Raw genomic sequence first — 70,269 nt, forward strand, 5'->3', positions numbered from 1 at the left:
ATTGCATAATTTGTTCACTTTGAAACTTTTATTAAAAATGAAAATGAGGTTTGGGAACATCTGGGGTAGATGTAATGTGTGTGTGTGTGTGTGTGTGTGTGTGTGATGAGGTGAAAATATGGTTAATTCCAATAAATGTTACTATAATGCTTAAGATATGTGTCACAATTTCAACACAGTAGTGACAAATGCAACAACTGTCAACCAGGTGGACCCAGGTTGCCAGACAGAATAGGTCTCAACTTTTCTTCCTCCTAAATTCATTGGGCATTTATAGTACTGAGTGGAGATTCAGAGGAGCACATTAAATTAATTAATTTAATAAAATCAATTGGTCCTAATTAAGCTCTTTACCTCATGTCTGAGGATAAGATCAATTAACTATTTAGTTTGTAAAAATCCCTCCTAAGATAAATTAGCCAATGATATAAAGCCTCAAAAGAGTATAAAACTCCCTGCCAGGTCATTTGAGCATAGGCATAAGGTAGACTGAGCAGATCTCAGCTATTCTTGTCTTTTTCTAGCATTCACTGGACATCCACTGAGTGAAGATGCAAAACGGCACTGAAGGACACAATTTCTATGTCCCCATGTCCAACAGGACTGGACTTGTACGAAGTCCTTTTCTATACCCACAGTACTACCTGGCACCTAAATGGCAATTCTATTGTCTTGCTTTCTACATGTTTATCTTAATCTGCCTTGGATTCCCCATCAACGGTCTGACCTTGTATGTCACAGCCACGAACAAGAAGCTAAGACAACCTCTCAACTTCATCCTGGTCAACTTGGCTGCAGCTGGAATGATCATGGTCCTTTTTGGATTCACCATCACTATCACATCAGCTCTAAATGGCTACTTTATCTTTGGGCCAATGGGTTGTGCTATTGAAGGCTTTATGGCTACTCTTGGAGGTAAGAAATATTTGCTTCAGATACTATTTTTGGTTTAATCCAGCAGTCCCAAAACCCCTATAATTATTATAAACAATGAGAAATATTCTGACGTTGAAACAGATATGTACACTGTACTCAAATTAACTCCATTTGGTACAGACATTTGTTTACTAAAAGTCATTTTATTTAATTTTGAATTGAGATTGTGGTTTCTTTCTCCAGGTCAAGTTGCCCTGTGGTCTCTGGTAGTGCTGGCTATTGAGAGATACATTGTGGTCTGTAAGCCCATGGGCAGCTTCACCTTCACTGCCACCCACGCTGGTGTTGGTGTTGCATACACCTGGATTGCTGCTTTTGCTTGTGCTGGTCCTCCACTGTTGGGCTGGTCCAGGTAAGATAGGACTCTTTAAGTAACAAACAATTGTATTCACATTTTATTCAAGTCCTACTCAGTACACCCTCCACATTAATGTTTGTCCTAGGTACATCCCAGAGGGTATGCAGTGCTCATGTGGACCTGACTACTACACACTGGCTGAAGGCTACAACAATGAATCCTATGTGATCTATATGTTCACATGCCATTTCATCACCCCAGTGTGTGTGATATTCTTCACTTATGGAAGCCTTGTCCTCACAGTCAAGGCAGTAAGTGACATCTTGGACACAGAACATTTGTAATATAGTTCCACGGTAGTCTCTAAAATGTTTTGATGTCTCTGATTCTCTTCATTATCAGGCTGCAGCTTCCCAGCAGGACTCCGCATCTACCCAGAAAGCAGAGAGGGAAGTCACACGTATGTGTGTTCTTATGGTTGGTGGTTTCCTGATCGCCTGGACGCCCTACGCCAGCCTTGCCGCCTACATCTTCTTCAACAAAGGAATTGCCTTCTCTGCCCAGTCCATGGCTGTCCCTGCTTTCTTCTCGAAGAGCTCGGCCTTGTTCAACCCTTTTATCTACGTGGTGATGAACAAACAGGTGAAATTTTTCTTTTTCTCCATTCTTAGAATAATTTGAGTTTTTTTCTGCCGATTCCTTGTAGCAGCTTGGGTGTGTTGGAGCTCAAACAAGGGAGAAGGCCAGAGTGTGCGTAGACTCAGTTGAGTGAGCAGGGTTATTATAACCAGAAAGTCATTGCGTGTGCTTTGAAAGACACATGTCGACATTAACTGTCCTGAGTCTGCTAGGAGTTGCTGCAATGAGGTCACAAATTGCATACCAAGACATTGGGGAGAGAACCGTGGTTAGGTAAATAGATTAGGTCACTTTTAGAGTTTGATAAAACATCCAAGTAGAAAAAGAAAGTAGTTCCCAACCAAGGGTACTAGGACCTTTGATGGTACTTGACCGATCCACAGGGGGTACTTCAGAAGATTCATGAGACCACAGGATTACTGGAAATATTTAGGAGGGGGTACTTCAGTGGCCATTTGGGCAGAGAAAAGTTGGTGGAACAGTCACCAAGAATGTTGGGAAATGTCAGACTAAAGCACTGACTATAATGATGCTGTTCATTGCGCTTTTATATAGGCCTGTATAAGCCTAATGTAAGTCTGATTTGCTATGATTCCCTAGTCTCTGTTGAGTCCCAGCCTGGGGATGTCCTACGTACCGAAGTATATCCACCCTGTTTTAATTTTATAAATTTTTTAGCTAGATTTACATTCAATTAGCTTTACATTCCAGCTCAAGCTTTATCCATCTGGCAACACTGATCACAGGAGCAATCTGGTTGAGTGCCAGGTTCTTGCGTTTTCCCCCCCATCCTGTTCTTCTTGCCACATCTGGATAATTGGAATTTACCTACTTTGGATATGGAACTTACAAACTTTGGACAGGCTAGCTAGCTGGCTAGCTTTGCCCCTATCAAAGTGCTTCTCTCCCTGGCTCTGGTGTGTTACAACTATTATTCCATCGGATTTGCCACAGATGTCAATCTGTAAGTCAATATATTCATTTTCTTTCTGATCTGCTGGTCTACTAATTTGTGGTTTGTTGGTTCCTACATTTTCTCAAGTTATTGTTTTCTGGTAAACAGTTGAGTTTTGCAAGGTCAACTAGCTGGATAGGCTTGTTACCTGGCTGGCAAGCTTTATTTTGCTGATTACTTGTTACATGAAGTTATGTGGGCTATTTCTGAAATGTGTATTTACTTGTAGCTCAACTGGCTTTCGCAGCATTATATTAACCAGGTAGCTAGCTATATGATACAAGCCACTGTCCTGTTCATTCATGAGTTTTCAACGCCAACATTAAAATAATAACTAATAACAACTGAAAAGTGAGGTTCAACTTTGTAGTGTGACTTTGTTAGTGAATTCTACTGAAAATTGTTACCTACCATTTGAGCAAATGCAATATTTTATGGGCGCATGGGGGTCATTTTGTGCACCTGTCTCCTGAACGATCTCTTCATGGCCCTGCCAATGGAATAGGAGGGCTGCCATTGTGCCAAAATGTGACAGCAGAGACAAACCCAGGTTATTTTTTCAATATAACTTGCCTCTGCTTGACATGGATTTTTATTCTTAACCCTGTCAGTTTCGTGGCTGCATGCTGGCTGCTGTAGGAATGAAAGCAGAAGATGATGAGACTTCTGTTTCAGCTAGCAAGACAGAAGTGTCTTCTGTGAGCCCTGCATAAAGACTTTCCCTCATCCTCCATATTCTGCCCACTTATTTCTACTTTTGTCTGATGCTCAGGGTCGCCAGATTTCACTGACAGTGCACTACCCAATTACAGCCAAAATCCCACGTCTCCACAGAAAACCCTATCTGTAAATAGACCCACCCAAGCCCATTTTGAAAACTGCCCCATCTGGCAACACTGCTGATGCTCTACATGGAATGGATTTGAAGACCATTCTTTGACCACATTATGTGCAAATTATTATCTTGGCTTGCAACAATTGGACTGTGTCACACCCAAATAAAATTAACACTACAAATAACTGAAGTAAAGTTTCAGGTTGTAACAGAATCAAGGCAGTGTATTTACATTTAATTTGATCACATTTCTGGTTTTCTTTGCTCTCAGTGAAGAAACAACTCCCCAAACAAGGCAACATAGAATCCAGTCTCTGAGGGCACACCAGATGAAGACCATCTTTGGTCAAGTGTGATTCAATCTGCACTGTCTTTGGAAAAAAAATTATATTCTTCACAAATAGATGAGCACGGATGTCTGTTTTGATGGATCATGAGAAAATATTTAATTTTTTATAGTACTAGTAAATAAATGCATGCATGAAAATACTTATGAGTGGTTGTGATATTCATTTGATTCATATGACTTTAACAAAATGTTCGAGGAATTGTTTTATAGCTACATTCTTCTGCATCTTCTGCTTTTCATACAATATACATTTTTATGCATGGCACATATCGGAGTCGGCCGTCATCATAATCTCTTCCATAACGAATGTCCACCTTGCAGAAGAAATGCTATGAGGACAGCTAAAACCCATCGATTTCAAATAATAGCTTTCAGTTCATCAAGAACTCAGGCTTTGACGGATTGATCTGTGGTGTAGATTACAGAATAGAATTGTTCAGAGTTTGGCAACTTTGACATTTAATGCAGTGCATTCATAAGAAAATAACACTTTCCAGCCCTTGCAATCATAACTGTTTCATCTACCCTCTACGGTAAATATAATGCATAAACAGCACATCATAATAGCGCAGAAAGTTTGCGCTGTTGAGCCATGAAAAAATTAAATTGCTCAATGTTCATTGCTGCGAAGTCAGTAATGAATTAAAGTGATGAATCACACATTGCGGCAAAAAAGCACTCTTTCATGGCCAGAAGAATATCCATAATGACTGACCTTGATGTCGTACAGTAATAACGGCCTTTCGTTTCTCCTTGCTTATTTGAGCTGTTCTTGACATAATATGAACTACTAGAGTACAGATATAATGATGGCCTTCTGTATACCCAGCCTACCTTGTCACCCTCGGATTACCAACCCTAACGAATTAAGAAGGAAAGCAATTCCACAAATTCACTTTTAACAAGGAACACCTGTCCACTGAAATTAATTCCTGTGACTAAGCCATAAAGCTGGTTGAGAGAATGCAAAGAGTGGATACTTTGAATAATCTAAATTATAAATGTATTTTCGTTTAACACTTTTTGGTTACTACGTGATTCTGTATGCGTTATTTCATTTTCTCATAGCTGACCGACACTGATAGACCCTTAGAAGGATATTTGCTCAATGCCCCAAGAACGCAGAATTGAATCATATTCAAGGGCTACAAACAAAAAAGCATAACTTGGTGTAAGAAGCACAACAGTTGGACCCCTGAGCATTGAAAAAAGTAATATGATCAAATAAGTTATCTTTCACTCTATTTCCTGCATCGGGATGAGTTTACATTTGGAGAAAGACAAAGGACGCCTTCAGCTGAAAATGTCTGGTGCCAACTGTTAAACATGTTGGGTGATCAGTAAGGGTATGGGCAGCTATCCCGTTGGTATCACTGGGCTCACTGATTGCTCTGCATGTTGTATAATGTCAAAGGGGATGTCCCTACTTTGCTCCCATCTTGTGGAATTACAGAAACAATGCATTCAAACCAACAGGTTTTATGTTCACTTTAGACCAGATTAAAGATGCTGCAGTTACTATATATATTTTTTACATATCGTCACCTTCCTAAAATAATGGCCTAAGTAATTTTTTGACAAAAATGTTTTTCTTTCCTAAATCATCTCCTCATGGTGCTGGCCACCTCTGGTAAAATTGCCTACATCCTCAGTTGAACAGGTCATGTGATTCTACACCTTTAGTATAATGGCCTATGTCAAGAGTATGTCAGTATTTGGTTCAGTTTTTTGTGTTTTCCATTATTTTAGTAAGGTGATGATATATTTAATAAATAAAATGATTTATTTATTAAAAAGCCAGACTCAGTTGCTAAGTCTAAGATTGGATAGAGGGGATCCCATTTTCTTTGAGGTACCGATATTTTGTTTGATAAGATGATTTATGAAAAGCACGGAATAGCTAAAGATACCATTACATTAGAACAAATGTTATGTTTGCTTGGTTTCAATGGAGCCATAGGTCTGAACAGTGTCTAATCTATCAAAACATTTTGTATGAAGGCAAATTATTACATTCATTTCATTAACCTTCATGATTGATCTATTATTTGTACATCAGTGTTTCACAAGTGACGTTTTCTTTACACATCATTGTCATGTTATTTTGTATGTGTCTGTGTGTCTGCATCCAGAGAGAGAAAGCAATAGATGGGTTTGAAATTCTTTGAGTTTCAACATGCAGCAATGGACTTTTTTTTAACATACAGTGAAGAAATATTTGGTTCGTAGTGGAAATGTCCAACTAATATGATTGCCTACAATAATCTCACCTCACCACTAGAACAGCAAGGAATCATCAAACAGCCCTTTAGCAAGCATGTAAGCTTGTCAGTAATTCCTTGTGAGCAAGCAACACTTTTAATGTTTTAGTGAACACCCTTCAACCTCAATGTAAATTCACATCCAAATTCACTGTCAGTCCAAGAATACATGATGCAAGCTACAAATCATATGAAGATCGCGATGGCTCACCTCAGTACATGAAATTATTCTACTACCACGATCGATTGTTGAACAGCTCATTATCATGTCACTGAAATATTGAAAGTTGCTTAAGCAACTGTAATAAAAAGAACATTACAAAAGTAGTGTTCATGTGATCATATCTGATCACAGGCAAGAACAGACAAACAAATGCCATCCGATAGCCTAGAGTCCCTGCTTTTACATGCTGTGTGTCACCGACATCAGTGGTTCCCAACTCCGGTCCTCGAGTACCCCCAACAGCACACATTTTCATTTTAGCCCTGGACAAGCACACCTAATTCAACTCAATGAGAGCCTGATAATTAGTTGACAAGTTAAATCAGCTGTGCTTGGCTGGGGCTACAATGAAAATGTGTACTGTTGGGGGTACTTGAGGACAGTGGTTGGGAACCACTGACCAAAATAGTTGGATTTACAAATTTAGTGAAGATTGTCTTCTGGAACTAATCGCCTCCTTCAATACAATATGCAAATGCATTAGAGTGTGACGGTCAATGTGAAGAAAGAAGATGGAAGTCAACACAGACAGAGCTGCTGCATGTACAATGGAAGTTATGTTGTCAAACGGATGGTGGGAAGCATTACTAAACTTCCTTTTTTCAGGCTGTTACAATTCCGTGTATATCCTCATCAGCCTGTCTTTCTCTGTCTTGTCATTTAATCTGTAATATGTTTTATCCTGGTTTCTGTAGACAGTGAAGGGGTCCACCACAACATATTCAGTATTTCCAGTATGTGTATGTATACTGTTTATACCTAGAAAAGGTATATTTTCTAAATGGATAATACAAAATAGGATCTGATCATAATTAAAATCCATCACTAATAATTGTAATAAATAATGTAGTCTATGACGCTGTGAACAGTGGTATCTTGATGTACGACGGACCCCTTTAGGTAAAATGATATTTGGGACTCGGAGAAACAGGCGGGGAGAGAATGGAAGAAAAACAAGACATGGAAAAAACGGACCAGAGGACCTGAAGTCGAGGAAAGTATGTTACGTGTTAAATTGGCGAGAATATGGTCAATGTAATTGGTCAATGTCATGAGTGTCCTGGATGTTCTGTGGAAAGAGATTCAACAGTAATACTCTACATGGTACATAGTCAATCAAATCGGCACACACACAGCTACACAAATGCATGACATGAATAGAAACAATTCACACAATTAGTTTAATGAGATCAATTAGTCACATATAAGCCTTTTCCCTCTTGTCCAAGGATAAGATCAATTAACTTCTTAGTTTCTAACAATCTCCCATAAGCTAATTTAGCAATGACATACGACATCAAAAGGCCATCATACTCCTTGCCAGGAAAACCTTGCATAAGCAAATGTCACAATAACAGCGGTATAAACAATATTATTACAGGCTATGAACTCTTATGAGAATTGTATAATTGACAAAATATCTACAGTCCCATGTCCAACGGTAAGTTCACCTGATTTCAAAACTTTTTATAATGCATTTTCTATAAGATATTATAGAATGATTCCACTGCCCTAACAGTGTGTCACTCTACACCAGTGTTTCTAAATCCTGGCCCTCGGGACCCAAAGGGGTGCAAGTTTTAGTTTTTGCCCAAGCACTCACACACCTCATTCAAACTAAAGGCTTGATGACAGGTTGATTACGTCAATCAAGTGTGTATGTGGTTGGGCAACATTTGAAACCGTTGTGTGAGTGCTCGGGCAAAAAGAAAAAAACATGCACCCCTTTGGGTCTGAGGACCAGGATTAAGAAACACTGCTCTACACTCTTTCAATCCATGTAGACTTAAAATGAATGTTACACTCATCCAAAAGAAACAACTGGTTTACCTATCATAGGTGGAAACAAATGGATGAACACCTTTATTAACGAATAGCTCTTTTGCCGGTCTTGATCATTACAATGTTTTTTTTTCCCCAACACAATACATTTGTTCAATAAGATCAATAAGCCACTTCCCTAATGTCTGAGGATAAGATCAATTACCTACTTAGTTTTTAACAATGCTCCCTAAGCCAATTTAGCCAATGACATAAAGCCTGTAAAGCCTATAAAACTCCCTACAAAGGCAAACTATCACAGGCAAAACATTTATAGCCAGAGCAGATCTCAGCTGAAATTTCTCTTGCGTTCATTGGACATCCACTGGGTTAAGATGCAGAACGGCACAGAAGGACATAACTTCTATATTCCCATGTCCAACAGGACTGGGCTTGTACGAAGTCCTTATCTATACCCACAGTACTACCTGGCACCTAAATGGCAATTCTATTGTCTTGCCTTCTACATGCTCATCCTGATCTGCCTTGGATTCCCCATCAACGGTCTGGCCCTGTACGTCACAGCCACAAACAAGAAGCTAAGACAACCGCTCAACTTCATCCTGGTTAACTTGTCTGCAGCTGGAATGGTCATGGTCCTCTTTGGATTCAGCTTTGCCCTCATATCTTCATTTAATGGTTACTTTATCTTTGGCCCAGTGGGCTGTGCGATTGAGGGCTTCATGGCTACACTTGGAGGTAAGAAATACCAGCAGCTCCCAGCATGTTATTTTCAGGGAATTTCAGAATCAGTGTCGAACGTCCTAGAGGACCACCATTCAAAGTCAAATATTTCCCTTTTCAATAAATACAGGTGCAGGATAAAGTTTCTATTAAATCTGTACAGGTCTACACAAACCTAAAATTAATATTATGAAGAAATATTTAAATGCAAAATCATTTACTTTTGCTTCAGCTGATTTAAAATAAAAAAGTCATCAAAAATACATTTGAACGGAATAAACTTGGGACTGTGGTTTCTTTCTTCAGGTCAAGTTTCCCTGTGGTCTCTGGTAGTGCTGGCTATTGAGAGATATATTGTGGTATGTAAGCCCATGGGCAGCTTCACCTTCACTGCCAACCATGCTGGGGCTGGTGTTGCATTCACCTGGATTGCTGCTTTTGCTTGTGCTGGTCCTCCACTGTTTGGCTGGTCCAGGTAAGATGTTTTTGATGTAAAACAAGTAACATAGAATTGTATTCACATTCTATTAGTCATAATCAATTTACCTTATGAATTACTGTTTGTCCTAGGTACATCCCAGAGGGTATGCAGGTCTCATGTGGACCTGACTACTACACACTGGCTGAAGGCTTCAACAATGAATCCTATGTGATGTACATGTTTGGCTGCCACTTCATCATTCCAATCTCTCTGATATTCTTCACTTATGGGAGCCTTGTCCTCACGGTCAAGGCGGTAAGTGACATCTAGGACACAGGACATTTGTTATACAGTCCCATTGTATAAAATGTATTGATGTCTCTGATTCTCTTCATTATCAGGCTGCAGCTTCCCAGCAGGACTCAGCATCTACCCAGAAAGCGGAGAAGGAAGTCACACGTATGTGTGTTCTTATGGTTGGTGGTTTCCTGATCGCCTGGATGCCCTATGCCATCCTTGCTGCCTACATCTTCTTCAACAAAGGAATTGCCTTCTCTGCCCAGGCCATGGCTATCCCTGCTTTCTTCACAAAGGCGTCAGCCTTCTTCAATCCCTTCATCTATGTGGTGATGAACAAACAGGTTGGTAAAATGTATTTTCCACCTGGAATTATTGGATTCCTTGACCTAACATCACTGGGTTTTTTATCTTCCTGACTTGTCGTGCCAATTGCTTTACCATTATTTACCCTGCCAGTTCCGTGGCTGCATGATGGCTGCTGTAGGGATGAAGGCAGATCAAGATGAGACTTCTGTGTCAGCTAGCAAGACAGAGGTGTCTTCTGTGAGCCCTGCATAAAGACATTCCCTCATCCTGCGCTCGGATCTCTGCCCTTTTTTCAAGCTGTACTTGGAAGACATTTGAAGACCATTATATTTCTCTCATCATTTGAACAGTATGTGCTGATTATTGTACTGACGGGACTCAGGACCCGTAACGAATGGATTCTGTCACTCCAAAACCAACGTAACCACTGCATTTCTCTTATCAGATTCCTAATACTGACTGACATAAGGTTGAAGGTCATGGAATACTCAGGGCAATAAATTAATATGGTCACATCTGAAGATGAAGTCAACAGAGAACACATTAGCATCAGTTCAAGGGAAAAACATACACGAGATGAAAGGCAGACCATCTTTTAATGGACATTGCATCTCTCAGCACCATGTCACCCAGTGTAGTTGAGAAATAGACTTGACATACATTTTTCTCATCCAAAAGAAACAACTGGTTTGCCTCTCATTGGTGATGACAAATGGATGAGCTTTATTTTTTATTTTAGTTGTAGATAAATAAATGCATAAATATTTAAAAACACATCTTTGATCTTGTCCTTTCCTTTGAAAACTGATTTTTAAGCCTGAATGTCTAGTGTTGTCATATTTTCAACAACTATATATCTATATAACAGTCTCTCTATCTCTATATATATTTCTCTATATGTGTGTGTATATATACACACACACACACACATATATATACACACATTTCTGTCAAAAGTTTGGATACACTTACCCATTCATGTCTGTCCAAACCTTTGAGTGGTACTGTGTATGTAACAGAATTCACAACAAATAAATCACTGATGTTTTGTGGATATGAACAATAATGGGAGGGTCCCTGGATCTACATAATCCAAGCCGCCTTCGCCCTACCTGGCAAAGTAGAGTGTAGCCCATGACAGCTCCATGTCAATTAAGACGAGACCTCACCACAGCTGTGATAACACACTTTCACCAATACTACTACTCTGTTCTGATCAAGGGATTCACTGAATGCCTAGCACAAGTGCAATTGCGTTTACACCTTACTGTACTGCAAAATGTATGCATTTATCCTCATTTACAATGACATCCTGTCCAAATGAATTACAACTGAAAGTCAATTACATACAATACAAATAATGTAAAAACACTGTACGATGGAACAGGCAAGTGATCAGAGATTAACATCAATGTATTTCACCAAAGGAGTTGATGCAGTCATAAAAAAAGTAAGTACACCTCCTGGAAAGTAATTTTTTTTAAATATATATTTGGACTCATTTGTGGACAATATCTGAGCAATATTCCAAACATTCATTGATAAAGGCAACCCAATTAAGAAATCCCACAAAAATGTGGCTGCAACTCAATGTGTAAAGCATGCAGACGTGGTCAAGAGGTTTAGTTGTTGTTTGAGCAAATAGTAGAATAGAGAATGTGTAATCTATGTGATTGACCTTGGTATGATTGTTGGTGCCCAGAGGCGTCGCTAAGATCACATTTTCACTTCAGGGTGTACTCACCACTTTGGTTGCCAGCGGTTTAGACATTAATGGTTGTGTGTTGTGTTATTTTGAGGGGACACTATTATACAAGCTGTACACTCACTAGTTTACATTGTAGTAAAGTGTCATTTGGTTAAAAAACTCCCAACATTTTGTATTTTTTGTATTTATTTACATAATTTGGTCTTTTAAACCTCATCCTCATGATCACATCATTTTAAGATACTTACGTACACATTGACTAACAGGATTGTCTAGAGCCTAATATTTAATTAATACTTAATATTATCACATTTGGTCCATTTCCTGCTTAAGACGAGCAGGTAGCTCATCCAACGTCTTTAACCGATGCAGTGGTGGAACATCAGGGAATTTATTCCTGCCTTGCCTGTCTAGCAAATACCCATGAAGGCCCAGTGACCGAGAGGTCAGGTAGTCATTAACATAGTGGTCCCCAATGTGAGCTACGCTGGCGGCTGGGAAACCACATTTCTCAAGTGCCTGTTGGAAGATTGCCGGGTCGGGCTTGGCTATTCCGGCCTCCTCTGAGGTAAGCAGGAAGCTGAAGTGAGACAGCAGGCCACAGCCTTGTAGAATTCCCTCTAGGCGTTTGTCGAAATTGGATACCACACCCTGCCTCAGACCCAGGGAGGAAATGCTCTCTAACGTCCGTACTGAATCTGGATACACCTTAGAACAGAGGAAATAGGATATTACAGGCTGTTGAACTTCTCTTTCTATTCTAAAAGGCATAGTTTATGCTGCTATTTTCAATTGATATGCTTTTTTTTTTTTATCATGGGCATCATTGCCTTACAGACAATTCCGACATCAGGGCCTCAAAATAACTATCTGTGATGTTTTACCAACCAAAAATGTTTTCCTCAATTATACCATAAACACATTACTACTGAGTATAACGTGTAATATTTCTCAAAGAAATGTATTAATAGTCAGAAGTAACATCTATATCCAGTTGTCATGCTAGCTAGTTGGATTTCTACATCTAAAATGATAGTGTCTGCAACAATAACAACTGGGTTTCATCCGCAAATAAACCTGTTAGAAAAAGATGTATGAAGGCAAATCCCTACCGAACCTCTCTCTTAAAATGTCCTTGTTTTATTGAATCACAACACCTAACATTGTGCTCAGAGCACCATTGTAGATTAAGCACAGATCATAAAATGAATGCTGCAATAAAAAATGGTCAACTACTAAATTTGGAATTCAGTAAGTGAATGTTTAATCATACATCATACATGCCTGAATGTCTAGTCATCATACAATAACTGATTCTGTAACAATCCTATTAACGTGTCGTTTTTTGCATACTCAAACCCGTTTTTTGCATACTCAAAACAAAGCAGTACATATGCACAAGAGGCAGCGGCTTAGATCAGTGGACCACCCTAGGCCACAGTACCATTCCTTCTTAAATGACAATTCAATTACTATAGTGCTCTTACCTCCCAGTTATCAGGGCTGCAGAAGCCGTGATACAGGTTGTGTGCTAGTCTGTCCAGTAGCGCTGGGTCCTCTACTCCGCAAAGGGAGAAGGTGTCTCGCACCACACCCATCCACCAGGGTTTCCCCCCCAAGCCCTGGTCAATACCATAGTTGGGGTAGAGTTTGGAGTACTGGTCGAAGGACTGGCGGAATGCACCCTCCGCAACTGTTGGGTTGAGACTGAAACCTGCTGTTCGCCTGGCCTCTTGACAGTACTGCTCACCCACCGACCTGCGTACCCTCAGCAGGGTGTCTTTCACGTCCCATAGCACCCAGAGAAGTGGCCCACGCATCACACCTGCCACAAAAGTACACATCAGAGGATACATACTGCATTATAGAATTAGTAACTAACAAGAAAATCGATCAAGATTTACAAGCAAATTATATTAACTTTCATAGCTTACTAATATGCTACAATTAGGCGCCACAGCAAATTGGAAATATTTCTACCAGCCAGGGAATACGTACAGTGCAAAATAGAAAAACATTCACTGCAGCTAGATGAATCAACTCAACTTGACTAAGACCGAAGACTAATCAAAAGTTTACACACTTGCAAAGCTAACTCAAAAGAACCTAACAACGCAACGCTAACTATAAAGTCACGTGTCTAAATAATGCTGGTGGGCATTCTTTCAAATTCAAATAAACAGATGTCTGAACGACATTTTTGTGTCAGTCTCCTCGTGAGGGAGCAGTTGTCAACACTAACTCTAAATTTTATGTCGATAATAACTAATACAATTTCTATAAATAGGGTACAAAATGGATGATTGGAATACAGCCAAAGCTTTCGTCGCGCTACAATTTATTTGTCAGTAAAACTAAATGTCTCACTATAACGTTTCTCTTCAAAATGAGAAACTATGAAATACGAGTTCTCAATATGTAGTTGAAACATTTCCAAACAATGGCTACCATCCACTTACTGTTTTAAAAAGTTCGTAGATAAATGGAACGCCTTGTACCTTGCTCAGAAATATGCAAATCGCTTATGTCACATAACTTAAGACAACCATTTATCAATCTATGATTAATTTATTGCGATGTTTGACATTCGACTGTTAAGCTAGGCTTACTTGTTATTCGATGCCCATTCTTTACATATACTAGAAATGTTCAGTATGTGTAAACCTAAGATTACAGAATATATTTTAACCATGGAAATCATTAAATTATAAATGATAGATAAGTGTGATGTACCTGATCACCCTTTACGGTACACTGTCACCAGAGATGTAAAGATAATACGGCCTCTGAGCTATGTCAGCCAAGACAGAGTCGTCATTGGCCGTGTTGCACAAAATATATCCTGAAGGAATTTAATGGTCCAAGGAAAGGTTCCATTTTAGTACAGGCGCTCATGATATTGTAATATTTCACGTTAACCCCTTTCACTTATTAACGTACTGTGGATGGACAAATACCTTACATTATTGAAAATAATTACTATTTCCGTGTGTTGCATATTTAGGATAGCTCATTTGGCACATATTTGTCATGTTTTTGGTTTATGTCGCTATAGCAGTCCAGGAATGTGAGACTGGGACTTAGGGTAACAATAAGCACCGTCAAACTTAATGTTCTACCAGCTTTCTATTATAACCTTTGAGCATTAAAACTGCAGTATAAGTGCAGCTTTTCTACAATTACCACATCCAAAAAACAATACATTCAATACTACATCCTCTGAAAATGAGGATAAGGTCATTGCTTACAGAGGTATGTAGTCTGCTGATGATTTTCTAGGTCTTTTAGCAAGTTCATTTCTCGTTTATTCGGGGTGAAACCCACCTCAGGAGCTCCAAGCACCAAAATGCTCACCACACAAACATAAGAATATAGTCAGTTGCCCTCATTACAAGCCCTCGTACTCTGTGTGGTTCCCAACCTTTTCAGTTACTGTACAACTCATCCCAGTGTACCCTGGGAGTACCCCTTCGTGTGCATTTTACCATTTAGTCTATGGTCTCCTGAATCCTCTTAAGTAACCCCTGTGGAAAGGGAAAGTACCCCCTCTGGTCCTAGTACCTTTGAAAGGGAACCACTGCTCTAGGCAACTCCTAGCATGATGTTTTCAAAACATCAGGAAGTGTTAAACTAGTAAAATGAAAATGCAGGTAGACCATGTACAGATGGATTTTTCAAACAAAAACATTCCGTAAATGCAGCCTATAATAAGTCGTTGGCCAAAGTGAGCATGTCCGCCCAGATTTCTGGGTCTGGCTCGGACCATAGAACCGTCATCTCGTTCCCCCAAACATTCTGAGATAACATTTTGTACGGATAAATATTTCCAATTCCAAAATGACGTACAGCCACAAGTATTTTCAGTAGCCAGATCCTTAGCCTCAACTACAGGTTTCAATATTTTTTCCTCATCAACTGCCAAGTACAAGATCAATACTGAATGTATCCGGTAGGAATCCTCAGAGACTATTGCTTCTTCTTCCATTCTGTTGGCGTGTCCTTTACCCTGCCCTAAGCTGTGTGCTCTTGGCTTTTCTAGTTTTTCTGGAAGAGCGGTGCTGCTGGATGGCCTGTATGATATCAGGGACAGTCCAGTGTTGACGAGTCAAGGCATGCTGTAGGGTAAAGGGTCCGTCTCGCGTGCGGCGCACTCCCTTGCATACAGCCGTGCTGCGGAGCTCCAGGCCCACCTCATGCAGGACTTTGCACAGGTATCGCTGAGTTTCATTCAAACACTGCACCTCTGCGGAAGGGGAAACAGGTTAGTGTGACGTGCCAAACTGAACTGCCAGTCTCTACCTAATACATTACATTAGAAGTTGAAAAGCACACTGCGTAAAGCCATATGGTAAAATCTCTGTGCACCGCAGCAATGTATATGACCGAGTGTGTCTGGGGAAGTGTTGTACAGTACAGCTGAAAAGGGAGGCGGTAACATACCCAAGGTAAAGTGGGGGGGTTGGAAGTGCAATAAACGCAGACCGGTTATGATAGGGGGAGATTTGCCATTGGGACGTAGTTCCCCTTTCACTGCCATTTCATAGGCCTCTTGGGTGTTCATGTCCACATGAGAATACCTGCCAGGACAAACACAGCCAGGTGTCCTAAACTGTTACACACTCGGTACAGCAAAACAGCCGAGTTGGCAACTGACAACAACTGACTGGCATATCATTGGTGTGGAAAGGTAATGTCTTCAGGAATGCTAGGAATCTAGAACAAACAGTGGACGTACGTTAGCAGGGCCTTCTGATTGGATCCCTGCATCATGGCCAGTACTCTCTCCAGCTTGTCCCGTGTGATGTGACCTGGAAAGCATGTCAAGGGTGGCAACACAGTCAATATAAGGTGCTTACAGATTCAGTACTTTTGGACGAAGGTGTTAGAGGAAAAAAAGAAAGCACCGCTCTTACCATATGTGGTCCTCTCTATGAGGCGGCCCGTATGAGTGAAATCATCAGTTCCCATACCAAACTCACCCTCCAATGTATAATCCTGAATTAATAAAAAAAAGAACTTTAGACAAGAAATGCATCATAGCAACCTAAGCATTGATCCACTATAACGTGCCATGTGGACAGTTGATCTCATTAATAGAGATAACGCTTACTCTGGTGACAACAGATCTGAACAGATCAGTCAGAGACTTGTTTCCTTGCCCAACACCAAGAACTGAAAAAAACAAAAAAGAAATACTGACCATCAATATAAAACCAACAACAACATTATTAAAATTTTTCTGTAATTTCTACAATCATAATACACTGATTGGTTTTATTATACTCATAATATGTTCAATCAAGCAATATTATTTTCATTTGTAAGACACATTAGAGCTGTTGGAAACAATTATGTGATGAGAAAAAAAAGTGTATTTAGCCTTTTAGGCTACTCCCACATTTACAGAAACAAAATTTTTTTTAAATAAAAATAAAAGCACTAAATAAGTGGCAACCGCTAAATAGCAGACACTTTTGACTGGTACAGTATGACTCATTTGGGAGAGAAGTCCTACCTAGAACTCCAGAAGAGAAGACGTCTAATTTATGTCCCACTCCTACAGCTATGTGCTGAAAATCAGGTCCATTCACTGTTTAGAAAGACAAGAAAACCTTAGTACTATTAATTCTCCCAAATATTTACTGATGCCCTTATCCAGAGTGACTTACAGCAGTGAGTGTAGATATTTCCAAACAGACCCACAACCTTTGGCATTGCAGGCACCATGTTCTACCAACTAAACTAAACGTAGACGGGTTCCCAGCCTAACACAAGGGGAGCTTTCCCTTCCAAACTTCAGGCAATGCTCAACCCTACATCCTTAATTTACCACTTAGTTCTGTCACCATTGGGATCTATGGGAAGGTAGCTCCCGATATGCCCAGTCAAAACTCTTCTCTGTACTCTCACCCAATTGTGTAACCAAGGTTTTTGCCCCAGTTTCAGAAACCCTACATTTACAAAGAGTACCTAAAATAACTCCACACCCACCCTCTCCATGTGAACTAACGCTTGCTATGTTACTGTGTTTTGTCTTCCTCGCAGCACTGACTTTTGCAGATTAATTATTTGAGTAAGGTGTATTTACTACTATAGAGTTGTGTAGTTGTTCCACCTAGTAATCTTAAAATGTATGCCCTAACTTTAAGTTGCTCTGGATAACAGCATCTGCTGAATAGCTAAAATGTTAAATGGGAAAATATAACTCAAATGACAAGTGAGCCTTTCATTGCAACTGCAATCAAGTTGAATCATGATCCAATGGTCACTATTCAACTACAGTGATAATCTATATGAATGCAGCTGCCATTTTTTGGAAGCCATTTAAAAAAAAAAAAAAAAGACTGGTTAAAATATTTTTGAGTAACATATTGACAGCATTTAAGAGTTTGCTGAATCAGTCATGGCTACATTAACAAATGCATAGATTACTTTTCCTCACTGTGACCAAATGCACAGAACCGAATCACAACCTAGAAGTTACTCTAGAGCCATTGAGTGTTCTGCGTTCTGGAGAACGTGCCTTTTCTGTCACTGCTCCAAAGTTGTGGAATAGCTTACATTTACAGGTGCTGGTCATATAATTAGAATATCATCAAAAAGCTGCTTTATTTCAGTAATTCCATTCAAAAAGTGAAACTTGTATAATGTATACATTCATTCCACACAGGCTGATATACACTCACCTAAAGTATTATTAGGAACACCATACTAATACTGTGTTTGACCCCCTTTCGCCTTCTGAACTGCCTTAATTCTACGTGGCATTGATTTAACAAGGTGCTGAAAGCATTCTTTAGAAATGTTGGCCCATATTGATAGGATAGCATCTTGCAGTTGATGGAGATTTGTGGGATGCACATCCAGGGCACGAAGCTCCCGTTCCACCACATCCCAAAGATGCTCTATTGGGCTGAGATCTGGTGACTGTGGGGGCCATTTCAGTACAGTGAACTCATTGTCATGTTCAAGAAACCAATTTGAAATGATTCGAGCTTTGTGACATGGTGCATTATCCTGCTGGAAGTAGCCATCAGAGGATGGGTACATGGCGGTCATAAAGGGATGGACATGGTCAGAAACAATGCTCAGGTAGGCCGTGGCATTTAAACAATGCCCAATTGGCACTAAGGGGCCTAAAGTGTGCCAAAAAAACCATCCCCCACACCATTACACCACCACCACCAGCCTGCACAGTGGTAACAAGGCATGATGGATCCATGTTCTCATTCTGTTTACGCCAAATTCTAACTCTACCATCTGAATGTCTCAACAGAAATCGAGACTTATTAGACCAGGCAACATTCTTCCAGTCTTCAACTGTCCAATTTTGGTGAGCTCGTGCAAATTGTAGCTTCTTTTCCCTATTTGTAGTGGAGATGAGTGGTACCCGGTGGGGTCTTCTGCTGTTGTAGCCCATCCTCCTCAAGGTTGTGCGTGTTGTGGCTTCACAAATGCTTTGCTGCATACCTCGGTTGTAACGAGTGGTTATTTCAGTCAAAGTTGCTCATTTATCAGCTTGAATCAGTCGGCCCATTCTCCTCTGACCTCTAGCATCAACAAGGCATTTTCGCCCACAGGACTGCCGCATACTGGATGTTTTTCCCTTTTCACACCATTCTTTGTAAACCCTAAAAATGGTTGTGCGTGACAATTCCAGTAACTGAGCAGATTGTGAAATACTCAGACCGGCCCGTCTGAGACCAACAACCATGACACGCTCAGAATTGCTTAAATCACCTTTCTTTCCCATTCTGACATTCAGTTTGGAGATAATTGCATTAATGAGAAATTGAACAGGTGTTCCTAATAATCCTTTAGGTGAGTGTATTTGAAGTGTTTTTTTATTTTTTATTTTGATGATTATAACTGACAACTAATGAAAACCCCAAATTCAGTATCTCAGAACATTTGAATATTATGAAAAGGTTCAATATTGAAGACACCTGGTGCCACACTCTAATCAGCTAATTAACTCAAAACACCTGCAAAGGCCTTTAAAAGTGTCTCTCAGTCTAGTTCTGTAGGCTACATAATCATGGGGAAGACTGCTGACTTGACAGCTGTTCAAAAGACAACCATTGACACCTTGAACAAGGAGGGCAAGACAGTAAAGGTCATTGCTAAAGAGGCTGGCTGTTCACAGAGCTCTGTGTCCAAGCACATTAATAGAGAGGCGAAGGGAAGGAAAAGATGTGGTAGAAAAAAAAGTGTACAAGCAATAGGGATAACCGCACCCTGGAGAGGATTGTGAAACAAAACCCATTCAAAATTGTGGGGGAGATTCACAAACAGTGGACTGCAGCTGGAGCCAGTGCTTCAAGAACCACCATGCACAGACGTATGCAAGACATGGGTTTCAGCTGTCGCATTCCTTGTGTCAAGCCACTCTTGAACAAGACACAGCGTCAGAAGCGTCTCGCCTGGGCTAAAGACAAAAAGGACTGGACTGCTGCTGTGTGGTCCAAAGTTATGTTCTCTGATGAAAGTAAATTTTGCATTTCCTTTGGAAATCAAGGTCCCAGAGTCTGGAGGAAGAGAGGAGAGGCACAGAATCCACGTTGCATGAAGTCCAGTGTAAAGTTTCCATAGTCAGTGATGGTTTGGGATGCCATGTCATCTGCTGGTGTTGGTCCATTGTGTTTTCTGAGGTCCAAGGTCAACGCAGCCGTCTACCAGGAAGTTTTAGAGCACTTCATGCTTCCTGCTGCTGACCAACTTTATGGAGATGCAGATTTTGTTTTCCAATAGGACTTGGCACCTGCACACAGTGCCAAAGCTACCAGTACCTGGTTTAAGAACCATGGTATCCCTGTTCTTAATTGGCAAGCAAACTCGCCTGACCTTAACCCTATAGAAAATCTATGGGGTATTGTGAAGAGGAAGATGCGATACGCCAGACCCAACAATGCAGAAGAGCTGAAGGCCACTATCAGAGCAACCTGGGCTCTCATAACACCTGAGCAGTGCCACAGACTGATCGACTCCATGCCACGCTGCATTGCTGCAGTAATTCAGGCAAAAGAAGCCCCAACTAAGTATTGAGTGCTGTACATGCTCATACTTTTTATGTTCATACTTTTCAGTTGGCCAACATTTCAAAAACAATACTTTTTTTATTGGTCTTAAGTAATATTCAAATTTTCAGAGATACTGAATTTGGGATTTTCATTAGTTGTCAGTTATAATCATCACAATTAAAAGAAATAAGCATTTGAAATATATCAGTCTGTGTGCAATGAATGTACACATTATACAACTTTTTTAATGAAATTACTGAAATAAATCAACTTTTTGACAATATTCTAATTATATGACCAGCAACTGTATGTATTAGGTCTTCCAGTAGTAGTGATATTTTAAAATCCCACCTTAAGACCTGTCTTTATTCACTAGCATTTGAGTTTGCAAATGGGTAGGAAGTTGTGTTCATGTCTGTAATGTCCTATGAAAATATTTACAGTTAGCTGTATGTTTTATGTATGTATGGCAATACAAATCCAAGAATATACAAGCAGCATCATTGAAATATAGAGAGCTTCCTGTAAAAACTGCAGTGTGTCGTTTGTGGCTTGAAAATTAATCTGAACATACCCAAAGGGTGATTGGCCAGTGATGGGACAAACGATGCAGATATGGTAAGCTCACTTGAACCCCCAGACACAGTGTTGGTGAGCTCACTTGAACCCCCAGACACATTTGTATTTGTGGGCTCAGCCAGGAACTGGACTCGATGAAGAGGGGCTGGAGGAGGGGCAGCATTTATCCCTGTGGAGAGACAAGAAACGCATCATCCTGTGTGGCTCAGCTCTTGCATCTATGGGTTTCATTTCTTAATCAGCACTGTTGTGAATAAACTGAAAGTGACATGAAATCCCTGCACACATTTATTGTAATGTCTGTTGTGTATTAATTAGGTTAGTCAAATTCCGTACATGTTTACGATCATTACTGTATGTGCCCAGCAAGTGAAAATAAAAAATGTCCTTATCTGCTTCGCTCGCCAATAAGTGGTAGGACCGTATCCGAAAAAAAATTATGACAGAGTTATGTTGAAAATGCAGTGAAAAGTACCGGCTAAAGAGTCAGTGCAGTACCTTTGAGCAAGTTGGTCTCGATTGTATCTCGGACGAGTTTCCAGTGGACACCGGGTGGTTTGTATGTTGAGAACCACCCCTCTAGTTTATGGAAAGCACGAACAGATGCCTTCGCCATGACTAAATATGAGGATTAAATATGTCCTCCAGCAGTTCTTACCCATTAACTGAGTAAAATAACAATGTTAGTTAAAGAAATACCACAAAAACGCCGTTCCAAAGGGACAGGATCAGACGACAATGTCAACATGTGCAAATAATGCGCACGCGCAGATGATACTTACATTCCAAAATACTGCCACCTAATGTTCTGGAGTTATTACACCTGAAAATAAACGGGACAAGTAACAGGAAATCAACAATTTGTCATATTTTTCAGTTGGCGCTCAAGGTCCAATTGAGAATTGGTTCCACATTTAATTCCTCGGATTTTGAGGGATGCGGGGGACTGCTAGAAAAAGCTTGTTGAAGTGTTGTAAACTGCCTTGGTAATGAACAGAAGAACACATTTTCTTCATTTTGTTATTGTAGTTTCATCAGCTTGATCTTACACTCAACATCTGAGGAATATTATATTTTGTTGAAGTAAAACTGTTCAAAGAAAATAAATACTTACAGTCTTATGGACAACAACAAGTAATCTCTTACTGTCTCTGGCTATAACATTCACTTAGATATTTCGGGGGGGAAAAAACAGTTCAGACCATCTGCATTTAGAAAGAAATAACTACATCCTGACTGACACTTTACTCAAATGGTAACAAATCTGTCAATCTTTTTTCTTGTATTTGCCCAGTGAAGGTGAAAATGTAATAAATTAGCCCCAAATTATATTAAATATACAGAAAGAGTAGACAAACCTGTTCAAGTAGCATTCAGAAAAATTATTGTTTGACAAACAGATACATAATCTCTAAATGCTCCTGTTTATGCAAAATGCAATCCAAGATTAAAGCTCAATGACAAATAGTCCTAGGCCCAGAGATTATAGGCTACTAAATCAATAAGAAATGATGTAATCCAAGTAATTATATGATTATACTAATAAAATCAGGTGTGGGCAGACACATAGGACATCTACAGTACCAGTAAGAAATCAAATGGACTTTCACCAGTCTACTACTATCAGTCTTTATTCAGTGTGTTAAAGTGAATACATGCATGATTGGTTGTATTTAACAATTTAATAAAGCAATAGTTTTCTGTAAACATAGAGACAAACTGGTCATTTTATGCACACCTAACCTTTAATTTATACTCAAGTGTGACAGGCTGCAGTTTGTATGTGGCATTCTTTCAAATGTGACCAGTCAGATTGCCATAGTGAGTGAATCAAAAAGACAACTGAGAAGAGGCTAAAACAGACGCCGGTGACATTTGAAAACTGGATGCAACTACAAGGACAACAAACAATGCTTATTTATTTGTGAAATTAACAAACACTGACATTTGCAACCTTGTTCAAAATAAACAAAAAACATATTAAATACATACATGTTTCCAAAAAGGTAGGGACGCTGTGTAAAATGCAAATAAAAACATAATGCAATGATGTGCAAATCATGTAATCCCTATGTTTAATAATATTTCCACTGTATTGCATCACCTTTTTTAACAATTCTCTGTAAACGTTTGGGAACTGGTGAGACCAACTGATGTAGATTTGAAAGTGAAATGTTTCCCATTCTTGCTTGATATAGGATTTCAGCTTCTCAACAGTTCAGGATCTCCTTTGTTGAGTTTTTTGTTTCATAGTGCACCAAATGTTTTCAATGGACGACAGGTCTGGACTGGAGGCAGGCCAGTTTTACACCTGGACTCTTTTACTATGGAGCCATGCTGTTATAATACGTGCAAAATGTGGTTTGGCATTGTCTTGCAGAAATAAGCAAGGCCTTCCCTGAAAAAGACGTCGTATATGTTGCTCCAAATCCTGTATATATTGTTCAGCATGAATGGTGCCTTCAATGCAGTTATTTCCATTGCAGAATCATGTCTGTTTTTAATACAGTGCTGTGTGAGGGCCCGAAGATCACAGCCATCCAATATTGTTTTTTTTGCTTTGTCCCTTGTGTACAGAGATTTCTCCGGACTCTCTGAGTCTTTTAATGATATTACGTACCATAGATGATGAAATCCCCACTTTTTGCAATTGTGTGTTGAGAAACTTGTTGCACTATTTGCCTGCGCAGTCTTTCAGAGGTGAACCCCTCCCCATCTTTATATCTGAAAGACTCATGCTCTCTGGGATGACCCTTTTTATACCCAGTCATGTTACTGACCTCTTGCCAATGAACCTTATTAGTTGTGAGTTGTTCCACCAGGTTTCTTTTCAGCAATACACAACTTTTCTAGTCTTTTGTTGCCCCTGTCTCAGCTTTTTTGAAACATGTTGCTGACATCAAATTCAAAGTAGGCATATATTTTTCCAGAAACAATAACATTTCTCACTTTCAACAGTTGATGTGTTATTTTCATACTATTTTGTATTGAGTATAGGGTTAAAATGATTTGTACATCATTGCATTCTGTTTTTCTTTACATTTTACACAGCATCCCAACTTTTTGGAAACAAGGTTGTAATATGAGCTAATGGAGATACTTACAGTTAGTCATGTATTTTCATGGAAGATAGAAGTCATTAGTTTAACAACAAAATCAACAGGATATGGTCACCTGCAATAAAATGATTTGTTCAACCTACAATAAAAATCATAAAAATGGCAAGCGCCTCTCTTTTAAATGTATTAAAAACTTTGCATTAGGAACCTGTTTTAGTTAACTTTACTCAGAAAACTGCACTAATAATTGTTGGAATTACACAGTGATTTTCAAACTTTAGTCATTTTGCAGAGCTTTAGTCATATTCCAGCTCGCCTCCACAGGAGGATCCAAAGTTTAATATTAACAAGATATGATATCACCTGCAATTAAATGATTCACTAAACCAATAATGAAATTGATAAAAATGACAAGCACCTCACTTATATGTTGTGGTTAAATGCCAGGTGAACGTTTCCATCATTGCATTAAATCACTATTGTTGTCACTATATGTCCCCACCATAACATTAGGAACTTGTTGTAGATCACTTTAAGATGTCCCCACCATAACATTAGGAACTTGTTGTAGATCACTTTAAGATATCCCCACCATAACATAAGGGACCTGTTGTAGATCACTTTAAGATATCCCCACCATTACATTAGGAACCTGTTGTAGATCACTGTAAGATATCCCCACCATAACATTAGGAACCTTTTGTAGATCACTGTAAGATGTCCCCACCATAACATAAGGGACCTGTTGTAGATCACTGGAAGATGTCCCCACCATAACATCAGGAACCTGTTGTAGATCACTGTAAGATGTCCCCACCATAACATCAGGAACCTGTTGTAGATCACTGTAAGATGTCCCCACCATAACATTAGGAACCTTTTGTAGATCACTGTAAGATGTCCCCACCATAACATTAGGAACCTGTTGTAGATCACTGTAAGATGTCCCCCCCATAACATTAGGAACCTGTTGTAGATTACTGTAAGATGTCCCCCCCATAACATTAGGAACCTGTTGTAGATCACTGTAAGATGTCCCCACCATAACATTAGGAACCTTTTGTAGATCACTGTAAGATGTCCCCACCATAACATAAGGGACCTGTTGTAGATCACTGTAAGATGTCCCCACAATAACAGTTTGCTTAACTGCTTTTGCACCTTGGATTAGAGGCAGTGCTGCGGTCAGATGACCTGCACGTGTAGAAGAGCATAGATCTTGAGATGCGCACACCAATTGGGTTTTGCACAATGAAAGTTGTGAAAGAGTGTGAAAGTGGATCTTCCAGGAAGACAACCCCAGGCACACATCAGCATTCACGCGGAAATCTGTAATTGAAAATAACATCAACATGCTGCAGTGGTCATCTCATTCTCCAGATTTTTACCAGACAAATGTTTATTAACCAACAGGTGTAGACTGAAAGTAAAATGTGTGCTTGTATTCTTGGCACCGCTACATTTCAAATGTTTTAAAGGATTTACTCACATCAACCTATTTAAAGATCTTTTTTAAATTTCCTAATAATATTACTTTGTACAATATTTATTCTGTTTTGTATAGTCTTATCTGGGAGTTGAATGTCTTTTGCCAAGTTATCATTGAAAATTAACGTAAAATAAAGATTAATAAATAACTCACATGCAAAAGACAGTTTTTCAGATCCTGTTGATATAGTCTATTTTACAAAATAAAATGTATGTGAATATACAGCAGCATATGTATTTCTTATTTATATAATTTTTGTTCTCATCTTTATCAAAGGTGACAAAAAATTATTCTGAATGACTCTCTGAAACACCTGTATGAGTGTTTATCAAGTGAAGTAAATGTATATTTTATTTTACATCGGTATAGGTACAGTCAGAAAGGCTATGTGTGTGTGGTATATCTAATTTGATCTCAGGGTATTAAAATGAATGACCCACAGCATTCCCAGTACTATGAATATGTAAATGTAATACTTCTCAGTGTATGTTGATGAGCAATACTAGGGTCTACAAGCAACTATTACTATGTCATTTCTCCCCACAGTGGGCTGTCTGTGCTTCCTTTATCAGTTTGTTTGGGCCATGAATGCTGTCAAGGACACTGACATTGGCTTAAAAAACAAAGGCTTCATTCATTAAATTAATTCTGAAACAAAAAAGATAAAGAGCTTTAAAGCACACCAAACAAAAAGGATAAAGTGACAAAACATTCACTTTTGAATGTTCCCATGTAACCCAACTCTATTGAGTAACTACACAAACCACTGGACAAATGGAAAACATTCCATAAATAGTTAATCTAAAGTTTAACAAAATATGTAAATGTATTCAGCTAAATATTTCGTTTAGTAGGTCATTTGGTTATGGATGATTTCATTGACACTAAGGGTAGGACTATGTTTCAGTTGTATCATGATCATGTATATTTTAACTGTCATTCCCTGTATGCAAAGTCAATGTATGTTCAAACAGGAAGTGAAAAATGAGAAATCACAGACTAAATCCAAAGATCAATGTAATGAAATGAGTCAATAGTCAAGTGTTCTCTAACTTTACATTACATATTTCAGCCTACCACATACATGAGTAATAAAGAATACAAATTGTACAGTGCATCAGAGCTTGCATGAGAGGTGCATACAGAATAGGAGTTCATAAGGGAAAGAAAGGTTGGGAGGTAAGACAGAGAGATACTCAGTGAGAGAGTGTGTGAGTGTATGAGTCAGAGCACAATACAACGACGGAACGGTAACACTCTGGTCAGTGGGAGATTTAGCGAAACTGTAGAGTTTGCTAATTGAGTTTTTCTAAGGTAAGGCAAACCATTCTAGCTTGACCTGGAGGTCAGGGAGCAACGATCACAGAGAAGAAACTTCTGTGACGGTAAGTCCAGTTGTTTGACTCTGTTGGACTGGGGAGGATCATGTCGAATCCAACATGATGAGACTTTAACCATCTCTGTTAATGGTTGACAACTAGTTAGTTAATGTAAGACTTGTCTTTTATGATTATTTCTAAAGCAGCACAATGCATTTGGCAAAATCTAATAACGTCTTTATATTAACGCGAGTAATACTTTACTACTTTGTTACACATGTATTATATTAATGATAAATAAGTAAAATAATTATGAAGATAATGAATTATAATGCATTTTCTTACACTCAATATCTATGAGGTAGAGAATGGAAACAATGTTGGCTAGAATAAGTTCTAGAATGCATATTCTTTCCTAAGATATGGGACAGTTGGATGTCTGTGGGACAGATATACAGGACACCTATGACACAATACTCTACCAAACAACTACATTTAGAAAGAGGTACAAGTAAACATTTATGAAGGTGTTTATCCCGCTTATACAACAGTTTCCAACGAACATAAGCAAATATTCTAGTAGAAAATAAGTGTTTTCTTTCTATTAACATGTTAATTAGGGAATTTATTCTTCTTCATGTTTTGGTTGCTAAATCACTCATAAAATAATCACTAAGAAATATGCAAAAACTAATGAAAGTTCTGCTCTTGTCCTATAACTACTATGTGGGACAATTTGATCAATTTATAGGTTTGAGAGGAACAAACAATTACATTAGTATTTACATGTTTTATTAGTGATAATGCATTTGTAGCAACCAAATCATGGGAAGGAAATAATTAATAAAACAAAGAAAAAGAGAACTTCTGCTAGAAAAATGTTTGCATATGTTGTTGTTTGAATACTGTGATATAAATGGAATGAACACCTCCAGTCTGTATATTACTTTAGAAAAAATAACTGCACAAAGTGACTCAGCGTGCGTCCTCAATTATTTCCAAATGAATGTAAGGACTATTGGTGTTTATCCATTGAATAAGTGAATTAGGCATTCAAACATGGTTATGGCTTATATTTTTAAATGGAGAAATGGAAGCTACCACACTGACACAGCAGGTGTGTTCCAGCCCTCTTGGGGCCACACTGAGAAGGGTTGTAAGCTGGTATGACCCGGCTGAGTGATGGCTGTAGGTGTGTCAACATAGAGGGAGTTATGGCCATTGTAAGTCACAGACTGACTAATGGGTCAACATTGACATGCAGTTATGGAATCACCATGTCCATTAACTACTGTGTCTACTTACGAAGAAATACCGTATATGAACTAAAAGTAAAATGTTACTAGCTTGATGACAGTGATGTTGATGTTGATGACGATATCTCTGATATTGATAGCATGAAAAAACACATATACATTTTTATCAAAAACATGATTTTTGAGATTTTATTGATTCTAATCAAATTGTCAAGTAGAAAATTGTTTGCCCTGTGTGTCGAAGAGAGAGTTGGCTTACAGTGCAGGCAATTTTATTTTGCAAAGATATACAAATATATATTTTAAAAAATCATAACGTAGCAATATTACAGTTTATTTTAATTACTTTTGTACTATTTTCAGTAGTATTTTCAGTAGGTTTTTTGTTTTCTTAAAACAAAAAAAACACAGATCAAAAAAGCTTTTTTTTCAAAGAATCTAAGCACATTTTACATTCAGTGCAACCCACAAGATCAAAGTCAATGTTTAATCTACAACCCCATTTCCAAAAAAGTTGTGACACTGTGTAAAATGTAAAGAAAAACAGAATGCAAATACGAGTTGATTGGAACTCTTATGGTAGGTAGAGTAAGAAGAGCGCTTTTAAAGCCAGACAACATAGCCAATAAGATAATGGCTGACTATGCAAGAACCTGACTATATGTTAGATCTGTCAACACACACCAACATGTTAACGCCCTATCCCTTTTACAATAGCAGACCTGCAGGCACACGGTTGGACAGAGGTGTTGGCATAAGTGACCGTGCCACATAAGGACTGTTATACCCCATCAGCAACTCCTGTCCAGCTGAGTAATGACAAATTAGATTTGGTCTATATGGTGATAACAGAATTGAACAAACACCGTCGACCTATGGGAGTGAACATATCCTCGTTGTTTAGGCTTGCTTACAACCAGCACATAGGAGCATGTGGCTGCACTGTAAGGATGCAGATGACCCTGGTGCAGACAAATTGTCACACTAAGGAGGATGAAGACAGATCAGGTGTAACTTGCAATCCTGTACCTTCAGGTTTCTCTATTCGCATTGATGCGGTGGTTAATTGGATTCCATCAGCAACATACATTAACATAGATTCAATTACTATCAATTTGCATAATTGTTCCATTCCTGCCACACCAGAGAAGCTCTGCTTGTGTGACTGTGTCCAGACCTGGTCACCAATACCTGTTTATGAATTGCATAATGTCCTGCTCTGTATTACAAATGCTTCTGGAGACACGTGGAGTTTAGGACATAGTGATTGTTCCGCCACGACTCAAACCAACTTCACGGCTCTTGGAGCTATGCCAGAGCAGGTTTACATAGTCTGTGGTGTGAAAGCATACAGCTGCATTCTGAGAAACACGGGTGAGGTATACTGTATGTATATACTCGGTACCTTTGATTAGGCGAGCAGACCAAGGGAAAATGGCAGCCTTATACCAACCCCAACCTCGCCATAAGCGAACACTTACTAAAACCCAACGTGTATTCAGTGTACTGATCCCAGGATATGGCACATAAACCTCACAGGAAGAGATACTGGCCCTGTCCACAGTGTTGGAGAAACACATGAATTTGACCACTGACACAATTGCAGCATTAGGCACAGACCTGAGTGAAAGCCGTTCAGTTGCTCTACAAAACAGAATGGCACTCTGTAAGGTGTTATACATTCATCTCTGATGCATCGCAAAAGGTAATCAATTTAGTCCAAGAAATGAATAAATGATAGATGAGCTCCATGTGTGGGACCCATTCTCAGGGCTTTCCTCTATGGTTGGTCCCTGGGGAATGACAATATACCAGTTGTTGACTACTGTCTTAACTGCTATTGCCCTTTTGGTTGCTTGCAGCATGATATTGTCCTGTTTAATAAAAGTATGTGTTTCTAGGTTTACAACACAGGTAATGGTGCAGAAGCACATAAATGAGGACTCAGATATTTCAGATTTGTTTCAGTTGCCTAACCATTGTGATGATATCATAAAAGATCACGTGGTTTAAGAATATTGTTAGTGGTAGTATAAAATCTATAGAGTTGATGCTTGATGATCCTTGAGGAAAATTGGTTGAGAAGTGAAATTACATGATATTTGATGATATAGGCCGGATTGTTGTGGAATTTCCTGAACTGATGTATTTTTGGATTCTATAAATGTGTAAAGGAATTACTGATTTTAGTATTGAGTTCATGAAATGGTACTGAACCCCTGTGAATAACAAAAGGAAGAACGTTGGTTGTGTTGTAAATGTGGAAAAGGAAGAATGAGGTTTTGAGGTAAACGTAAACCTTTTGTCAGAATGGGGGTAGATGGAGATGAAAGAGTTTTAGGACAGGATAGAGGAAGACACACAACAGGGGGCAGGACGTATAAGGAAGGCATTATTTTCCCAGGATGACCATGCGGATTCTTACCCCCGCCCATTCTGGTAGAAGTATTGAATGTGCTGCCAATTGCGTTAGAGATTCTTCACTGTTACCTTGTGACTATACTCTCTCCTTGCAAGTTAAAAAAAGCTATTCATTGTGCAATAGAGTTTTCCTCTATTGTCTTACATACCATTTTCGTAAACTGTAATGAATTATAAACTGCCATCATAATGTACATCATTTAAACTTTATATTCATTTGAAAATAGAACAAAGACAACATATCAAACATTGAAACTGAAACATTTTATTGTTCCTTAAACAATACATGCCCACTTTGAATTTGATGCCAGCAACACGTTTCAAAAAACCTGGGATAGGGGCAACAAAAGACTGGAAAAGGTGTAATACCAAAAAAAACTATAAAGGCAACCAGGAAAGCCTAGTTTGGCCAGCTTGCGATTAGAACGAATTAATGTTGCTGCCCTGGTTGGATTCAAACCAGGGTCTCCGGTGTGACAAGCTGTGCATTTAACTACTACGCCACTAAACTGTACTTGTGCTGTGCCTTTAACCACTATGTCACTAAACTATACATGTGCAGAAACAGTGTTGATACACTACATTCAATGTGTTAAATTAGAAAGAGATTATTGTAGGGACAGAATGAGACATACTGTACCTGGTCATAAAATTGGGTCTCAACATTAGATCAATTTGTCATGCATTAAAATCACACTAAGTTTGAATATTCCGGTAGACACCATTAACCAATGTGTTAAACTGCAGTTTTTTTAAATTAAGTTTACATCCACCATAAATAGTTTCTATGAACTGTATGGCCTTTGCCACTGGCTGTTTTAACAGCTTATTAGTCAGTAATAGACTAGTATCTACTTACTACTTGGAATAGTCATAAGAATTGAGCCATTTCTAGCGAGTCTGAAGATGAACTTTACACTGCCAAAGCTATTTCATTTCATGGCACAACAACGTTGTGGATGACATTGATACAATAACTATCAATATAGGTGACAATATCTGACTATTTCGTCAAGTGAAAAGACGAGAGAATCGAGGAAACCCATCCTGTTTTACGGCGCAAGGGGTTGTGGTCTATATTGCTTTGTTGTAGGCAAGGATCGGACACCGGTCACACAAATGTCAGCCCGCCGCTCCATTTACGATATTTAACAATGGCAAGTCAGTCCAGAGACATTTGCACTTCTTGGCTAGCTCCTCTTACGCGGCCCGGCAAAAACCTGGTGGAACATCTCGCAAGTACGTAGTTTAATTGGCAACAAGTCAGTAACATGATTGGGTAAAAAAGAGAACCCCACAGAGGATGAATTTGAAGGAGCATCCGCTGGAGTCCATACCAAAAGTCGGTGAGCTCAAAGGTGAGGGCAAACGAGGACTCAAAAGGGAATGTCTCCTTATAATCATCACCTGGCGCAACCAGAAGACGACTAGTCACCCATGAGACTCTCACTCCTCTATAGGTTTCCTGATAGCTTCTGACCCTCCTGGGGAGTTTTTCATAAACACTGTGCGTCTGTTCTTGTTGTTGCTCTGGGGTTTCAGACTGGGCATCTGTCACAGCATGTAACAACTACTGATGGAAAAAGGGCTTTATAAAATATATTTGATTGACTGACCTGACTGGTTGACAACCAGGAGCCAATTGCCAAGAAGAATAGGTTATGGCAGCGAAAGGTTTTGATTTTATATTGGATTATAACATATATAAAACTCATAGCCAAATACAAACACATCCATGAAAACAAGTTTGTGTAAGCAGTTGCTGTCTAGGTTCAAATGTCATGTCACGGGCCAGAGTAAGTATTAATAAAGAAAAAAAAAGTAAGACAACATATAAACTCCAGTGATCTACCTTCAACAGTATAATGTATATACAGTTATAATGTATCTATAACACCAATGTCTAATTTGTATGTTTTACGTATATATTTTGTGTGTGTATTTGTATGTTTGTGTATGTGTCCGTGTATGTATATATATATGTTTGTGTGTGTGTCAGAGAGATCGGGTTTTTAGGTCCTTGGAATAAAGATGGTGAAACAGAAAGTGCTGTGTGCTGTGGTTGTAGCCCTGGGATGTGTGAGCATCATCACTCTAATCCTGACTTTAGTTCAGCACCACACCGTGGATCTGCCCCATCGCATGCAGGTGACCACACACTGTTATATGTGTACTTGTTAACTTGGGATGCATCGGTATTTGTGGAATTTGGATAAATTCAGCATGTGGTTAATTATAGCACTTGCTAATCATTTGTTATTAGAACAAAAGTCTTTGTTGGGTAATAGCCAGCTCCTCTCAAAAGCAGGGAAATGGAGTATATATCTCCTCCAAATCTGTCTTAATAAGCCATGCATAGTAATACATATTTTGCACAATTGTTGAAGGGTCAATTTGTAAGATTTCTATTGTATAAGGACCACACAAGAAGATATGAAGATATCTGCAGGGAATATTTTAAGCTAGGTTTTAAATATTTTTCCACAAAACTCTGCCTGAAATATTCCCCACTGAAACTTTCATGCCAGTCCATCTATCAGTTTGTGTCACATCCTGGTACGACTGGCTTGCCGTGTCAGTGAGATCCCTCATTTGGATCACAGATACATGTTTGGTTGTTTTTCGCCCTCACCTGTTTCCCTAATCACTGTTCTTATTTAAGTTCCTCCTTTCTCAATGTATCTTGTCGGTCTTCATTTGGTGTACGCCTTATGTTTCGGTTGTTCTGTCTGGTTTAGTGGTTCTTTTGTTATTATTCAAGTTATTTTAGTTAATGTTCTCCGTTCTCCCTGCGCTTGTGTCCATGCCTCGTCAACCGTTACAGATTGCGTAGACTTGTAGTCTATTCACACTCCCTTTAGAAACTTGCAGTAAACACGAAACTTGCAGTAAACCCCACCCTAAACCCGCTAATTAGAGGAAGCGTTCTACACAGTTTTCCTATAAAGTCACTAATGTTGAATTCATACAATATTTTTTTTAGCATTTCCTCAATCTTCCCTCATTGGTGCATGGAATGGCACTTTCAGTTTTCTCACACATGCCATAATAGGCTGTACAGAAAGTTACATGTTTTATATGTCTTATAAATGATGCTGGCCAAGGCATCATAATGTGACAGATGCAAAATTATGCTCTTATGTAACAATGGAGACAATTCAAAGAAAGTTGTTTTATTATTATGCCAGACTATGAATGACCAACCACCCAGGTTTGTAGTTTGAAGCAATTTCGTATCTTTTGTACAGAGCTGGATATTACCCACACATTTTTCTAACTTGACTTTTCCTGCCAACAGCACAGATAAGGTAGGGACCATACAACTAAATTCTTAGTTGTCGGTTCTCTCGAGACGGTGCTGATACTTACAGCTATTGTGCTAAGTTAACCATTATGCTGACCTAAACTTATTTTAAACTACACTTAAATACAAATGGTATCAATGAAGAACATAGTCCAAATGCCCCAAATCACATAGTATCCATTTAACTTGTTTATAATTGACATAAACTGTTCACCATGAAGAACAGTTTTCAGGTGAGATTCCCGTGAAGAACATATTGTTGACACGATGGAATTAATAAATGTTATGTTGTTCAGTATGGGATGGTGTTTGATGCAGGATCCACACACACTTCTCTCTTCATTTACCGTTGGCCTGGCAACAAAGAAAACAACACTGGGGTTGTGTCACAGATGCTGGTCTGTAAGGTTAAAGGTCAGTGGCTGTCTGAGAATAATAATAATTATTACTCTACTATTTTTCTCTACTATCTCTTGAAGGTGAATCTAAACTTCTGCATAAATGAAAATTTCACACAGTCAGACATTGACATTGGGCTGTCAGACTTGGAAATAAGCTGCCATTTTGGGAAAGTTACCCGAATCTAATGAATCAACATACATTGGCATAGCCAGTTCAGACAGGAAACCTGTGTGTTCATTGGTCGCTCCTATCACAATATCAGATTGCATACTGACTATTTAATTTCAGATTACTCGCTCAGTCTGATGTGTGCTGGTCTAACTAAAGGGTATGTTTCCAAGAAATGGTTAAACTAATACAAGTCATTATCTGTCTGAAATTCAGCCGTGAAAAAAGGATGTAAACCCCCTGGAAAGTTTTCCTTTTTTAACGTATTGTGACATTTGTAATTTATCTAATTGCACAAAAAAATTACTTTGATATAATCTATGCAATTAGCAATTACAGTCCATTTGGAAAGTGTTCAGATCCCTTCACTTTTTGTACATTTGACGTCACTGGACACTCAGTCACCTTTGGATTTGCTGCACGTTGCATAGCATTCAGCCTTCCAAGTCACAGCATCTACAGTGTGGTGTGTACTGCTCCAGTCATACTAATGAGGAGCCAATAGAATTTGATAACGATTACTAGGTCCAATCCTGGAAACGAAGCTATCGGCTTTGTTTCCACAATTCCCTAGACATGCCTTTCCTACATGAAAAACACATCATTAAAATTCAAGATGTGTTTGAATGTACCATATTCAATAACTAACTCACGGTGGGGGGAAAGAAATCCCAATGTACACAAGGATACTTCATTGGGCACGAGGGCAGATGTTTCAATATGCCCCTTAGCCATTTACAATATTTCTATGGCAACTTGATCACAAGGGTTGTTTTAGACCTACTTAAGTGACTCACTCCCCCCGTCACCTGCTGTTCTGTAGGAGGGGGCATCTCCAGCTATGCCGAGGACCCCCCAGGTGCAGGCCTAAGTCTGAAGGAATGCCTGGACAGTGCTCTGGCAGCCATCCCTGCCAAGCAGCAAAGGACAACCCCTGTGTACCTTGGTGCTACTGCCGGGATGCGAATCTTGCAGTAAGTTGAGACTCAGTTGTATTATCTTGATACGAGAAATACAGTTGGTTTTTTGACACTTTGGTGCTATTATCAGTAGTACAGTGCACTCATCATATTGAACAGAGTACTCTAAACTGATCATATTGAACAAAGTACTCCAAACTGATAATATTGAAAAGAGTACTCCAAACTGATCATATTGAACAAAGTACTCCAAACTGATAATATTGAAAAGAGTACTCCAAACTGATCATATTGAACAGAGTACTCCAAACTGATAATATTGAAAAGAGTACTCCAAACTGATCATATTGAACAGAGTACTCCAAACTGATCATATTGAACAGAGTACTCCAAACTGATCATATTGAACAGAGTACTCCAAACTGATCATATTGAATAGAGTACTCCAAACTGATCATATTTGCAAACCATTGAATCTTGAATTCAAAACCAATGATTTTTCTTTCAGTTGGTTTGTAAACATCTTTGACCACAAGATCAGTAATCTGTTACAGTTTATTTTACTGTTTTCACATTAGGTAAATTACCCATGACAATTGACAGAAAATAATTTCCATAATTGCAGTGGCTTGCAGTCTGGGCAGGCATGGTAGACACTGCCTTCCCTGGGGCTTTGGAAGAAATTGAAATATATGATAATGTGTTCCATAATTTCAAAAAACGTCCATAATAAATAAAAAAGTTATGATCCATTATGGAAAATTACCATTATGAGTAAATGGTATTTCAACAATAGAGAAGAAAATCTTATCCAAAATTATGCATGTACTTGGTAGGAACATAATTGATTTCAATGTGCTTTTTCTAGATAGGTTTTTGTACTCTTGTCAAAAAGGTATGTTTTCACAACTCTAAGCATCTGTTGTGTTTATTGTACTATGAGTGGTGAACTATTACCACATCCCTATGTGAATACTACCAAAGTATATAAAAAAGTATGGAAATCCCATTTACCACAGCCAAAACCTAAGACTAAATAAACAAACAGGAAAACATTCAGTGTGCATAACATGATGGTGTGCTGGCTTACTCAATCTGCAGAATTAATAATAGCAAGGAAAACAGACACAATCTGCAGAATTAATAATAACAAGGAAAACAGACTCAATCTGCAGAATTAATAATAACAAGGAAAACAGACTCAATCTGCAGAATTAATAATAACAAGGAAAACAGACTCAATCTGCAGAATTAATAATAACAAGGAAAACAGACTCAATCTGCAGAATTAATAATAACAAGGAAAACAGAATTTCTTCAATCTACTTAACGTCTGAATATTGTTTTTTCTGCTCAGGCTCAAGAACCACACCCAGTCTGGTCAGGTGTTGGAGCAGGTAACCAAGGCGATCCGAGGCTATCCCTTTGACTTCCAGGGTGCACGGATCCTCACTGGGATGGAGGAGGGGGCTTATGCATGGATTACTGTTAATTATCTACAAGGGGGCTTTGTCGAGGTGTGTATAAACACAACATGCTGATTGGCCCATTGACGAGTTTGGTCGTTGTAACCTTTGCTGAAGCACTCTTACTATGACATTTACAAAGGTTGATGGATATATTGTGGCAGTGCCATGTATAAACATTGAAATAACCTGCTGTAATGGTGAATTGCAGTTTAACACTGTAGTGAAGTATTTTTAGGGGAGACTGGGGTTGGCTGTCAAACTGCCCTAATTAGTGTTTCTCAGCAACAGTACACCTAATTGTGTTGATGGACTAAATAACTAAAAACACCTAACAATATATTAATATTAAGGACCATTCTGCAAGAAGGAAAGCCTCCTGTTCTTTGAGGGATGAAGGCCATTGAAAATCTACTTTTACCCTGAGCCCTCTGAAACCTCCCATAAAGGTTCCCTGATGTTGAGATCTGGTGATTGGGGAGGCCATGGAAGGTGTTTGACTTCATTCTGGTGTTCATAGGACAACTCCTGAATTTATGGCCACAATAAATTCCGGCTTTGTGAAGTTTACAACATACAGTTTTTGTTGAGGCTGCGTGACAGAGATGCTGATTCCATTCTGTGGTCATTTTCTAGGTGTTTTTTTTTGGGGGTCATTGAGCAACTATCCTGTTGTGTGTTTGTTTGTCCCTATTGGTCAGCTTTGACTTGCAACCTCAGTTCCACATGATCTTAGCCAGCTTTCAGTTTTTGGAACTCAGTTGCAACCTAGTTTCCACATATTGCTTTGGAACCTCATATAAATGTGGTAATTGTCAGACATAAGAGCCACTAATTGGCAATCAACCAAATTTGACCTCTGCCGCTGCGTTTGAAATTGTGATTTAGTTACTTCAAAGTAGCAGTCCTTTTCCATCTGGTGTTTCCATTATTCTGTATGCAGAATTATGCATACAGCAGGAGAATATGACAACTGCAATGTCTTTATTCTATTTCAATACAAAGAATGAAAAAGTTCCTGATATAATATTAAGCAAACGTACATTTGAGTGCATTATAGGACAAAAAAACCCAGTTTACAACAAATTGAATACGTGTAGGTCTGGCATAATGCCAGAACTCACATGTATGTATCAGTAAAATAGCATGAAAAAGCTTTGAATATCTTGATCCATTGTCCAACTGGGTTGTTAATTATAATGTTGTTTTTTTTAACCACTGTTTAACCACTTGGATGACAATTACTACTTGTTCTAAGCAGTACAGCTACGCAGGAGAATGGGTGCACCCTAAAACAAGGATGATCTGGGGTGCTCTGGACATGGGAGGCTCTTCCACACAGATAACCTTTACCCCTAGCCAGCCAGTGCAGGACCCTGCCTCTGCCTTGGTATCCAAGCTCTATGGTTACGAATATGAGGTGTACACCCACAGCTACCTGTGCTATGGCAAGGAGCAGGCCATGAGGCAGCTACTGGTACATCTACTGAAGGTAAATATGTGGAAGTACATTATGTTAACCCTTGTCATGTTTTTTTTTTTACAGTATTTACTGTGGAATTACTAAACCAATAAGGAACAAGTGGGCGGGGGTTCAGATCTCGTATTGCTAATAACCCCCGGCTAATAGCTGTTTCTATTGCACTAAGTTACACCATGGGTATGACAAAAAAGACCTCTTACTCTTCTAATTGTGTTGGTAACTGGTTTATAACAGCAACATGGCATCTCAGGGGTTTTTGGTTTGTTGCCAACATACCACGGCTTAGTGCTGAGCTTGGAACCCATAACCGTGGATCTACAAGTGCGGCGCTTCACTGAGCCACAGACAGTTTGGAACTGTAGTATGCTCTAATACAATATTTACTGTAGGGTTTTTGCTGACATCACTACACATTTGCAATGTTTTTCATTGACGTAGAAGTTAAGAATTCCTTGAGGAAACTTAACAGACAAACACTAAAATGTTTAATTATCCGTGACCTGTATATATGACTATTGACTGAAAAGTTTGGCCTTTTTACTATTACATGGCTTCCAGACCTTTTTTCCCTCTCAGTATCTCTCTCCAGTCGAGGTTTGGCTTTATAGCTGCTTAAATGATTCAACCAAACTCTCTTCTCTCAGACGAGTGGGTTTAACCATTCAGTTTGGCACCCCTGCTACCACCTTGGTTACAACTTGACCCTGACTCTGGGTGACCTCTACAAGTCTCCCTGCGTTGCCAGACCAGTGATATTTGACCCAGCGTCAGAGGTCACTTTCACAGGAACCAGTGAGCCACAGTTGTGTCTCAACCAGATGAAGAACATCATGAACCTGACTGAATGCTCCCTGGCCCCTGCCTGTGGCTTCAACGGGGTCTACCAGCCCCCTGTCATTGGAAGATTCTTTGTGAGTATTCAGCCCATTAAACTGGCATCCCAGACAGGCTCAATCAAACACTCCAAATATTTTAAATATGTCTGACCCCTGTGTACAGTATATACTCTCTTTCCCCAGGCATTCTCAACGTACTATTACACCTTTGACTTCCTTGGTCTGGCTCCACAGTCCTCTTTGTCCGAGGCGACTAGCACTATAGACACTTTCTGTAAAAGGACTTGGGAGTCGGTGAGATATAAAGACCACTAATAACATTTCACTTTGCTAGGATATTAACGCAAAGAACACAGATTAATATATACAATTTAAAATGCAATTGTATCTGGCATATATACATCAATTCACCTTAATTTACAAACAATCTATAATAACGCAATTCATAGTGTTACTGTAACTTTGTTTAATTTTGATAATAACTATTTTGGCAGCTCAAGAAAGAGTACAGTGACAAGGACCAATACCTTCGTGATTACTGTGCCACAGCCAATTACATAATGACGGTATTACTGGATGGTTACAAATTCAACCAAACCTGGGAAAACATATACTTTCAGAGACAGGTTTGTGTTTTTTAACTCATGCACCGATAAATAAGAAACATCAACATCCCATAGAAAGACTCAACTTTAGAGCTTTAGACAGAATGAATGAAATAATACCAATATATACAAATAAGCATTTTCACACAAGAATTCTGCTTTTAAATCAAGTATATCATATACTGTAATTACCTACATATATGTTAATATAAATGGCAGCTGGGCGCAGCAGAACCGGGGAGGAATGGGGCTCATAATAACAGCTGTAGCGAAATTATTGTAATTTTGTCAAATAATTCACACACAGTTTCCATGTTTTTTTTGTAAATGTATTTACTTACTACTTTACATTTATTTTAGTATTATGAGCTGTTGTCCCATCACCAGTCTCCTGTGGTTTAAATATATAAAGAGTTGCTCTCTCAGGTGGCAGACACAGACATCGGCTGGACGCTGGGCTATATGTTGAACCTGACCAACCTGATCCCTTCAGAGCTTCCACTGGTGCTGACAGGTGTACAGCGAGGCCAGTGGGCAACAGGGGTCTTCTTCATCGTGTTTGCGGTCCTCCTCAGCTTCACGGGGCTGTCCATACTGTGGCTCTGGAAACCACAAGATGGACGAGGCGACCCGTAACAGTTGAGGCAATCACACTCAGGACACCTCTGTGTTCTATTACCTTGTGTTAATATGGAGATCAGCAGGCATTGTTGAAAGGCTTTACAAGGTTACCAATTTTGAAGACAATTGGCTTCCTGTTTTCGTAGTTGTTGCGTAGCTTAGTGTGTTTATTTTAAGTGTAAGTAATTATCTTGCGATAATTTGAATGTAATTAAAATGCCTAATCACAGCTTTATAAAAGAAGGGTGTGAAACCCATTCCTCTGATTTCATAAATTTTCATCGTGCATTTTTACAAACAACATGGCAGAAAATAGCCTTTATGGAAGAATTTGAAGAATTTTACATTGGTAGAATAAGAGTAAAATTGTTAACCAGTGAATCTTGACTGACAGACCTTACATGCAGTTACATGCAGACACAGTATCATCTGGTTCATTGTCTGATAAAGCAATGGTTGCTCTAGACATAAATGGGTAAATTCATATAAGAAAATGGGCATATGTAATATACACATATTATATATATATATATATATATATATATATATGTGTGTGTGTGTGTGCGCGCGTATGGTAAATACTAGTCTTTATTCATTGATGTAGACATTAATGATTTTCGGTTTGTCCACCAGATGGCAGTGAAGGATCACTAAAAGGTGAACGTTGGTGAAGGAATACACACAAAAAAATACCTGGCAACAATTTGCATCAGTTCTTTGAGTATTTCCAATAACAATATTTTTTCAAGTAAATAAAATATACTTCGATTCCGGAGTCAAACATAAGTTTAATCCAACTTAATTTATTTGTCTGTTCGCTTTCATCCAACTTACTTTTCCCCCCTCAATTCCATTGTGATTCTAATGGCAAGCAACCATTTGTGCCTTGGTCAGTTAAACGGCTAATGGTGGAAATCGATGTTCTCCTCATTGAATGTACATTTTTCAGATGGTTTTGATACACCTTCATCATGATCCATCATTCTTCACTTCACAGCATACAAAAACCCCTCCATGATAAACCAAAGATTGAAAATGGTCACTAGCAGCACTTATTTTACTTATTATGCAATCTTAGAGATGGCTTTCTTACTGCCAATCGACCTGTGAAACCTACTGCTTGAAAGTCTTCTGTTTACAGTTGAAACTTTCTTACTCCGACTAGTGTTAAGCTGAGCTTAAATGATCATCTCCTGATGCTGTTTTGGCTTTGGGTCTGGCAGACCTCTTCCTGTGAGTTTCCTCCAGTTTGATGGTGTAGGAAACTGTACTCACTGACACCTGACATTTCTTAGCAATTTCTCAAAAGGAAATACCTACACCTTTAAGGATTTTAAAGGTCTGTCTGTCTTCCTTTCTTAATTGCCTCTTCCTGCCTACTTCCGCAGTACAATATTGTCCAAATAATGCGTATGAGGGTGTGGGAACAGACTGTTACTGAGTTTGTAATTAATCAACAAAAAAGTTGGGACACCTGTAGAAATTGTTAACATCAATTTTCAAGGCTTAATTTACTTCCATTGCTGCAGATTTTGCAGCAGTAAGTTGTTAACCTATCACTGCCAGTTTTTGGTAATTTGAACTTACAGGTGTACCATTTCAGGTTATTCACTAGACCCAAACTGCTTACATTTTGATAAAAACTGAAAGATGGGGGTGTTCTTAACCCTTTGACTGGTAGTGTATACATTTTGTTGTTCATTAAACATCCAAGTGGACCATGTTCTCCACCTCCATTGTCGAAGCGGCCGCTCTGAGCTATGGTCATAAGGTCTCCGGTGCCTGTCGAGGTGGCAATCCCCGAACCCGGTGGTGGACACCAGAAGTAAGGGATGCCGTCAAGCTGAAGGAGTCCTATCAGGCCTGGTTGGCTTGTGGGACTCCTGAGGCAGCTGACGGGTACCGGCAGGCCAAGCGGATTGCAGCCCGGGTGGTTGTGGAGGCAAAAACTTGGGCCTGGGAGGAGTTCGGTGAGTCCATGGAGAAGGACTATCGGCTGGCTTCGAAGAGATTCTGACAAACCATCCGGCGCCTCAGGAGAGGGAAACAGTGCCCTACCAACGCTGTTTACAGTAGAGGTGGGCAGCTGTTGACCTCAACTGGGGATGTCGTCGGGCGGTGGAAGGAGTACTTCAAGGATCTCCTCAATCCCACCGTCACGTCTTCCATTGAGGAAGCAGAGGCTGAGGGCTCAGAGGTGGACTCGTCCATCACCCGGGCTGAAGTCACTGAGGTGGTCAAGAAACTCCTCGGTGGCAAGGCACCGGGGGTGGATGAGATCCGCCCTGAGTACCTCAAGTCTCTGGATGTTGTGGTGCTGTCTTGGTTGACACGCCTCTGCAGCATCGCGTGGCGGTCGGGGACAGTGCCTCTGGAATGGCAGACCGGGGTGGTGGTCCCTCTTTTTAAGAAGGGGGACCGGAGGGTGTGTTCCAACTATAGGGGGATCACACTTCTCAGCCTCCCCGGGAAAGTCTATGCCAGGGTACTGGAGAGGAGAATATGGCCAATAGTAGAACCTCTGATTCAGGAGGAACAGTGTGGTTTTCGTGGAACACTGGACCAGCTCTATACCCTATACAGGGTGCTGGAGGGTTCATGGGAGTTTGCCCAACCAATCCACATGTGTTTTGTGGATTTGGAGAAGGCATTCGACTGTGTCCCTCGCTGCAACCTGTGGAGGGTGCTTCGGGAGTATGGGGTCCTGGGTCCTTTGCTAAGGGCTGTCAGGTCCCTGAATGACCGAAGCAGGAGCTTTGTTCGCATTGCCGGCAGTAAGTCAGACTTGTTCCCAGTGCATGTTGGACTCCGGCAGGGCTGCCCTTTGTCGCCGGTTCTGTTCGTAATTTTTATGGACAGAATTTCTAGGCGCAGCCAGGGGCCGGAGGGTGTCAGGTTTAGGGACCACACGATTTCGTCTCTGCTCTTTGCGGATGATGTTGTCGTGTTGGCCCCTTCAAACCAGGACCTTCAGCATGCAATGGGACGGTTTGCAGCCGAGTGTGAAGCGGTTGGGATGAAAATCAGTACCTCCAAATCCGAGGCCATGGTCCTCAGTCGGAAAAGGGTGGCTTGCCCACTTCAGGTTGGTGGAGAGTTCCTGCCTCAAGTGGAGGAGTTTAAGTATCTAGGGGTCTTGTTCACGAGTGAGGGAAGGATGGAACGGGAGATTGACAGACAGATCGGGGCAGCTTCTGCAGTAATGCGGTTTATGTATCGGTCTGTCGTGGTGAAGAAAGAGCTGAGCAGCAAGGCGAAGCTCTTGATTTACCGGTCAATCTACGTTCCTACTCTCACCTATGGTCATGAGCTTTGGGTCATGACCGAAAGGACAAGATCCCGGATACAGGCGGCCGAAATGAGCTTTCTCCGCAGGGTGACTGGGCGATCCCTTAGAGATTGGGTGAGAAGCTCGGTCACCCGGGAGGAGCTCAGAGTAGAGCCGCTGCTCCTCCACATCGAGAGGGGTCAGCTGAGGTGGCTTGGGCATCTGTTCCGGATGCCTCCTGGACACCTTCCCGGGAAGGTGTTCCGTGCTCGTCCCACCGGGAGGAGACCCCGGGGAAGACCTAGGACACGCTGGAGGGACATGTCTCCCGGCTGGCCTGGGAACGCCTCGGTGTCCCCCAGGAAGAGCTGGAGGAAGTGTCTAGGGAGAGGGAAAGTCTGGGCATCTCTGCTTAGACTGCTGACCCCGCGACCTGGCCCCGGCTAAGCGGAAGAAGATGGATGGATTAAACATCTGTACGACATTGTGGAAAATCCTCTCAAAACCTGCAAATTCTGAATTGCCAACATTCCTGTAAGAACTGGACGGGCTGAAGTCAAAATATGTAAATCACTTGACTCAGTTAAATCAAATTTCGATTTCATGCAAATTTTATGTACAGACAGATATAGCATGTAATTTTAACATAATATATTTAAGTTGTTGGTTAAATATTTAAAGGTTAACACGAGACCTCAAAACACCTCAAAATCATTTGGGCAGATCATGTTTCCAATGTGTAAAATCTTTTTTTGAAAGTGTGGCACGTTTACAAATTTTACCCTCAATGATATTTGAGGGTAATGAGGGTAAATTATATATATATATATATATATATATATATATATATATATATATATATATATATATATATATATATATATATACATATAATTTTACCCTCAATGATAAATAGTATGAACTTAGCCAGTTATAATTGTATGCATTTTTGGTGACTTGATCAACAGTCAATAATCATAGAATATGTACACAGCACATTTACTAAGATGACTTTTTGGGGGTGGGTGGGACATTACATTGCCAGCAGAAAGATAATTTCAATGTCTGAAAGACAAGGCCTCCAGGTCTTAAATTGTGTCACTTTCATTTTATTTTTGGGGGACTACACCTCAAACATACTAAGCCATTTACCAGGCCTAAAATGTTTACTTATGTGTAAATAATTCCACAAAATCATGTTTTGATTATTCTAGAGGAGATATTGCCTATGTCATTATTACTTAGTTGCTTAACCGAGCATAAATGCTGATGTTTGGCTGACAATACAATTATATTTTGTGCCCTATACTGGGCATATGTATGACCAACACATTCAATTGAAAACTGTTTTCTGTATTGCTAAAGTAACTCCAATTACCGCTAAAGTAACAAGACACTTTTTGTTATAAATAATGCAATAAGGTAAATCATTCCTTTTTAAAGATAGTCACATGTAATTTAAATAGTCGATTAAAAAGAATACACCCCAACACTGAAAATTGTCCACAATGTGATCATGTGTTGAGAACAGCTATCAGTAAAACTGAGAAACTAAAATCCCCAAATCAGAAGAGTGTGACAGGTCCTGGAAATCACAGTAACTGTTAAAGAAATAATGAGTCATATTGAATGGAATTATTGATCAATTTCATGTATTTATTGTATTCAGCCTTTATAAGCTGCACAGCTAGATTTTTACATGCAAAGAAAATAAAACAAATATATTATATCTACTTTAAGTAAACAGTGTTGCTATGAATATTACACTTTTTAAATGATGCTGAGTAGAAAGTTTATTTTTTTTGCCTCTAACAACTGAGTTAGGAAACTATTGGTTTACAGGCCAAATCAGTGCACAAGACACATTATGCTAGCTTGCAAACTAATGTGCATTTCCAGCCAGAGTTAGGATATCAAAAGAGTGTAAATTCAGAATGATTACCTGTGTAGGGATTATTGTATACTGGGAGCGTGTTAATCATCTAAACTGGAAAAAACAAATCCATAAACTAACAGTTTGGATTAGTTTAACAGTTCAGGAACATGTTATTTATATTTTTGGGGAAATAAAAATACAGATATTAAAATAAACAATTCTTAAAATCACTGTGCAGTAGAGGAAATATTATATTTAGTTCTATATAGAACTCCACCTGCATTCCAAAAAATCCTTCCTGACGTACAAATAATATTTAAAAAACCCTTTCTTCCAAAACCAGTTCTTATGATTTTAAATGCTTCATCTCAAAAATGAAATGAAATGGAAAATAAATCTAAGAGTGTATATCTCTTTATTATTGCATTATTTATCCCACAAAAAGAGTTAAAAAAAGATAAAATATAAGGAGGATTGCAAGTGTCACAATTCTAATACCGCATAGTTGTCTCACTTAACAGGATGTATTACATATGGAATATTTATAAGTTGAAGTACTTTCATAAGAGCTTATAAGGCAGAGATGCGTCTTTGTGTGTGCATGTTAATGTGCTTGAGTGCTGCCAATAATGAAATGTGGTTATGAGATCTGCTCCTTGATCAGCAACAGCCTGACTTCTTCTTTGGAGGTTCTTTCTGCAATATCAAGCTCTTCTCTTCTTGCCTCGTCTTCTCTCCCTGTTGTCTCAGCATCCTGGAAGCAACAACACACCAAATCAATGTATGAATATTGAAAGGACATCATTCAGGTGGAAGACAGACAACAAATGCCAAATCCACATTACCAACATCACTACCAACACACAAAAATGTTTACATAAAGAGACCTGCCTTACCTAGCAAGGTTTTCCATAGAGAGAATCACATTGTCTCCTGTAGCGGCACTGCATTCCATAAAGAGCATGTTGTACTCCTGCAAGTTTAAACAATAACAGTATGTGTAATAAATGATCTGAATCCTTGTTCATTTACCAGCTTCAAATGTATAAAATAACTATTCAAACCACAACACACAGTACCAGTAAATCCTGAAGCCCAGTTGCACACATTCACTGCACTTTGAAGTGTCAGTGAATATACCTTTGATAGGATTTAACATACCTTTGCCAGGTTCTTCCCCTCATGCGTCTGAACCTGTCTTTCTGGTTCAGCACAATCTGCCTTGTTCCCAAGGAGTATGAGGACCACATCATCTGGGGCCCCTTCCTACAAAATAAAAAGTACAATACATATTAACTGAAAAACAGTAAGTCCTGCAAACAGTTGTTTGTGTAATTAACAGTTCTTTGATTATAAAATTAAAGGCGTGATTAATTCTACCTGAATACAGTTGGCCCAGTAGCGGACATCAAAGAAACTCTGAGAGGAAGTGATGTCATACATCAGAAGGAGACCCTGGGCTTTATGGAACACTTGTCTGGTGATGCTGTGATACCTGGGGAAGACAGTGTTGAGTAATGTAATATCTGTTTTATCACACAGAATCTGCCCTCTTAATGCTAGCTGAGTGCATAACAAACAACGCTACTTAAACCATCTGAACTGGAATTTTGTTTAAAGTTATCATTGTACTGTATTAGATCAATCAGTGTGCATAAAAAACAGACACGAACACTGTTCAAAACAGTTACGAGCAACAAATTAAGCTAGGATATTGGTAATGAGATTGTGACAATGTATCATGATAATGACATCCTTCCCATGTCTTGTTTTACTCTGATATATTTAAAAGCACTCTAGACAGGATGCGGACAATCTGAAATATATATATTTTTTAAATGTATATTATGTTATTAACATTTAACATAGTTTTACAATGCGTAATGGGTTCACAAAGGAAATGAAAAACAGATGATCTGTTGTTGCATTATGTAGTATAGTAAAAAATTATTATGGGCTAGGGACCCACCTTTCTTGACCTGCAGTATCCCATAATTGTAAAGTCACATGGCTGCCATCCACTGTTAGAGACTGTATACAAGTATCAATACCTGCTCAGACCATAAGCAGAAACACAAACAAACATGATATTATAAATACACCATAGTGACATATATTTTACATTCTATATACTATATATATATATATATATATATATATATATATATATATATATATATATATATATATACAGTTGTGCTCATAAGTTTGCATACCCTGGCAGAAATCGTGATATTTTGGCAATGATTTTGAAATTATGACTGATCATGCAAAAAAAAATTCTTTTATTTAAGGATAGTGATTATATAAAGTAATTAATTTATTGTCACATGGTTGTTTGGCTCCTTTTTAAATCATAATGATGACAGAAATCACCCAAATGGCCCTGATCAAATGTTTACATACCCTTGAATGTTTGGTTTGTTACAGACACACAGGGCAAAACACACAGGTGAAAATGGCAACACCTGTGCCTTTATAAACTGCAGTTAGTGTCTGTGTATAAATAGTCAATAGTCAAGAGTTTGTTAGCTCTCACGTGGATGTACTGAGCAGGCTAGATACTGAGCCATGGGGAGCAGAAAATAACGTTCAAAAGACCTGCGTAACAAGGTAACAGAACTTTATAAAGATGAAAAAGTATATAAAAAGATATCCAAAGCCTTGCAAATGCTAGTCAGTACTGTTCAATCACTTATTAAGAAGTAGGTATTTCTGGGATCTCTTGATACCAAGCCAAGGTCAGGTAGACCAAGAAAGATTTCAGCCAAAACTGCCAGAAGAAAGTTCGGGATACAAAGAAAAACCCACAGGTAATCTCACAGGTATATACACTCACCTAAAGGATTATTAGGAACACCATACTAATACTGTGTTTGACCCCCTTTCGCCTTCTGAACTGCCTAAATTCTATGTGGCATTGATTCAACAAGGTGCTGAAAGCATTCTTTAGAAATGTTGGCCCATATTGATAGGATAGCATCTTGCAGTTGATGGAGATTTGTGGGATGCACATCCAGGGCACGAAGCTCCCGTTCCACCACATCCCAAAGATGCTCTATTGGGTTGAAATCTGGTGACTGTGGGGGCCATTTCAGTACAGTGAACTCATTGTCATATTCAAGAAACCAATTTGAAATGATTCAAGCTTTGTGACATGGTGTATTATCCTGCTGGAAGTAGCCATCAGAGGATGAGTACATGGTGGTCATAAAGGGATGGACATGGTCAGAAACAATGCTCAGGTAGGCTGTAGCATTTAAACAATGCCCAATTGGCACTAAGGGGCCTAAAGTGTGCCAAGAAAACATCCCCCACACCATTACACCACCACCACCAGCCTGCACAGTGGTAACAAGGCATGATGGATCCATGTTCTCATTCTGTTTAAGCCAAATTCTGACTATACCATCTGAATGTCTCAACAGAAATCGAGACTCATCAGACCAGGCCACATTCTTCCAGTCTTCAACTGTCCAATTTTGGTGAGCTCGTGCAAATTGTAGCCTCTTTTTCCTATTTGTAGTGGAGATGAGTGGTACCCGATGGGGTCTTCTGCTGTTGTAGCCCATCTGCCTCAAGGTTGTGCGTGTTGTGGCTTCACAAATGCTTTGCTGCATACCTTGGTTGTAACGAGTGGTTATTTCAGTCAAAGTTGCTCTTCTATCAGCTTGAATCAGTCGGCCCATTCTCCTCTGACCTCTAGCATCAACAAGGCATTTTCGCCCACAGGACTGCCGCATACTAGATGTTTTTCCCTTTTCACACCATTCTTTGTAAACCCTAGAAATGGTTGTGCGTGAAAATCCCAGTAACTGAGCAGATTGTGAAATACTCAGACCGGCCCGTCTGGCACCAACAACCATGCCACGCTCAAAATTCTTTGCCATTCAGACATTCAGTTTGGAGTTCAGGAGATTGTCTTGACCAGGACCACATCCCTAAATGCATTGAAGCAACTGCCATGTGATTGGTTGATAAGATAATTGCATTAATGAGAAATTGAACAGGTGTTCTTAATAATCATTTAGGTGAGTGTATATATATATATATATATATATATATATATATATATATATATACACACATTTACAAATATATATGTATAAGAAACAAAAGGGCATGGCGCCAAATATCAAAGAGGATGATTATACTCACCAATGGTAGCAGAGTGGTCTATAGAGAACTTGCCACTTTGAAAGTACTTAATGAAGGAGGTTTTGCCCACACTACTATTTCCAACAATCACCACGTTGTAGGGGTTTGATCTAGAGCCAGAGCTTCCTAAGGTACCTGAATTGGAAACAGACAGATATGTCTTTTACTGGCACTCTCACTTCCCTGATCTCAACTTGACTCTCCATTACGTTTTACTCCAACTGTACCAAACAACACCGCTAAATGAATTTCACGAGTTTTCTGCCAAGATGAACCAACATACTCAATTAAAACCATACCCTCTGCTGCTTCAATTCTGGTAACTTACCTGGTGGTTGTTTCGGCATTCTGGCAACTGGGCTCTTGTTTGCATGCCCTCCCTTTTTTTGATCAATTATATTCGCAGGGCCAGGTTGCAGAGCTGGAGTCACTTGTTCAGACCCTTCTGCACTCATACCAGTGCTTGAGGCAACATCCTAAGACATAAAGACAATGTTATCTCCCATACCGAAGAGGAATACTTTTGTTTAGTGTAAATTTAGTGTAAAACATGTAGTGTAAAAGTAATATACTCTAATACTGTAATGCATACAGTACAGTAATATTGTACTTTATGAAATACATGAAAATGGAAAGTTCCTCTTTCAGCCAATCAAATAAACACATTTCATTATTGCAGCTCTTTATAATAAGATCTTGAATTAATACAATAAAATAATGCTATTTAAAATGGTACCTCTGTCCCTGTGTTTGGTCTCTCCTGTTGGTCTTCAGGCCTGTGTTCCTCTTGTAATTGGTCCAAAACAACACTGACTTCTGAATCTTTGATGGTTTCCCCTCTGAACTCTTCCTCCATTATCTTTTCTTCAGGCTTCCTCTGTTCTTCCTCCGTATGGAAACCTTCTCGTGTCCGACGGGTAGATCCCATCTTTCTTCTCTTCTCTACACCTTTGGGTTCACCAACAATCATACAAGGTTGGGAATCAGGAAATGTTCCTTCTACTAAGTCTTCCTCTTTGGTCTCTAGGTCACGTTTAGCCGCATCCTTTATCACATTATCAACGAGTTCCTCAAGCTTAACAGGTGCATTCTTTTCTGCTATCATGACCTCTCCTATGACCTCTTGATCTTCTATATTCTCCTTCCCCGGGCTCTTCTCTGCTCTTTCCTCTACCTGCCTATCTTGAGAAGTCCTGCTGTGAGTAGAACCCATCTCAATTTTCTTCACTGGTGTGTGTGTCTCTTTGCACAATGTTACCTCTTCAACAAGAACACTCTGCACTGAGGAATGATCTGGGGGAAACCTCTCATTTTCCATTGATTTATCAAGCTTGTCCTCCATAAATCTGTCTCCGTGGCACAAACTAGAGATGTCAGGATTTGAGTTCAGTGTGTCATCATTCAGGTAGGACTGTAAAGTAAGAACATCTGGGTAAGGGTTGTGAAGCTGTTGGTTTAATTCATTCATCATTAACTTACTTTCACTGTCTATATCGTGAGCATTCACATTTCTTCCCTCTTGATTTGAAATACTGAATGAAGAGCTATGGTCAGTCCGGACACTCACCTCATTAATCTCTCCTTCATTCTTGTCATTGCCAGCTTCATCCTTAGATTCCATCAACATTTCAATCCCACCCTCCATGACTTCAGGATCTCCAATCATTTGCCCCATGATTTCATTATCTCCAGCTTCCCTTTTCTCTTCCACTGTGTTGAGTCCTTCTCGGATGCGACGGGTAGAGCCCATCTTTCTTCTCCTAATAGTTTTGGATTCACCAACATCCTTGGGAGAATGGGAACTCAGAGACAGAGATGATTTTGAAGGATCTCTGGGGTTAATACATGATGTTGATAGATGATGTTCGATGTCTACTGCATGGGAAAGCTGAATAGTTGAGGAATCAGGATCTAAACAAACCATATATCCTGACTGTTGGCTCTCTGCCATAAGAACTGCTGGGTCATAAAGAATTTGGGTGCTCTCACACACTACTTTTTGTACTTCTACCCCTTCAATGTTTTCTGCAGGTTCGACAAGCTCAGGATTTTCTATGCCACATTCTTGGTCTGCTGCTTTTGCAACCGCTTCCTCCTTTACTATGGCCTCTGAGTCAAAACTAGCCTGATCTTCTGTCATTTTTTCTACAGGTTCCTCAAGCATTACAGGCACAGGCTTTTCTGCTATCATGAACCCTCCCATCACACCTGTGAACTCTTGATCTTCTATATCATTCTCCTCCCGGATCTTCTCTGTTCCCTGTCCTCCCTGTCTACCGTGAGCAGTCCTAATGCGAGAAGAACCCATCGTCCTTCTCTTCACTGGGGAGTGGGGTCTTTTGCCCACTGTTCCCTGTTCTCCAAGAAAACTCTGCTCTGATGGAGGATCTGGAGGAAAGGATATGTTTTCTTTTGATTCATCAAGCTTTCCCTCCATTAATGTGTATTCACGTTGCCCACCAGAGATATCAGGACATGAGATCAGTGTCTCATCAGTGTGGTAAGACTGTAAAGTAGTAACATGAGGGTTAGTGTTGTCAAGAGTTTGGTTTAATTCATTAATTATTGGTGGACTTTCATTGCCAATATCATGAGCATCTATGTTTCTTCCCTCTTGATTTGAAGAACTTAATGAAGAGCAATGGTCAGTCAGGGCAGTCACATCATTTATCTCTTCTCCTTCATTCTTGTCATTACCAGCTTCATCCTTAGATTCCATCAGCTTTTCAAACTCTATGAAAGACCTCTCCACTGCGTCAGATTCACCAATCATTTGCCCTATGATTTTATCCATCATTAAATCTTCTCCAGCTTCCATTTTCTCTACCTCTGTGTTGTGTCCTTCTCGAATTCGACGGGTAGAGCCCATCTTTCTTCTCTTCCCTATTGATTTAGATTCACATCTTGTGACATTAGTAATTTGGGTGCTCTCACACTCAGCTACTATTTGTACTTCTGCCAGCTCTGCCCGTCTAAGAATTTCTGCAGTTTCAACAAGCTCAGGTTTTTCTAAGCCACATTTTTGTTCTGCTACTATAACAATCTCTTCCTCCTTTAATATGTTGTGTGAGTCACCTCTAGCCTGATCTTCTGCAATTTGTTCTACATGTTCCTCAAGCTTTACAGGCTCAGTAGTTTCTGCTATCATGACCTCTCCCACCACTCCTATGAACTCTTGGTCTTCCAAATTCTCATCCTCCTGGTTCTCCTTTGCACTCTGTTCTCCCTGTCTACCGTGAGGAGTCCTGCTGCGAGTAGAACCCATCTTCCGTTTCTTCACTGGGGTGTGGGATCCTTTGCTCGCTGTTGCCTCTTCTCCAAGATAAGTCTGCTCTGGTGGAGGATCTGGAGGAAAATCATTATTTTCCTTTGATTCAGCAAAATTTTCCTCCATTAATGTGTCTTCACATTGTCCGCTAGAGAAATCTGGACTTGAGATCAGTGTGTCATCAGTCTGGTAGGACTGGAAAGTAGGAAAATTGGGGTCAGGGTTGTGAAAACTTTGGTTTAATTCATTCATAATCAATGGGCTTTCACTGCTTATTTCATCAGCATCTATATTTCCTCCTTGATTTGAATTACTGAATGAAGGGCTATGGTCAGTCAGGGCAGTCACATTATTTATCTCTTCTCCTTCATTGTTGTCATTACCAGCTTCATCCTTAGATTCCATCAACATTTCAATCTCTGGAAAGGTCCCTTCCATTGCTTCAGGGTCTCCAATCATTTGCCCTATGATTTCATCCTTCATGACATTTTCTCCAGCTTCCCATTTCTCTTCCTCTGTGTTGAGTGCTTCTCGTTTGCGACGGGTAGAGCCCATCTTTTTTCTCCGTCCTATAGCTTTGGATTCACCAACATCACTGTGTGAAGGGGAACTCGGAGACAGATGTGATTCTGTAGTAATTTTGAGGACATTACTTGATGTTAACAGATGTTCCATATCTACTATATTGGTAAGCTGAGTAGTTGAGGTATCATGATCTAAACAAACCTCATCCTCTGACTGTTGGTTCCTTGCTGTAAGAGCTGCTGAGTCATAGGGACTTTGGGTTTTCTTGCACTCAGCTGCTATCTCTATTTCTACCTCATCTGCTTCTCTAGGGTTTTCTGCAGGTTCTACCACCCCAGACTCTTCTAGGGCAGAATTTATATCTGCTACTATGGAGACCTCTTTATCCATTGCAACTTTCTCTGGAACAGCTTTTGAATTATCCTCTGCCACTTCTACATGTTTGTCAGGATTTAGGAGATCAGGGTTGTCTTTCATCATTGATGGGCTTTCACGGCTTATTTCATCAGCATCTATGTTTCCTCCCTCTTGAATTGAAGTACTGAATGAAGAGCTATGGTCAGTCAGGGCAGTCACATCATTTATCTCTTCTCCTTCATTCTTGTCATTACCAGCTTCATCCTTAGATTCCATCAACTTTTCAAACTCTATGAAAGATCTCTCCACTGCTTCAGGATCTCCAATCATTTGCCCTATGATTTTATCCATCATTAAATCTTCTCCAGCTTCCATTTTCTCTTCCTCTGTGTTGTGTCCTTCTCGAATTCGACGGGTAGAGCCCATCTTTCTTCTCTTCCCTATTGATTTAGATTCACATCTTGTGACATTAGTAATTTGGGGGCTCTCACACTCAGCTACTATTTGTACTTCTGCCAGCTCTGCCCGTCTAAGAATTTCTGCAGTTTCAACAAGCTCAGGTTTTTCTAAGCCACATTTTTGTTCTGCTACTATAACAACCTCTTCCTCCTTTAATATGTTGTGTGAGTCACCTCTAGCCTGATCCTCTGCAATTTTTTCTACATGTTCCTCAAGCTTTACAGGCTCAGTAGTTTCTGCTATCATGATCTCTCCCACCACTCCTATGAACTCTTGGTCTTCCAAATTCTCATCCTCCTGGTTCTCCTTTGCGCTCTGTCCTCCCTGTCTACCGTGAGGAGTCCTGCTGCGAGTAGAACCCATCTTCCGTTTCTTCACTGGGGTGTGGGATCCTTTGCTCGCTGTTGCCTCTTCTCCAAGATAAGTCTGCTCTGGTGGAGGATCTGGAGGAAAATCATTATTTTCCTTTGATTCAGCAAAATTTTCCTCCATTAATGTGTCTTCACATTGTCCGCTAGAGAAATCTGGACTTGAGATCAGTGTGTCATCAGTCTGGTAGGACTGGAAAGTAGGAAAATTGGGGTCAGGGTTGTGAAAACTTTGGTTTAATTCATTCATAATCAATGGGCTTTCACTGCTTATTTCATCAGCATCTATATTTCCTCCTTCTTGATTTGAATTACTGAATGAAGAGCTATGGTCAGTCAGAGCAGTCACATTATTTATCTCTTCTCCTTCATTGTTGTCATTACCAGCTTCATCCTTAGATTCCATCAACATTTCAATCTCTGGAAAGGACCCTTCCATTCCTTCAGGGTCTCCAATCATTTGCCCTATGATTTCATCCTTCATGACATTTTCTCCAGCTTCCCATTTCTCTTCCTCTGTGTTGAGTGCTTCTCGTTTGCGACGGGTAGAGCCCATCTTTTTTCTCCGTCCTATAGGTTTGGATTCACCAACATCACTGTGTGAAGGGGAACTCGGAGACAGATGTGATTCTGTAGTAATTCTGAGGACATTACTTGGTGTTAACAGTTGTTCCATATCTACTATATTGGTAAGCTGAGTAGTTGAGGTATCATGATCTAAACAAACCTCATCCTCTGACTGTTGGTTCCTTGCTGTAAGAGCTGCTGAGTCATAGGGACTTTGGGTGTTCTCGCACTCAGCTGCTATCTCTATTTCTACCTCATCTGCTTCTCTAGGGTTTTCTGCAGGTTCTACCACCCCAGATTCTTCTAGGGCAGAATTTATATCTGCTACTATGGAGACCTCTTTATCCATTGCAACTTTCTCTGGAACAGCTTTTGAATGATCCTCTTTCACTTCTACATGTTTGTCAGGATTTAAGAGCTCAGGGTTGTCTTTCATCATTGATGGGCTTTCACTGCTTATTTCATCAGCATCTATGTTTCCTCCCTCTTGAATTGAAGCACTGAATGAAGAGCTATGGTCAGTCAGGGCAGTCACATCATTCATCTCTTCTCCTTCATTCTTGTCATTACCAGCTTCATCCTTAGATTCCATCAACTTTTCAAACTCTATGAAAGATCTCTCCACTGCTTCAGGATCTCCAATCATTTGCCCTATGATTTTATCCATCATTAAATCTTCTCCCGCTTCCATTTTCTCTTCCTTTCCACCCTCTCTCCTTTCCTCTCCCTCACTACCATTAGGAGTCCTGGTGTGAGTGGAACCCATCATCTCTTTGGTTACTGGGGTGTGGGAGTCTATCTCGGCTGTTCCCTCTTCATTAAAATAACTCTGCTCTGATGGAGGATCTGGTGGAAACTTCATGTTTTCCACTGATTCATCAAGTGCTTCCTCCTTTAATGTGTGTTCATGTTTCAAACCAGAGATGGTCGGATTTGAGTTTAGTGTGTCATCAGTCTGGTAGGACTGTAAGGTAGGAACATCAGTGTAAGGTCTGTGAAGATTTTCGTTTAAGTCTTTCATCATTGATGGGCTTTCACTGCTTATTTCATCAGCATCTATGTTTCCTCCCTCTTGAATTGAAGCACTGAATGAAGAGCTATGGTCAGTCAGGGCAGTCACATCATTCATCTCTTCTCCTTCATTCTTGTCATTACCAGCTTCATCCTTAGATTCCATCAACTTTTCAAACTCTATGAAAGATCTCTCCACTGCTTCAGGATCTCCAATCATTTGCCCTATGATTTTATCCATCATTAAATCTTCTCCAGCTTCCATTTTCTCTTCCTCTGTGTTGTGTCCTTCTCGAATTCGACGGGTAGAGCCCATCTTTCTTCTCTTCCCTATTGCTTTGGATTCACATCTTGTGACATTAGTAATTTGGGTGCTCTCACACTCAGCTACTATTTGTACTTCTGCCAGCTCTGCCCGTCTAAGAATTTCTGCAGTTTCAACAAGCTCAGGTTTTTCTAAGCCACATTTTTGTTCTGCTACTATAACAACCTCTTCCTCCTTTAATATGTTGTGTGAGTCACCTCTAGCCTGATCTTCTGCAATTTGTTCTACATGTTCCTCAAGCTTTACAGGCTCAGTAGTTTCTGCTATCATGACCTCTCCCACCACTCCTATGAACTCTTGGTCTTCCAAATTCTCATCCTCCTGGTTCTCCTTTGCGCTCTGTCCTCCCTGTCTACCGTGAGGAGTCCTGCTGCGAGTAGAACCCATCTTCCGTTTCTTCACTGGGGTGTGGGATCCTTTGCTCGCTGTTGCCTCTTCTCTAAGATAAGTCTGCTCTGGTGGAGGATCTGGAGGAAAATCATTATTTTCCTTTGATTCAGCAAAATTTTCCTCCATTAATGTGTCTTCACATTGTCCGCAAGAGAAATCTGGACTTGAGATCAGTGTGTCATCAGTCTGGTAGGACTGGAAAGTAGGAAAATTGGGGTCAGGGTTGTGAAAACTTTGGTTTAATTCATTCATAATCAATGGGCTTTCACTGCTTATTTCATCAGCATCTATATTTCCTCCTTGATTTGAATTACTGAATGAAGGGCTATGGTCAGTCAGGGCAGTCACATTATTTATCTCTTCTCCTTCATTCTTGTCATTACCAGCTTCATCCTTAGATTCCATCAACATTTCAATCTCTGGAAAGGACCCTTCCATTCCTTCAGGGTCTCCAATCATTTGCCCTATGATTTCATCCTTCATGACATTTTCTCCAGCTTCCCATTTCTCTTCCTCTGTGTTGAGTGCTTCTCGTTTGCGACGGGTAGAGCCCATCTTTTTTCTCCGTCCTATAGCTTTGGATTCACCAACATCGCTGGGTGAAGGGGAACTCGGAGAAAGATGTGATTTTGTAGTAATTCTGAGGACATTACTTGATGTTAACAGTTGTTCCATATCTACTGTATTGGTAAGCTGAGTAGTTGAGGTATCATGATCTAAACAAACCTTATCCTCTGACTGTTGGTTCCTTGCTGTAAGAGCTGCTGAGTCATAGGGACTTTGGGTGTTCTCGCACTCAGCTGCTATCTCTATTTCTACCTCATCTTCTTCTCTAGAGTTTTCTACAGGTTCTACCACCCCAGATTCTTCTAGGGCAGAATTTATATCTGCTACTATGGAGACCTCTTTATCCATTGCAACTTTCTCTGGAACAGCTTTTGAATGATCCTCTTTCACTTCTACATGTTTGTCAGGATTTAAGAGCTCAGGGTTGTCTTTCATCATTGATGGGCTTTCACTGCTTATTTCATCAGCATCTATGTTTCCTCCCTCTTGAATTGAAGCACTGAATGAAGAGCTATGGTCAGTCAGGGCAGTCACATTATTTATCTCTTCTCCTTCATTCTTGTTATTACCAGCTTCATCCTTAGATTCCATCAACTTTTCAAACTCTATGAAAGATCTCTCCACTGCTTCAGGATCTCCAATCATTTGCCCTATGATTTTATCCATCATTAAATCTTCTCCAGCTTCCATTTTCTCTTCCTCTGTGTTGTGTCCTTCTCGAATTCGACGGGTAGAGCCCATCTTTCTTCTCTTCCCTATTGCTTTGGATTCACATCTTGTGACATTAGTAATTTGGGTGCTCTCACACTCAGCTACTATTTGTACTTCTGCCAGCTCTGCCCGTCTAAGAATTTCTGCAGTTTCAACAAGCTCAGGTTTTTCTAAGCCACATTTTTGTTCTGCTACTATAACAACCTCTTCCTCCTTTAATATGTTGTGTGAGTCACCTCTAGCCTGATCTTCTGCAATTTGTTCTACATGTTCCTCAAGCTTTACAGGCTCAGTAGTTTCTGCTATCATGACCTCTCCCACCACTCCTATGAACTCTTGGTCTTCCAAATTCTCATCCTCCTGGTTCTCCTTTGCGCTCTGTCCTCCCTGTCTACCGTGAGGAGTCCTGCTGCGAGTAGAACCCATCTTCCGTTTCTTCACTGGGGTGTGGGATCCTTTGCTCGCTGTTGCCTCTTCACCAAGATAAGTCTGCTCTGGTGGAGGATCTGGAGGAAAATTATTATTTTCCTTTGATTCAGCAAGCTTTTCCTCCATTAATGTGTCTTCACATTGTCCGCTAGAGAAATCTGGACTTGAGATCAGTGTGTCATCAGTCTGGTAGGACTGGAAAGTAGGAAAATTGGGGTCAGGGTTGTGAAAACTTTGGTTTAATTCATTCATAATCAATGGGCTTTCACTGCTTATTTCATCAGCATCTATATTTCCTCCTTGATTTGAATTACTGAATGAAGGGCTATGGTCAGTCAGGGCAGTCACATTATTTATCTCTTCTCCTTCATTGTTGTCATTACCAGCTTCATCCTTAGATTCCATCAACATTTCAATCTCTGGGAAGGACCCTTCCATTGCTTCAGGGTCTCCAATCATTTGCCCTATGATTTCATCCTTCATGACATTTTCTCCAGCTTCCCATTTCTCTTCCTCTGTGTTGAGTGCTTCTCGTTTGCAACGGGTAGAGCCCATCTTTTTTCTCCGTCCTATAGGTTTGGATTCACCAACATCGCTGTGTGAAGGGGAACTCGGAGACAGATGTGATTCTGTAGTACTTCTGAGGACATTACTTGATGTTAACAGTTGTTCCATATCTACTATATTGGTAAGCTGAGTAGTTGAGGTATCATGATCTAAACAAACCTTATCCTCTGACTGCTGGTTCTGTGCTGTAAGAGCTGCTGGCTCATAGGGACTTTGGGTTTTCTTGCACTCAGCTGCTATCTCTATTTCTACCTCCTCTGCTTCTCTAGGGTTTTCTGCAGGTTCTACCACCCCAGACTCTTCTAGGGCAGAATTTATATCTGCTACTATGGATACCTCTTTATCCAATGCAATATTCTCTGGAACAGCTTTTGAATGATCCTCTTTCACTTCTACATGTTTGTCAGGATTTAGGAGCTCAGGGTTGTCTGTCATCATTGATGGGCTTTCACTGCTTATTTCATCAGCATCTATGTTTCCTCCCTCTTGAATTGAAGTATTGAATGAAGAGCTATGGTCAGTCAGGGAAGTCACATTATTTATCTCTTCTCCTTCATTGTTGTCATTACCAGCTTCATCCTTAGATTCCATCAGCTTTTCAAACTCTATGAAAGATCTCTCCACTGCTTCAGGGTCTCCAATCATTTGCCCTATGATTTCATCCTTCATGACATTTTCTCCAGCTTCCCATTTCTCTTCCTCTGTGTTGAGTGCTTCTCGTTTGCGACGGGTAGACCCCATCTTTTTTCTCCGTCCTATAGCTTTGGATTCACCAACATCACTGTGTGAAGGGGAACTCGGAGACAGATGTGATTCTGTAGTACTTCTGAGGACATTACTTGATGTTAACAGATGTTCCATATCTACTATATTAGTAAGCTGAGTAGTTGAGGTATCATGATCTAAACAAACCTTATCCTCTGACTGCTGGTTCTGTGCTGTAAGAGCTGCTGGGTCATAGGGACTTTGGGTTTTCTTGCACTCAGCTGCTATCTCTATTTCTACCTCCTCTGCTTCTCTAGGGTTTTCTGCAGGTTCTACCACCCCAGACTCTTCTAGGGCAGAATTTATATCTGCTACTATGGAGACCTCTTTATCCAATGCAATATTCTCTGGAACAGCTTTTGAATGATCCTCTTTCACTTCTACATGTTTGTCAGGATTTAGGAGCTCAGGGTTGTCTTTCATCATTGATGGGCTTTCACTGCTTATTTCATCAGCATCTATGTTTCCTCCCTCTTGAATTGAAGTATTGAATGAAGAGCTATGGTCAGTCAGGGCAGTCACATTATTTATCTCTTCTCCTTCATTCTTGTCATTACCAGCTTCATCCTTAGATTCCATCAACATTTCAATCTCTGGGAAGGACCCTTCCACTGCTTCAGGGTCTCCAATCATTTGCCCTATGATTTCATCCATCATGACATCTTCTCCAGCTTCCATTTTCTCTTCCTCTGTGTTGAGTGCTTCTTGAATTCGACGGGTAGAGCCCATCTTTCTTCTCTTCCCTATTGCTTTGGATTCAAATCCTGGGTCATTAGGAGTTTGGGTGCTCTCGCACTCGGCTACTGTTTGTACTTCCACCACTTCTGCCCCTCTACATTTTTCTGTAGGTTCTTCAAGCTCGGTTTTTTCTATGCCACATTTTTGTTCTCCTACTAATGCTACCTCTTCCTCCTTTAATATTGTCTCTGAGTCTCCTCTATCCTGACATTCTGTCATTTTGTGTACATGTTTCTCTAGCTTTACACACTCAGTCTTTTCTGCTATCATGACCTCTGCTACCATTTCTATTAACTCTTGGTCTTCTATATTCTTCTCCTTCTGGGTCTTCTCTGTTTTTTCTTCTTCCCGTTTACCAAGAGGAGTACTGCTGCGTGCGGAACCAATCTTCTTTTTGGTCACTGGGGTGTGGAATTCTATTTCGGCTGTTCCCTCTTCACCAAGATAACTCTGCTCTGATGGAGGATTTGGAGGAAAGTCATTGTTTTCTTTTGATTCATCAAGTGTTTCCTCCCATAATGTGTCTTCATGTTGCAAATGGTAAGGGTTTTGATGAGATGGGCTAAATTCATTCTTTACTGAATATCTAAGACTGTCTACATTATCACTGTCTATGTTTCTTCCCACTTGATTTGAAATGCTAAATGAAGAGCTATGGTCAGTCAGGGCAGTCTCCTCATTTTTCTCTTTTCCATCATTCCTATCATTACCAACTCCATCCATATATTCCATCAACATTTCAAACTCTGTGCAAGATCTTTCCACTGCTTCCATGTATTCTCCCTTGTCTGCAATCACCTCTGTATTTTTTGTTTCTCCTTGTGCTTCTCTCTCTCTACCCTCCTCTTCACTTTGAGTACCTTTATGACTACTATGAGTTGACCCCATCTTTCTCCTCCTGCTTTCAAATTGACTTTCATTTGCAATTTCATTTTTGTCCTGAACACTCTGAAGTAAGATTGGATTAGTAAATGGTTTAGTGCTTTCCTCCAAATATGCTGGTTGATTAAGATGACAAGTAAATACTTTGGAATCAGGTTTATCATCTTCCATTTGATACTTTTTTACATCATCTGGTTTTCTAAAATGAGGTCCATATGCTACTATTATATTTTCTAGGTCCTTTGCTTCATCTCTTTGGTACAATGCTTCCTGATTGCATGGACCAGCAGAGTAAAAGTAATCTGGGACTTCTGTTTCATTTACATCAGGTAGAAGTTTCTCATCACCTTCTTCACTTTGGAAGACTATTGTGTTATTAAATGACTCAAAATCCTCTCTGATGGTTGAAGTGTCTGACTCAGGGGATTGATCTAATGAATGGCTAAATGTATCAAATATGGAGGACTCCAGGTCGGCATGCTCACTTTCCTGCCTCTTCTGTTCATCTTTGGTTAACTGCCTTGTTATGGGTTCAGCTGTGAGTCCCTGAACAACTTGCAATGCAAGGTCAGCAGACAGATGGGAGGTTAATTCGGTTCCAGGACTTTCCTGAAGCAAGTCCATGCTATAACTACCTAAACTTTTACTAGTAGGTTCACTATCCTCAACATAACTTTCCTCCTCACATTTGCCATTGGATTCATCAGATGAGTTAGATGCAATTGAAAAAAACTTACTTTCACTCTTCCCAGTGTCCACTTCACTTTCACTTGGACTGAGGAGGCATTTGTTGCTCTGAGACCCCACTTCCGAAGCTGCAATGGATGGTTGAAGTACCAGGGACCTGTCTATATTTGCAGTTTCGGTGTCTTGTTTCTCTTCAAAGTCTCTGTCTTCTTGTTGACCTTTATTCCTACGAGTAGACCCCATTTTCTTTCTCTTCTCTGTGTTGACAGGTGATTCTAGAAAATTTTGATTTCCCGCTTGAGAAAGTTGTGACTCCGGGAAGTCTATTAATGATGGATTGCTGCTGTCTTCCATGTATTGTGGGATTACTGAAGATACATGATCTGATGGGACAAGATCTGTTGGGAGGGTCACTGAAACTGAGACATTCCCAACATGCAATCCTTTCCTTTCATCTGACAAAATGTCAGACACATCATCATCATCTTTGTTTGTCTTATTTACATCTGTATTCCGAGGATGTCGTCGTGATGACCCCATTCTCACTTTTCTTGACTTCTTGTCAGACATTCTTCTTCAAAGGCACTCCTGTATCACGACACAGATGGTAGATTGTTAATCACTAACCCCTGATGCAATGAAAAGGCTTCTAGATATTATATGACTTTTTGAATCTTGTACACAATGAAATTAGGTAACTCACTGTGAAAGCATGGGGGTTTGGAATGGGGGTACAGTGGGGAGAACACTGTAGCCACACTTACATAGCATGTAGAATTTTCATCGTAGGTACTCTTCAAATGTGACAGAATCCAAAACAAAAATCCAGAAAATCACATTGTATGATTTTAAAGTAATTAATTTGCATTTAATTGCATGACATAAGTATTTGATACATCAGAAAAGCCAACTTATTTGGTACAGAAACCTTTGTTTGCACACACTGTAGCAGGGATTTCGGCTCACTCCTCCATACAGACCTTCTCCAGATCCTTCAGGTTTCTGGGCTGTCGCAGGGCAATACAGACTTTAAGCTCCCATCAGATCACATGACCTTCTCCCATTCCTCCTCTGGATAATCCAGATGGTCATTGGCAAACTTCAGACGGGCCTGGACATGCGCTGGCTTGAGCAGGGGGACCTTGCGTGCGCTGCAGGATTGTAATCCATGACGGCATAGTGTATTACTAATGATTTTCTTTGAGACTGTGGTCCCAGCTCTCTTCAGGTCATTGACCAGGTCCTGCCATTTAGTTCTGGGCTGATCCCTCACCTCCCTCATGATCACTGATGCCCCACAAGGTGAGATCTTGCATGGAGCCCCAGACCGAGGGAGATTGACCGTCATCTTGAATTTCTTCCATTTTCTAATAATTGCGCCAACAGTTATTGTCTTCTCACCAAGCTGATTGCCTATTGTCCTGTAGCCTATCCCAGCCTTGTGCAGGTCTACAATTTTATCCCTGATGTCCTTACACAGCTCTCTGGTCTTGGCCATTGTGGAGAGGTTGGAGTCTGCTTGATTGAGGTTGTGGACAGGTGTCTTTTATACAGGTTACGAGTTCAAACAGGTGCAGTTTACACATGTAATGAGTGGAGAACAGGAGGGCTTCTTAAAGAAAAACAGGTCAGTGAGAGACGGAATTCTTACTGGTTGGTAGGTGATCAAATACTGATGTCATGCAATAAAATGCAAATTAATTATTTAAAAATCATACAATGTGATTTTCTGGATTTTTGTAGATTCTGTCTCTCACAGTTGAAGTGTACCTATGATAACAATTACAGACCTCTACATGCTTTGTAAGTAGGAAAACCTATAAAATCGGCAGTGTATCAAATACGTGTTCTCCCCACTGTATATTCAAAGGAAAGCGGGAGGGTTACGGGGTGATGGTTGGGCCTAGTCTAATGGGTTGAGGGCTTTCCTGTTTACTTTACAAATGTACCTTTTTCATTTTTGGTAAATGTAAGAATGAAATCTCCCCCACCCACAGTTTGAGCATAGCCTAATCTGATCTTAATTTATAATGTGTGAACAAGGAATAACAAAGAAAAATAATGTTTCATTTCAGAGTGGTATAGCTTCCATTTATTTTAAATGGTTTATTTGTTAAATGTATCTTTTATAATACTATTGCATAAAAATAAATGCATGAATGTTTGCCAAAATAAGTGAATTCAAGGCCACGATTAGTCATCAAAGCTATAAGGAATACACAACATTTACATTAAACACACCAGCAATGATTCCAGAGGGGTTATTAATCACATATACTGTAAGTGACTGAGAGAGTATTTAGGGTGGAAGATAACAAAGTGGTTACAGAGTTGGACCAGTAACTGGATGGTTAACATTTCAAATCCTATAGCCTAATTTTGCTTCCGCTGACAACAGCACTTAATTATAATTGCTCCTGTTAGTTTTTCTGTAAAAGAGCATCTGCTTTACATAAACAGCGTATCCATTTGAAACAACACTGATGACACATTTCCGGTTCGTATTTTCAACACACCAGAGTATCATGGAGAACACTAAACTAGAAAAAAGTTCAAGGAAAATAGATTCATTTAGAAACTTACAAGGCACCATTCACAATTCCAAATCAAAAGCAATTGGCACTACATGTAAGTTATTCATTTTTAAAATTTATTTTGTCAATGATATTGATTGTTAATCATAACTTTGAAATTCTGGAAAATTCTGGAAAAAACAAAATTACAACCATTTCAATCAAATTAAAACAAAATTACTGAATGATTTTACCTAAACGTAATACGAAAGGTTTTTGGATCATCTTAAGGTTATTATGAGCAGAATAACTAATTAATCGCCAATCATTCATTTAAGTTCATGGCTTGTTTAAGACAAAACCCTTTGGTATTGCCAACTTTTTCAATAACAATTTCACGTGAAGTGTGGATACACTGAGAAAAAAAGATGAAGATTGAACAGTTGTTTTAAACAAGATTTCTTAATAGAAAGCAATGGGTTGCTTTTTAAAATGTTATCAGATTAGTGAGCAAGATGTGGAAAGAAATATTGATATCTAGGATACTGTATACCCCTATACGTCACTCTACAAAGGAAAGAAACTTGCAGTGCACTAACTCAGATTACTGATGATTGGCAAATGGATAAATATAAATGAATAAGAAAACAGGGGGAACCATATTGTCCTATTTTGAGTGAAATTGTGTTGCAAGTTATCATGGCCAAGTCAAATAAAGTTTTACGTTAATAAAATCGAAAGAGGTAAGGGTCTGTGACTGAAAGGGTTTTTGACCCAAATATCAATAATACTGGTGGTTTAGGCTCTGGTCTTGATTATTGGTCAGAGAAAGACCTTGCAAAGCTGCAAAAGCCTCAAAACAGAGCAGCACATCTTGTCAATAACACACAGAGAACCCTGACCTAGAAAATATGTTCTACTATAGATCCAGAAATGTATGCATATGTGGGGGTCAATTTATGTGCATGTAGTTTGTCTCTTTAAACTCTTTAATTATTTCTTAACTTGTGATTAGATCGAGATTATGTAACCTTCCTAACATTATGTAATGTTTCTGCCTCATATCTCTGAAAAGCAGAAACAAAAAACCTGTAGGAAACAACATCCTCTGTCTGTTTTAACTTACGATATTGTAGAAGCAGGTAGCCGTGTATGCACATTGCATCTGGGCAAAACAAATTGTGTTTTAACCACACACTGAGCTGCATTTGTGAGGTAATCTTTAGGCTCCAATATCATGGACTGTTGCTGGTCTCCAGCCCCTATACACTATACACCCACAGCCTTTGAATGACATTTTAAATCATCACATCCAAGTGTAACTGCAAGTACCCTTGTCCATGCAAGGGAGAGTGAAGTTGAGCTTACCCGCTAAAGTTCACTAACTTTGTTCAAAGCCTAATCAGAGTTGTCATACAAGTCATTCTGTCTCTTAGAAATATTGTCACAACAAGTTGCCAATTTAAGAATGTATTCATGTAAGAGGTTATACAGGCGCAGGGGTCTTTGTGATGTAGTGAGGATCGGGAGAGACCAGCTGAATTGTTGACACTGAACTAAATGACAAACAAATTCCGGTATTTAACGTGTTGCATGTGTGCTCAGAGCATACAGATGTATGGAGGTCATTAGTGCCATAAGGCCTGCATGATCATGTGACTTACACATGTTGAACTCCGTAATTAAAGGGACAGTTCCCTAAAAAGTGAAATTGTATTGACCAAATTACCAAAAGAATAGCTAATGAGCGCTCATTACAGCTGCACCATTGACCTCTGAAGCTTTAAGGCATATTTCTCATCTAACAATAATTTCTGGGGTCATTCAAGTATGGAAAAGCACCCATGTGTTGCCAACACATAAGGGCGGGAATACCAGTGACCTTGACCGTTATCTTCCTATCACTAAATTGTCTTGCCTTGCATAAATTCTGTCATTGGTAAATACAACTTTGCTTTATTACCTGACAACTGCATTCCACACAGATGTCAATCTGGCTCAGAATAACCTTAGCAATATATCTCAGGCTATTGTAACAGATCCCGCATGATTTCTTGAAGTTCACAAAGGATTTTCCCAGGGCTGGGATTTTGTGTTCTTAACTGTTGTCTCTATATAGAGTATTATTGGTATTTGATGTTCTTATAAACATTTACATTTTCCGCTGATGTCACAGTACTATTTGCGGGAACAGTACTAGAGGCGGCTCCCTCTCTGCAAGTGTGCAAATTCACACTACTGGCACATTTGCAATCCGATTTCCAATTTCTAGAAAATTCACTTTTGGATCTCAGGTTAATGCTTAATGCAAATAAAACCAAGTATATGATATTCTCTAGGTCCCAAAATCTAGGTCTGGATGATTTCTAAATTACTACCATGGATGGCTCTGTTATGGAACACGTTCCTTGCTAGAAACACCTTGGGAATTGATTGGATGAGAATCTGTCTTTCAAACACACATGACTGATTTGATTAAGAAGCTGATTATTCAAATGTGTTTCTCTTACAGAAACAAAGCATGTGGGTTGTCTAATCATAGATTGTGCAAGCCACTAAGTTGGTTCTAGATTTTGGTGATGCGCTATTTTTGCATGCTTTAGTGTCAGTACTGATACAGTCTATCAGGGTTGCATTTTATGACTTTTATTACTTTTGCACACATTTTCCTTGGTACACATCAGTTGGCTGAGACTTTCTAACTTCCAGATTGGTCAGACATTGGTTGTTTGTAAATACGGTTGTCTGGCAGAAATGTCCAAAACTATAAGGCAGTTCAAACGTCTGATAATGGCAATTTTACAGGAAATTGTGATTTTCATAACTGTATGTATTTTACTGCTGTAACTCAACTTTAAAAGATTTCTTGGTTTCAGTTTGATTGTCCTGTATAAATAAATGATTTAAAAAAAAATGTAAAGAGGGAGAGATTCAGCAAGAAAGTTAAGCTAACACTTTCCGTAACGAGTACTTTACATAAACAGTGTATAGAGAATAAATATTGTGCAGATGTGCAGGACATGATCCAAACATGCAGAAATTACGTCTGGCAAAAGAGGTGTGTATTCTTAAAAAACAAAATTGGAAAAATTGAGCGGAACACCTGCAAAAAAATATTTCCCTGAAGCAGTAGATCAGGCTAAAAAGCTGTGGGGAATATAAAACGACTACATTAAATGCACAATACAAATGATGCTACATGGGGAATCGATTACCTAACACGTACATGATTTATAGGGCATACTGTAACAGAACAGTATTCAAATGGTTACTCTTATAAATCCTATAGCTACAAAGTTCCCCTGATTAAAACACTAAACCCTGAATGCTCCTGTACTTCTTGGATGAGAACATTGGCTATATGACTCAAATGAAAATGTAATAACTAAACCCAAAATGTAAACATTCATCTGATGAATCATTTCCTGTTTCCACTGTCAACATGGCAGGTTATCACACAGAACACTAAACCTACTAGAAAGTTACTTGTACAAGGAACTAATATTGAAAATGACTAAGCACCACTACCAACTCTCAACACAACTCTAATGTCCCCCTTTATTAAGGTAAGGTTTTTTCTTTCCAAGTTTCAGTTCGAGTATTTTGTTAATCAAAGTGCAACATTACAAATTACGAATTGCTGTTCTTATGGTAATCCTGCATATGCAAAAAGCAAAATCCTAATAAGATAAAATAATTTTAAGAAACCAAGGACCGTTTAATCTAAAATGTTTGACAAATCTTTTAAATGACAAACCAGAAATGCATCCTCTAACAACCCTCCTATATTATGTACTCACCTCCAGACTCAACTTGTGACTTTAACTAAATGTTAAATAAATCCTTCACTCCTCCCCATACACTGTATGATGTCAAATGACTGCTATTATTTCAGCGTGCAAAGATATACATTTCACACTCCTCACATTCTTTTTTTGTCTCCTCCAAGGGAGGTACATCTGGCTTTCTTATCCAATGAGATGAGAGAGGACGTGAGAAGTACGCAATTAAGATCTTCCCCAAGAGTGGTTTCAGTTTTTGTTGAAACCGTGTCATTTCTGCAACTGTCACAAACACTTCACCAAAGACTTCCTGTGCAATTTATTCTAAGAAGTCTCTTGAAACCTGAACTGTGCAAACACGAAGGTCACAGCTTCACCAGGCTGTCATTGTAAATACATATTTGTCCTCAACTGACATGCCTGATACAATAAAGGCACACATTGTTTGTTATTACATCCTTTTATAAAACACTACAATAAATAATACAATTATAATAAAACCATGTGAAGGTACTATTTGGCAATAACCACATGACAGTGCTATCTGAATTGTGCAACCAATAATGTATTTACACAGCACAGTTCAACACAATACCCTTCATGTTTAAACAGACATCACCACTAAAGTGATTTTCTCAGCTACGGAAATATGAACCTGATCTTGTGTAAAACGAAATATAGGAAGAGAGGTCAATGTCTACGCTTCCACAAGCAGCCCAATTACTATATTTTAAACTAGAACAATTTGTGGAATAATACCAGAACTGAGCTGCCTGTACAAAATCAAGCAGTTTGTTTCCAGACCTATTGTTGCTGCAAGATTTCAATATTATTGTAATTATCGGCTATGTAATCCTACGGCCAGTTTCACTGACACAGATTATGCTTAGTAATAGAATTCAAAATAGTACAATTAGACTTGGATTTGAAATCAAACAATGACTATGAAGTTAAAGTTTAAATTTTTAGCATGTATTTGAGGGTAAACTCTGTATTTTGCTTTAACCATGTCAAAATGTATTTTGACAGATTCATATTATCAAGCGTTCTGTTAAATATTTTGTGTTATATGAGAATATAACTTGCAATCCACTATTAGCTGAAGTCTGTAATGAAAAGAGACCACAGCAGAATATGGGTATCTTCCTTGGTGATGCTCTGCCAGGCCTGTATACATCGACCATATTCACTTCCTGTTTGAATTGAGATGTTCGCATTAAGAGTCAGCTTCAGTTGTTCAGTTGGATTTAATCCGGGAAATTTTGCTGATACTTCCAAGTTTAAAACCAAACATTGACTGAAAATACTTAATTGGAAAGTTGATTTAAGATTGCTTACAGTAAGAGTAACCGCTTTCATATCCCAATATTAA

At 39.5% G+C, this 70,269-nt stretch overlaps 6 protein-coding genes across 16 annotated transcripts; 3 read left to right on the top strand and 3 right to left on the bottom strand.

Moving 5' to 3' along the window:
- The first annotated feature begins 457 nt into the window (after window positions 1-457).
- On the top strand, window positions 458-4,152 carry LOC105016899 (green-sensitive opsin-4). The gene is made up of 5 exons (XM_010881049.2): window positions 458-915; window positions 1,120-1,288; window positions 1,380-1,545; window positions 1,637-1,876; window positions 3,440-4,152. The coding sequence occupies exons 1-5, from the start codon at window positions 552-554 to the stop codon at window positions 3,539-3,541; spliced, it is 1,041 nt and encodes a 346-aa protein (XP_010879351.1). The 5' UTR covers window positions 458-551; the 3' UTR covers window positions 3,542-4,152.
- Window positions 4,153-8,260: 4,108 nt separating this feature from the next.
- On the top strand, window positions 8,261-10,648 carry LOC105016900 (green-sensitive opsin). The gene is made up of 5 exons (XM_010881050.5): window positions 8,261-9,016; window positions 9,308-9,476; window positions 9,572-9,737; window positions 9,824-10,063; window positions 10,179-10,648. The coding sequence occupies exons 1-5, from the start codon at window positions 8,653-8,655 to the stop codon at window positions 10,278-10,280; spliced, it is 1,041 nt and encodes a 346-aa protein (XP_010879352.1). The 5' UTR covers window positions 8,261-8,652; the 3' UTR covers window positions 10,281-10,648.
- On the bottom strand, window positions 10,608-14,589 carry hdhd3 (haloacid dehalogenase-like hydrolase domain containing 3). 3 transcript variants are annotated; one of them, XM_010881051.5, is made up of 3 exons: window positions 14,470-14,589; window positions 13,224-13,561; window positions 10,608-12,444 (listed from the first exon to the last, which is right to left on the bottom strand). In XM_010881051.5, the coding sequence occupies exons 2-3, from the start codon at window positions 13,554-13,556 to the stop codon at window positions 12,043-12,045; spliced, it is 735 nt and encodes a 244-aa protein (XP_010879353.2). In that variant the 5' UTR covers window positions 13,557-13,561; window positions 14,470-14,589; the 3' UTR covers window positions 10,608-12,042. The 3 variants fall into 3 exon arrangements, with proteins under 3 accessions (XP_010879353.2, XP_010879355.2, XP_010879354.2); XM_010881053.5 differs by lacking the exon at window positions 14,470-14,589 and adding an exon at window positions 14,196-14,452; XM_010881052.4 differs by lacking the exon at window positions 14,470-14,589 and adding an exon at window positions 13,735-14,168.
- Window positions 14,590-14,991: 402 nt separating this feature from the next.
- On the bottom strand, window positions 14,992-22,158 carry trub2 (TruB pseudouridine (psi) synthase family member 2). Of its 2 annotated transcripts, XM_010881057.4 has the most exons (9): window positions 22,118-22,158; window positions 21,834-22,000; window positions 21,331-21,504; window positions 17,252-17,326; window positions 16,847-16,908; window positions 16,650-16,731; window positions 16,472-16,544; window positions 16,177-16,313; window positions 14,992-15,979 (listed from the first exon to the last, which is right to left on the bottom strand). In XM_010881057.4, exons 2-9 carry the CDS (start codon window positions 21,949-21,951, stop codon window positions 15,738-15,740), a joined length of 963 nt encoding a protein of 320 aa, XP_010879359.2. In that variant the 5' UTR covers window positions 21,952-22,000; window positions 22,118-22,158; the 3' UTR covers window positions 14,992-15,737. The 2 variants fall into 2 exon arrangements, with proteins under 2 accessions (XP_010879359.2, XP_010879358.2); XM_010881056.4 differs by lacking the exon at window positions 22,118-22,158 and having other exon boundaries at window positions 14,994-15,979; window positions 21,834-22,107.
- A 4,837-nt stretch (window positions 22,159-26,995) lies between these two features.
- Window positions 26,996-41,202, top strand: entpd8 (ectonucleoside triphosphate diphosphohydrolase 8). Of its 4 annotated transcripts, none has more exons than XM_020055235.3 (10): window positions 26,996-27,062; window positions 32,879-33,027; window positions 34,480-34,597; window positions 35,577-35,727; window positions 37,031-37,190; window positions 38,398-38,631; window positions 39,267-39,533; window positions 39,642-39,752; window positions 39,953-40,084; window positions 40,490-41,202. In XM_020055235.3, the coding sequence occupies exons 2-10, from the start codon at window positions 32,911-32,913 to the stop codon at window positions 40,697-40,699; spliced, it is 1,500 nt and encodes a 499-aa protein (XP_019910794.1). In that variant the 5' UTR covers window positions 26,996-27,062; window positions 32,879-32,910; the 3' UTR covers window positions 40,700-41,202. The 4 variants fall into 4 exon arrangements, with proteins under 4 accessions (XP_019910794.1, XP_019910793.1, XP_010879361.1 ...); XM_020055234.3 differs by lacking the exon at window positions 26,996-27,062 and adding an exon at window positions 27,083-27,268; XM_010881059.4 differs by lacking the exon at window positions 26,996-27,062 and adding an exon at window positions 27,083-27,268 and having other exon boundaries at window positions 38,401-38,631.
- A 4,525-nt stretch (window positions 41,203-45,727) lies between these two features.
- On the bottom strand, window positions 45,728-69,019 carry rab44 (RAB44, member RAS oncogene family). 5 transcript variants are annotated; one of them, XM_029113797.2, is made up of 11 exons: window positions 68,916-69,019; window positions 62,653-63,190; window positions 51,554-61,488; window positions 50,723-51,397; window positions 50,315-50,462; window positions 49,987-50,121; window positions 47,798-47,879; window positions 47,209-47,323; window positions 46,990-47,094; window positions 46,725-46,801; window positions 45,728-46,582 (listed from the first exon to the last, which is right to left on the bottom strand). In XM_029113797.2, exons 2-11 carry the CDS (start codon window positions 63,170-63,172, stop codon window positions 46,489-46,491), a joined length of 11,886 nt encoding a protein of 3,961 aa, XP_028969630.2. In that variant the 5' UTR covers window positions 63,173-63,190; window positions 68,916-69,019; the 3' UTR covers window positions 45,728-46,488. The 5 variants fall into 5 exon arrangements, with proteins under 5 accessions (XP_028969630.2, XP_034142895.1, XP_034142894.1 ...); XM_034287004.1 differs by lacking the exons at window positions 62,653-63,190; window positions 68,916-69,019 and having other exon boundaries at window positions 51,554-58,420; window positions 60,881-62,646; XM_034287003.1 differs by lacking the exons at window positions 62,653-63,190; window positions 68,916-69,019 and having other exon boundaries at window positions 51,554-56,205; window positions 58,498-62,646.
- Window positions 69,020-70,269: the final 1,250 nt, after the last annotated feature.

The sequence above is a fragment of the Esox lucius genome, chromosome 17, assembly GCF_011004845.1.
Source record: "Esox lucius isolate fEsoLuc1 chromosome 17, fEsoLuc1.pri, whole genome shotgun sequence".
Lineage (NCBI taxonomy): Eukaryota > Metazoa > Chordata > Actinopteri > Esociformes > Esocidae > Esox > Esox lucius.

Bases quoted from the DNA above. Each gene is read 5' to 3' on its own strand.
- LOC105016899 (XM_010881049.2), top strand. From the start codon at position 552: ATGCAAAACGGCACTGAAGGACACAATTTCTATGTCCCCATGTCCAAC. The intron at 1,289-1,379 runs GTAAGATAGGAC...TGTTTGTCCTAG, and splicing joins CCACTGTTGGGCTGGTCCAG to GTACATCCCAGAGGGTATGC. The intron at 1,877-3,439 runs GTGAAATTTTTC...TAACCCTGTCAG, and splicing joins ACGTGGTGATGAACAAACAG to TTTCGTGGCTGCATGCTGGC.
- rab44 (XM_010881064.5), bottom strand. From the start codon at position 62,539: ATGGACTTGCTTCAGGAAAGTCCTGGAACCGAATTAACCTCCCATCTG. The intron at 47,324-47,797 runs GTGGGTCCCTAG...TGTCTTCCCCAG, and splicing joins GATACTGCAGGTCAAGAAAG to GTATCACAGCATCACCAGAC. The intron at 46,802-46,989 runs GTATGTTAAATC...TTAAACTTGCAG, and splicing joins AGGGGAAGAACCTGGCAAAG to GAGTACAACATGCTCTTTAT.
- hdhd3 (XM_010881051.5), bottom strand. From the start codon at position 13,556: ATGCGTGGGCCACTTCTCTGGGTGCTATGGGACGTGAAAGACACCCTG. The intron at 12,445-13,223 runs GTAAGAGCACTA...CTCTGTTCTAAG, and splicing joins GCAGCCCTGATAACTGGGAG to GTGTATCCAGATTCAGTACG.
- trub2 (XM_010881057.4), bottom strand. From the start codon at position 21,951: ATGGCGAAGGCATCTGTTCGTGCTTTCCATAAACTAGAGGGGTGGTTC. The intron at 21,505-21,833 runs GTACTGCACTGA...GTCTCTCCACAG, and splicing joins CGAGACCAACTTGCTCAAAG to GGATAAATGCTGCCCCTCCT. The intron at 16,545-16,649 runs GTAAGAGCGGTG...CATGCTTTCCAG, and splicing joins CATAGAGAGGACCACATATG to GTCACATCACACGGGACAAG.
- entpd8 (XM_020055235.3), top strand. From the start codon at position 32,911: ATGGTGAAACAGAAAGTGCTGTGTGCTGTGGTTGTAGCCCTGGGATGT. The intron at 37,191-38,397 runs GTGTGTATAAAC...ACTTGTTCTAAG, and splicing joins TACAAGGGGGCTTTGTCGAG to CAGTACAGCTACGCAGGAGA. The intron at 38,632-39,266 runs GTAAATATGTGG...CTCTTCTCTCAG, and splicing joins TACTGGTACATCTACTGAAG to ACGAGTGGGTTTAACCATTC.
- LOC105016900 (XM_010881050.5), top strand. From the start codon at position 8,653: ATGCAGAACGGCACAGAAGGACATAACTTCTATATTCCCATGTCCAAC. The intron at 9,017-9,307 runs GTAAGAAATACC...TTCTTTCTTCAG, and splicing joins CTTCATGGCTACACTTGGAG to GTCAAGTTTCCCTGTGGTCT. The intron at 10,064-10,178 runs GTTGGTAAAATG...TTACCCTGCCAG, and splicing joins ATGTGGTGATGAACAAACAG to TTCCGTGGCTGCATGATGGC.